The 72,089-nt window shown below is 36.8% G+C and overlaps 3 protein-coding genes and 1 long non-coding RNA gene across 8 annotated transcripts; 1 reads left to right on the plus strand and 3 right to left on the minus strand.

Moving 5' to 3' along the window:
- The first annotated feature begins 16,432 nt into the window (after window positions 1-16,432).
- On the plus strand, window positions 16,433-28,276 carry LOC104088666 (uncharacterized). The gene is made up of 3 exons (XR_684625.4): window positions 16,433-16,653; window positions 27,477-27,743; window positions 27,817-28,276. It is a non-coding gene; the product is annotated as an uncharacterized lncRNA (long non-coding RNA).
- On the minus strand, window positions 18,066-27,527 carry LOC104088665 (wall-associated receptor kinase 4). Of its 4 annotated transcripts, none has more exons than XM_009593383.4 (4): window positions 27,002-27,527; window positions 26,389-26,831; window positions 20,042-20,173; window positions 18,066-19,020 (listed from the first exon to the last, which is right to left on the minus strand). In XM_009593383.4, exons 1-2 carry the CDS (start codon window positions 27,525-27,527, stop codon window positions 26,557-26,559), a joined length of 801 nt encoding a protein of 266 aa, XP_009591678.1. In that variant the 3' UTR covers window positions 18,066-19,020; window positions 20,042-20,173; window positions 26,389-26,556. The 4 variants fall into 4 exon arrangements, with proteins under 4 accessions (XP_009591678.1, XP_018623812.1, XP_009591677.1 ...); XM_018768296.3 differs by lacking the exon at window positions 18,066-19,020 and adding an exon at window positions 19,458-19,633; XM_009593382.4 differs by lacking the exon at window positions 18,066-19,020 and adding an exon at window positions 19,458-19,694.
- Window positions 28,277-37,189: 8,913 nt separating the features above from the next.
- Window positions 37,190-39,634, minus strand: LOC104091730 (transmembrane 9 superfamily member 11-like). The gene is made up of 2 exons (XM_018769315.3): window positions 39,495-39,634; window positions 37,190-39,343 (listed from the first exon to the last, which is right to left on the minus strand). Exon 2 carries the CDS (start codon window positions 39,318-39,320, stop codon window positions 37,347-37,349), a length of 1,974 nt encoding a protein of 657 aa, XP_018624831.1. The 5' UTR covers window positions 39,321-39,343; window positions 39,495-39,634; the 3' UTR covers window positions 37,190-37,346.
- Window positions 39,635-41,647: 2,013 nt separating this feature from the next.
- LOC104091732 (uncharacterized) lies at window positions 41,648-50,082 on the minus strand. Of its 2 annotated transcripts, none has more exons than XM_018769316.3 (8): window positions 49,816-50,082; window positions 49,566-49,721; window positions 46,840-47,841; window positions 46,503-46,594; window positions 44,678-44,752; window positions 43,322-43,383; window positions 42,728-42,797; window positions 41,648-42,586 (listed from the first exon to the last, which is right to left on the minus strand). In XM_018769316.3, exons 1-8 carry the CDS (start codon window positions 49,952-49,954, stop codon window positions 41,828-41,830), a joined length of 2,355 nt encoding a protein of 784 aa, XP_018624832.1. In that variant the 5' UTR covers window positions 49,955-50,082; the 3' UTR covers window positions 41,648-41,827. The 2 variants fall into 2 exon arrangements, with proteins under 2 accessions (XP_018624832.1, XP_009595430.1); XM_009597135.4 differs by having other exon boundaries at window positions 46,840-47,851; window positions 49,570-49,721; window positions 49,816-50,081.
- Between the last annotated feature and the right edge of the window lie 22,007 nt (window positions 50,083-72,089).

The raw sequence follows: 72,089 nt of genomic DNA on the forward strand, positions 1-72,089 counted from the left end.
CTATTATCCCCATCAAGATGCTCCTTATGTCGTGGCACCGCATCCCTATGCAGTGATGAACGCGTAATCTTACACGCAGCCACAACATTATACACAAAATTGAGCTCCACCTCCCAAAAATACCCGTCCCTACCAAGCTCCATATAATCCCCAACCAAATGTTCCCCAATACAATCTTCGCCCAAGAGAGCCCCTAGAAGGAATTAGTTCACCCCTATTGGTGAATCATACTCTAGCTTGTTCAAAAAGCTAGTCAGGGTAGGTCTGCTGCAGCCAGTGGCACTGAACCGGCCAAACCCCGAGTCCCCCTTGCACCGAGCTGATGATAGATGTGAATACCACTCCGGAGTAATGGGACATGATACTGAAGATTGTTGGACTCTCAAAAGAGCATTGGAAAACCTCATCGAGGTCAAGGCAATAGTTCTTCAGGACGAGGAGGCTCATGATGTGACAAACAATCCCTTGCCTGCTCACAACACTGGGCCAGTAGTCAGAATGATTTGTGAAAATAAGAAATTTGATCCAGCACTGAAGGCCATTGCAGCCATTGCCGAGATAGAAGAAAAGTCAAAAAATGATCGCCAAACCTGAAAGTTCCCTATCAGACGAGAGTCTCAATAGCCGGTCTTGCTATCCTTTCCGTGTTCGAATTATTTGAGGGTGTGATCCAGATGTTTAACTTTATTGTCTTAATTTCCGATGTAAACCTTTCTATCTTTAAAATTTAAAAAAATTAAATAAAATTAATATTTCATTGTCTAGGAATGTCTCTTTTCTTAATCTTGTCACTTTTCTTATTCTCTTTTCAGTTCTGTTAAATGCAGATTTAATGACATGACATGCTTGTGAACTTCATGCCCAGATCCTAAAATACTATCAGACTTTGAAATAATGATTCAAGAGTCAGAATGTAATGAAGATAAGTTTAAGAAAATAAAACAAAGAATCAGAACAACTAAGGAAAAATTGGCTCCAGATTAGAAAGATCCATACATTGTAACGAGAGTACTACCAAAAGAGGGTGTTGTACCTGGGAAACATCGAAGGAAATGTCCATGGAACAACTGTCAACGCAAGTGTAGTTAAAATGTACTATGTTTGATCATTTATATAACATTAATGTTCTCCGGTTGGGATGAAGAAGGCTTTATTTCTCGTTATCCAAGTACTATCAACCCTTTGCAAACCCTTTGAGCCGGTTCCCTTTTGTTTGATTACCCTCTTTGGAACTTGAAAGTTATTATTGAAATAAAAAAATGAATGAAAATGTAAAAGTTGGCATTGACACAGTCCTAGGCAAGGTTTCTCGATTCAAGGCAAAAGTTGTGATGAATTTCTGAGAGTCGTACAGTGGACACAGATCGGGCATCCAGTCCAAAAGGCATGTCATGTTCATTGAAGTCCGAATATACTCCAAATAAGTCCTTCTTCCCTTCCCCCGAAAGGGGTATCTCTTGTCTAAATTCATTGTCCATTCTATTGTTTGTTGTTCTTTGAATCCCTTTCGGTCTAACTCTGTTCCAAAACTAAGGCAAATAAGGGATAGCAAGACTGATTTACAGGGTTTTCGTTTGATACAAGCTAATATTCAAGAGGCACCCAGCCTTGGCAGAGGCATCAAGTCAACTCCGATTGGCCATGGTGGCTGATGCTTTAAAATCAAAAACTCTCGAAAGGAGGAAATTAAATTAAAAGTGCCTACAAGGCAAAATGAAGTTGAATAGGTTAAGTCCCAAGTGTCTAACCATTTTGGCAAAGTTTGAAAATCCAAAGGTTCCCCAATGCTCTGGAATTGAAAGTTTTGGAGGAAAGAAGTCGAAAATGAAATGCCACAAAGGCAAAATAAAGTTGAATTAAGTTCCATGCGACCAACCGTCATGTAAAAGTTTGAAAAGTCAAAGGCTCCCTGGGGCCAAAAATGCAAGTGGTATTTACGAAACATCTAGTGGCAAGTTGAAATCATCATCAAAAGAATATGGGCACAAAGCCAAGCTGCCAAAGATATCAAGGCCACAAACCGACCACCACTTTTAAAATTCATAATTTTTCTCTGTTTGCAGCAGGAACAAAACAGTGCAGAATGGGGACTCCTAAAAGACAAATGTCACCAAAGGTAAGTTTCCTTAAAATCTCCACTTTTCTTTATTTTTAGCATGCATCACTACTGTTCATACCTCTTATTTTCTTAGCTTAACCCAGGTAGAACCTTTTCACCTAGGGGATCCAGCTTATAGTTCCGGGTAGAAGTACTCTTCGCTAAGGATGTTTTACATAGCTTAACCTAGGTAGAACCTTTTCGCCTAGGGGGATCCAGCTCATAGTTCCGGGTAGAAGTACTATTCGTTCAGGTTATTTTATGTAGCTTAACCCAGGTAGAACTTTTTCGCCTAGGGGGATCCAGCTCATAGTTCCGAGTAGAAGTACTCTTCACTCAGGTTGCTTTTCGTAGCTTAACCCAAGTAGAACCTTTTCGCCTAGGAGGATCCAGCTCATAGTTCCGGGTAGAAGTACTCTTCGCTCAGGTTATTTTTTGTAGCTTAACCCAGGTAGAACCTTTTCACTTAGGGGGTCCAGCTCATAGTTCCAGATAGAAGTACTCTTCGCCCAGGATTATTTTTCGTAGCTTAACCCAGGTAGAACTTTTTCGCCTAGGGGGATCCAGCTCATAGTTTCAGGTAGAAGTACTCTTCACTCAGGTTGTTTTACGTAGCTTAACCCAGGTAGAAACTTTTCGCCTATGGGGATCCAGCTCATATTCCGGGTAGAAGTACTCTTTGCCAGACTCGCTTTTCGCAGTTTAACCCATGTAGAACCTTTTTGCACAGGGGATTCATTTTTATTTCAGTAATACAGGATACCAACCCCTGGTTACATTTCTTTTCCGTAATACAGGGTGTCATCCCCTAGTTACATTTCCTTAACAGTATCAGGGTACACCAATCCATAGTCGTTTTTCTAATATAGGGTCTTCACTCCCTAGTTTCTTTTATTTTAAACATAGGTTCTCCATTCCCTAGTCTCTGATTTTTTTGGGGGTACAACATTCCCGACCTTTTATTGCTTTCAATAAAGAACTAGTTTTGAATTTTGTTACAATAACTCACGAAATTTTCCTAGTGCAAACTGGGGCAGAAAAATTTCACTCGTTTGTTTGTTTTGGTGCCTGAGTAGGTTTTACCTCGAGGCACAAGGTTCGAGATGGCCAAAAGAAGAAGTCTCAATTCAGAATAAAAGAAAAAAAAATAAGTGAATTCAAAATGCAAAAGTAGTTGAAAAGATGTGGAATGCTCAAGACATGATTGAAGCCACGAGCATTGGAGTCCCGTTTTGATTAGAAGAAGCTATAGAACAATGAACTACCACCTACAACTAGCGAGCATCAAGGTTTAGATGAGAGTCTGCATGAAGAACCAGTCAAGACTCAAGATCAAGTTTCAGAAGACTCATAGATAGGAATCTTGTAACTCATAGCTGATAGGCTTGTTGAGTTTCTTTTTTATTTTGATATAATAGCAGGACCGTAGACTGGAGCCTCGACGGAACCTTACCTGACTCCTCAACTCATCATTCCACCATTCTCCTTGAACTACACGTGACCTTATTCCCCTATAACCCAAGATATGTAGGATGTCCAAAATCAGGACTTGGTTGCACCCTATCTTTTATTTCTTTTCCTTTTGAATAGCGGTTTGGTCAAAAATTAGTCACATGGCTCACCTAATCTTTGGCTGAAAACTCTTCATGTTTTCGAGCAAAGAGGGGCAGTTGTGAGCCCATAATTTTTAACTATATTTGAATTTTTACCATCTTCTACTATATAATTACTTTTAGAAATTTAATATATATTTTTTTAGCCTTGTTACATTATTTTTATATAGGGTAAGAATTAAAAATAATTTAAAAGGTCAAATTATTACTATTAGTATTATTTTTATTTTTTATCTTTATTTTTAAATAAAATAAAATTTTTTAAAAAAACCGAAAACATTATATATTTTTTTTAATTTTCAGATGGGAATACAGTAATAGAAAAATTAAAAGTATGAAATAAAAAAAGTAAAAGTAAAAGTAGGTGAAAATTATTTTTTTTAAAAAGTAAAAAAAAAGTGAGAAATTAAAAAAAATAAAAGTAAAAGAATGTCAAAATTTAAAAAATAAAAAGTAAAAGAAGTTAGAATTAAAAAATAAAAGTAAATGTAGCTGAATTTCTTTTTAAAAAAAAAGTAAAAGAAAGTAGAAATTAAAAAATAAGTAAGATAAGTGGAAATTAAAACAAAGAAAAGTAAAATAAGTGGAAAATAAAGAAAAGTAAAGTAAAAAGTAGGAAATTAAAAAAAAAAAACTAAAAAAGTGGAGAATTATTTTGTTTTTTTTAAAAAAGAAGAAAAATGGGAAGTGGGAATTCTTTTTAATTAAAAAATAATAAAATAAAAAAAAATCTGAAACAATTCTGAATTTTTTTTCTATAAATAGAAGAAAAATGTAAGGAGAGGGGGGTTAGGAAGAAGGAGAAAACAATAAGGGAGGAGGGAATTAAGAGAAATTATTTTTTTTCTTCTTCTACGCTAAGAGAATTTCTACTCGTGTCATTCTTTATTCGTCTTTCTTTCAAACAATCCAGCAAGTCATCACCTAAAACCCAAAAAAATACTTCATAACATCCTTTTTTTACACGCCAAAAAGTGGAGTCAATAGTCGATGTCGAGGATTCCGTTGGAGCTCTGTTCACTAGGTTTGATGTTATCCGTCGCTTATGCTTGTTCGACGTTCGTCTGAGTTATTGTACCTATTCTTGGAGACTCATTTAATTGGAAATTTTGCATTAAAGGTTTATTCTTCCCTCTGTTCTTTTTATCTTATTTCATGTTATTTTATTTATTTGCCTTTAAACTTTATAAATAATAATGTAAGTTAATCCTTAAATGCTATATACTTAATCATGTTTTTGGAAATATGGTATTCAAACTTGCTTTAAAGTTAGGAAGAGTTGGACCCTATGCGTTCGCGCAACTTTGGGCGAAACAACCTTAAATATAAAAAAAATGCTATTAATTGCGTGCACGTACACGTGACATGATTTTGGTACAATAAATAACGGATTCACACACGTGATTCGTTTCAAAGAAAATTTTATATTTTAATATAAAAGCGGACAGATAAAACATGGAAACCAATAAATCACAGTTTATTTAAAATTAATTCAAGCCAAGTTGTAGTCAATAAAGCGATCGTGCTAGAACCACGGGACTCGGAGAATGCCTTACACCTTCTCCCCGGTCAACAGAATTTCTTACCCGGACTTTATTTTCGCAGACCAATAATAATAGAATTAAACTTTTCTTTGACTAGAGATTCAAATAAAAGGTGACTTGGAATACCCAAAAAATCAATTTCAAGTGGCGACTATGTAAATAAAATAATCCGTATTCAAATTTATCACTTTAATTGAAAAAACTCTTGAACCCACAACAATTCATAACACATATATCTTTTGGGGCAAAAAGAGGCGTGACGCCATCGAGATTAAGAGAAGGAAACATTGATGAAATAAGCATATTTACGGATAAATAACTTGAGCGATAACTCTGAAAGAGTTACTTTTTACCCCATCATACTTATAGGTGCACCTTGCTTTTCATAGCTCCCACCAAATCACATATGGCAAGCATTGCAGTAAAAAAGAGTGTACTTTATTTGCAGGTTTGATCAACCACCAGTGCACAATTGAAATTGGTGTAATTAGTAGGGTAGTAATTATCCAATATAATAATTACGATGATCTATTTATTTGTTATAATGTAATTACAGTGTAACTATAAGCATACTATTTGGTTGGACAAGTACAATTATACAGTTAGATTAAATTTTAAATGAAGTAATTATCAAAACATAAAAGTTAATATAATAAATATATGCCTATAAATAATTTCTTATAATATAAATGATATTAAATTTAGTGTTTAAGATGCATATTTTTTTCTTGAATATACATTAATTAGTAATCATATATTTATAACTGATATTGAAAATAATTTATATATATTTTTCAAATTAATAATACTTAGTTTAATTAATTATAAAAACTAAAAACAAATATTTTGTAAGAACATTATGGAATGCATGTTTGATAAAATAAATTAATATTTATAAATATAATGTCATAACATTATTCAAATATTTGATAAAACTGATCTATCAATTCTAACTAAAAAATGAACAACATGCAATGTGAAATAACAAGCCAATACTACTAAAACAAGTAAATTGGTACCATAAATGTAAAATAATTTTAAAATCCAAAAAGAAAAAATAATTTAATATATGTCAAGTTCCAACATAATAAAAATAAGTTACAATATAACTTAAGATTAGGAAACATAATAAGTTTATAACATCATTCAACAACAAAATTTTACTTTAATGACATTACTCGTAATATGCCAAGTTTATTAATGACTCATTATTTCTAATATTAGGAGGTGTAGTTTTATAAACTAGAATAATAACGCAGTTACGCTAAATGAAGAAAATAAAACAAATAAGAAATAAAATATACGAGCAATTACATGGAATCACAAGAAATAAAGGCAGAGAAATAAAAGATAAATAATGTACAAAGAAAAATATATTTTAAAATTAAAAGAAATTAAAAACTAAAAATAATATAATATAAAGTAAAATAAAAACGAAATTACAATAATTAAAATAAATTAAAATAAAAAAGGAAAGAAATTAAAAAGTAACCTTGTAATTACACATTGTAATTACCACAAATTCTCACCTTCGCCTTGAGAATTAGAGAGTGTAATTACACATCTACAATTATACTTAATTTCATACTAACCAAGTAATTATTTGGCTAGACAAACATACTAAATTGTGTAGTTGCACCTGAATTCAATTTCTTAGTGGCTTTCCAAAGAGGCTCAAAAAGAGGCAAACTCAGTGTATTCTTTACTGCTCCCTCCCTTCCAGTTTATGTGAACCTATTTTCTTTTTGGTCTGTTCCAAAAAGAATGACCCCTTTCTAAATTTGGAAATATTTTTTCTTAAACTTACAACTCTACTCTTAATGAGAAACTTTTATAACCACACAAATACTGTGGGCCCCTTTTTGAATTGTTTAGGATCATAAATTTCAAAAGTCTTTATTTTTTCTTAAACTTCGTGCTCAGTCAAACAGGTTCACATAAATTGAAACGGAGAAAGTATATTGTTTTCAGATTTCCGATTGACTTTTCCTAGTCGGCTAGTCCTCAAGTTGGACCTTCAGCGAATTCTTCAGACCGTGTCAAAGAAAGTTCCTAGCCCCTCTCTAACCAAATCCTTTTATTCTTTATTCACAATATAAACAAATTGCCTTTCTACTTTATGAGAAAAATGACCGGTGGCTATTCCAATAATGGACTTTCCCTATTCAGGCCACACTATAAATAGACAAGCTTAATTGTTGTTTCTTCATATTCAAACTTTTCTCTTACGCCCAAAGAAAGACAATAACAAAGTCAAAGAACTCTCAAAGAGAGTCTTGATATAGTGTCAAGATTTCTAGCTTTTCATAGTATTTTTTAAGCTGTCAATATATATCCTTAAATCGGATCAGATAGTATAACAAACCTTATCTGAGCAGAAAACCTATGAAGAACATTATGAAGATTGTGCTTGTGCTTTCTATCATCATGTGCCTCCTTCTAACACCTACCGTTGCTCGTCGAGCTAGCTTTGGCGGGGTCAGTCGGGGAACCAAAGCTAGTAGTGGTTCTGGTGCAACTACCACATTGGTCCCAGCAGCTCGTGCTGCGCGAAGAAGCAACAGCTCATCATCATCAACTACTACCTCCTTTGGATGGTCCTCCATGGCTATGGCTTTATTTGCTTATCTTACATTTGTTTACTTTTGAGCACTTGTATATATTTACTTAAAATAATATAATGTACGTTCTTTATTATTTGGTAAGCAAGCGAGGGAGGAAGAAGACATGTTTTTAATGAAGTGATTTGCATAGAATTAGTGTCCAGTATATTTTCTTGCATGTTCAATATATTTATAAGGAGATCTTGGGTTATGTTTGGATACACCTGAAACACTTCAAAGTCTCTTGTACATATATAATTCCAATCAACCTGGTGGCAAATTGTCGGGTCGGGTCGGGTCGAATATGGGCTAGTCGAAAATGGGTAATGTAAAAACGGATAAATTATCCGACTCGATCATATTTAATACGTACAGAAAATGGGTTAACCGGCGGATAATATGGTTAACCATATTATCCATGGCTTTTTAAAAATGATTGTCCCAAGCTTGAGGAACCCCAATTTGAGTTTTTACAAATGTAAAAGTTAAACTCATTGGTTATTCATTTTCTAGGTAGATTATATGGTTCTTATCCATATTTGATCCATTTTTAAAAAAGTTCATTATCCAACCTATTTTATAATGAATAATATAAATGAATAACTATTTTTTTAATCCATTTTGCCACCATTACCACCTATGCACACCCTTACTTTTGTGTCATTGTAGTAAGAAGTTGGCTACATTTTTAATATTAGACCAGTTATTTTGAAATTCGAAAGGGATCTTTTCATAGACACTTGAAATATCTGAAATTTTCTATTTACCAAAGCTTGCCATGTTTTTTCTACAAATTATGAATATTCCATCTAAAATCCGGTCTCTATCCTCTCTCCCTTTTACTCATCTCTCCTCTCCTCTCTCTCTCTTCTCTGTCGTCTCTTTCATATTCTCCTAATCTCCCTTGCCGCCAAAAGGCGCTACAGCTCTAAAATAAAACCCTACTTATCTTCTTTGTAGAAATTGACATCGAAATTTGACCCGGCCCCAAGCCTTAGCAAATTAGATTCAATCGCCTCCAAACTTTCAATTCAACTTCGTATTAATGTTTCCAACAAAAAACTATGTTACCCATTTGATCTTTCACACAAATTTCAAATCTCGGATGAAATTTGATTTCTAAAAGAGAACCAATGACGCTTTCAATGGTGAAACTTGAAATTTCTTCACTCCAAGTTTTTCAGTTCAATTAATATCCAAGTTTCAGTTCAGACAAACACAAATCAATGCAAAATAAGTCGATTTGGAAGCCATCTCTACTTTTCTCTTCTTTAGCAAATCTAGCAAGAAAAGAAGAATGTATGGTAAAATAGCATACAAATTAGAATACAAATATCGCACAAATTTGATACAAATTTAGTACATCTACAACAACATACAAATTTGGTACAACAACACACAAATTAAATACATATTACGTACGATTAAATATACAATATACAACTTATCTACAATTTTCATACAATATTATTACAAGTTTAATACAACTGCAATAACATACAACTTAAATACTACTACTATTCTCATGTAATTTCAACGGAAAGTCAATGTACCACACTCTTCGAACTGTACAATTGATCAGTACTTCAAGATGTAGCATGATTCATTGACTTGACTGAATGCTCTCAAAGTTATTCCTCCGAACAATCTCCCGCATCTCAAAGAAAACACAACACCCACTTTGTAAAGGTAATATTGAGCTCCAAAAAAACCTAAATAATCAATCATTGAGCTTTTCATTCAAGATTTACATGGGCGTCCAACAACTTTCTGCAAGGAAAATGGCCACTGTTACAAATCTGAGATAACAGGAAACACAGTATATCTACTCAACAAAAGTTTTGGTCGATTTTGCCTCCTTCAAACATCACGGTGGATAGAGGCGGAGCCACGATTTGAAATTTATGGGATATAAATTAAGAAATTATACATATTCAATGAATTTCTTAAAATAAATTACATAATTTGAACAAAAATTAATGGGTTCGGCCGAACCCGAAGTTGTGTTCTAGCTACGTCCCTGATATTGGTGGATAGAGTATTGTGGTCCATCACTCCATATTCTCTTTTGTCCGAGTCACTGCACGAACCTGAAGCTTTGAAGTCTGTGTGAAATTACATATTTGGAAGAATTGACAATGTTTGGTTGTGGGATACCTGTGTATTGGTTGAGTAAGTAATATTTCTTTCTTTTTCTTTTTTAGTTTTACACTCATCAGTTTCATCCATAAAAAAGTTTTTTTATTTTTGCCACGACCCAAAATTCACTATAGGTCGTGATGACGTCTAACGCCGCCGTCAGACAAGCCAAGGGTGATTGATTAATTTAATTACTCATTTTATTACTTTCGAAATCATAAATTTTAATAAGGAAGAAAATTTATACTTTTAAATCCACGGGAACGTACAAAATTTATAGTTTATAAGAGAAATGAAAGGCGATGATAATATACAAAACCGTAAGCATCAACTAGTATATCCCAAAATTCGGTGTCACAAGTGCATGAACATTTACTAAGGACTACAATAATAATACAACATCTGTCTAGAATGTAAATAAGACATGATAAAATAAATAGTACGATGGAGACTATATGAACTGCGATGCGTAGCCTGAAATACAGCTCACATAAAGTTTTCTCAACATCTGCGCCCACGCGTCAAGATGATCACCAAATGAACATGTCATGTCCTGCACATTTAGTGCAGAAGTGCAGCATGAGTACGTAAACCAACGCGTACCCAGTAAGTATCTAGCCTAACCCCAGAGAAGTAGTGATGAGAGGTCGATATCGACACTTACTAAAGGTCCAATAAAGCAGTATGCTAAATCCTAAATAGATATGAAACACACCAGTAATAGTGTGATAAAACGGTAACCAGCATAATCTTTCAAATTTTCTTTTAACGATATAAATTTCTCAATCTCGTATCCTATCTCAACAGCTCAGAAAATTCCAAGTGCCAATGTCAAATGAATAAAAAATACCATATAAAGTACAAGGCATCAGTGGAAGAATAATCTGGGGAGTATTCGGACTGTTAGCGATACAACACACGATTATGCCGAGGTCATACGGCCCGATCACATAAGAAATATGATATTACCGAGGCGAATAGTCTGATCCCATCATAATGTGTGCACTGCCGAGGGTCGAACAACATGAATCATAGATGCATCTATTATACTGCCGAGGCGAACAGCCCACTCCATTAAGAGTGTGATACATAATTCTGCTGAGGCGTTCGGCCCGCTCCTCAAGAAAAGAAAGGAATTATCGAATTACGAGACACGTGCTTACGATATAGTATATGAACACAAAGTGAGTATAACCTTTACCGTTTCTCAAATAACTTGCCAACAACTCAAAGTGATAAGGCTCGGTCTAATATATATGTATATATTTCTAAATCAAGTTTAATTATAATTTCAATTAATGAAGCCAGCAGAATGAGTTCAAATAATTCAAATATTACATGATAAAGTCCTAAGTCTACCCGGATATAAACATGTTTTAGCTACGTACGGACTTTCGTTACCTCGTGTGTATGTAGCTCCCACATCTAGTAGCACATAACAATTACATCGCCTAGGGGGTAGTTTTTCCCTCATAAGGTTAGACACAAGACTTACCACGCTCTGAAGTTCCATAACCGGCTCTAATGCCTCTCTAACACCTCAACTCCAAGTCAAACAATTCGAAACTAGTCAAACAATGTGCAATTCAATCAAAATATACTCCAATGCTTATAATTAATCAATTTATAACAATTTCCAACTCCGCTCGAAAAGTCAATAAAGTCAACCCTCGGGCCCATGTGCCCGAATTCCAAAAGTTTTCGATGATAAACTTTACTCATAACATTACAAACTCAAATATATGATTTATTCCAAATTCTATGTCTAATTTCGTGGTAATATCCAAAAATACCAAATTCTAGGTTTTTTTTCAAAATCCCACAATTTTTGAAAATTTGTCCCGACTTAAAACAATCTACCCAGGCCCCATTCTTCATCGTGTTCGCGTTCAATCTCACGCGTTCGCGATGGCCAATTGCCCCCAGATGGAATTCCTCCTTCGCGTTCGCGGTTGTTCTTCCGCATTCGTGTAGCGTAAGGTCCCCCTAACCCCCAGCCCTCCTTCGCGTTTGCGAAGCACAAAAATGAAGCCACTAGTTTTTCTTCTTCGCGAACGCGTGACTCCCTTCGCGATCACGAAGAATGAAACCAGAACCAGGAACAGCAGCAGCAAAATAGGGAGAAATGACCTAAAACACACTTGAGGCCCCCAGGACCCCATCCAATCACACCAACAAGTCCCAAAATATCACACGAACCTACTCGAGGCCTCAAATCACACCAAATAATATTAATACTATGAATTGACAATCAAAACCTTTCTTTAAACTTTTAAACTTCGACGAACGCATCTGATTCATACTTGAACATTTCGGAATGACGCCAAACTTTATGCTTAGGTCATAAATCACGATACGAACCTATTCCAAAGCTCGGAACCCCAAACGGACATCGATAACACTAAAATCCACCCCAAACCAAACTTAGGAAATTCTAAAACCTTCAAAATGCCAATTTAAATAAGTGCTAAAATGCCCCCGCGACCCGATACTCAAGCCGAACATATGCCCGATCACGAAATCATCATTCAAACTTATTGGAACCTTCAAATCCTAATTCCAATGTCGTTTACTCAAAAGTCAAACTTTAGTCCATTCCTCCAACTTAAAGCTTTCGAAATTAGAATTTTCCTTCCGAATCAACTCCAAACTTCCTAAAATCCAATTCCCACTACACATACAAGTCGTAATACATGAAGTGAATCTACTCAAGGCCTCAAACCGCCGAACGACGCGCTAGAGCTCAAAATAACTGATCGGGTCATTACATTCTCCCCCACTTAAACATACGTTCATCCTCGAACGTGCTAAGAACTGCTTCGGAGTTGTCCCAAAATCACTGTTCAACACCTTGTGCACCAACCCTTGCAACCACAACCTAGTTGAGCACATTAGCTCGAACAAGACTAAAGATCCTCCTTTTTATTTAGTCAATAAGTCTTAGAACCAAATTCCAACCTCCGAATTTCTCTACAAGACCTGATTCTAACATACGAACACCGTTACAATCTCCGCACGTTTAACCCACACATGATCATACACCCATGCTGACATCACACAACGTACCGCATAACTCATTTGCCTAAGGAAACCTCCTTCGAGCACAACAACTGTAATTCAATGACTTGACGCTCGTAGTAACCTGATAACACATATAAGCATGGTTCTAATCCTCACAATACAACAACGATGAAAGAGATGCGCATGGACTCATAACCACCCGTCAGATCAATAGTTCACGGAGTTTGTCCACTTGGAAAGAATCGTTACCTTATTTTGAACTGAATAGTGACATTCTCTCTTTAATACACCTTGCATAAATCTGATCATACCGATTTCAGGTCCAATAACCTTGTCTCACCAGTACAAGCTGCTCCGGCAATGAGCCACCTCAAATACTGACCAAAAATTTCATATGACGCCATCAATAAGCCAACAAGCTACAACTTGAATATAACACATAAGGTAGAATGAACTCTGGAAAAGAACTACCCAGCCCGCATCCTGAATAAAATGGTCGAACAAACGCGAGGAACCCTTCTCACAGAATAAGAAACAAAATACACAAGAATAGATATAGGGAACCGTACTCAACATCTCATTGTTCCGGCTTGCAACCCGATCCACACATGATACTATTATGGCATGCAACCAATACCTGTGGCGACATTCCACCTGATCCACACATAACAATAAATAAGGAAGTATCCATCAAGACAAAATGCTTATACCTATGAAATACTCGAATATCGACCACAAGTACACCAAGTGAAAAAATACAGCCTTAGGGAGACGGATAGCGCCATACACTAAAAAACCTAGGCACAACTAAGGTGCGATAAATGACCTGCATCTCGAGAGCCATCCTGTTCATATAACATAACAAGCTACACAGGACCACAACACATGTGTGAATAATCAAGCTGCCTCACAACCCACATGTCACAATATAGTATTACATGGAATAAGTGACGACGGGAATAACATCCGACGCTCGAAGACTCCTCTATAAGCAATGCTATGCTGAATGAACACATCCGACCTGATGTATATTACACATTCACATTAGACCCATCAACGGACCCCAAGACGATTCCGATCATCCCATACTGGGCCAACAACCTTTCAAGGATCCACGATGGCCCTATTTATGACACACACGAGCAGTCGTCCCAATCCGGAACAAACTCCCACAGTTCACAACCAAAGGAATAGAGCGCCTTCCAGGCATAAACTCTCACATTAACAATAGTACCATAATCTCTATACTTGGTTTCAATCTTTAACAATCAAATGACTACCATGTCATACTTATACAGATTTCCCCGTGGGATACACTCCCACCACCTTCCACGCCATGTAGCAAGGTTTGCACCTCCATACCACCAACAGTACTAATGTTTTAAAGAAAATCGAGAATCTGCAAATCAGTATGCAAGGCCTCTTACACAGGACACCATTCTAAGGTGACACTAAAAAAAATACCAGCTTACTCTGAACATCTGAATTCTTTCCTGCTCATCCGAGCTCGTGACATTCTTGTCAACACCGAGCCTCAACTTTGATCCTCAACTTTCAATTTCCATGCCGCTCATTGCACCTATCATGTTGCTATGCGAGAGTACCATAATTTCATCATAACTCGTGAACCACTAATAGGATAAACACTTCATCATCTAGAAACTCTTTCACTCAACACACTTCAGAGGAACAATGGAAATACGCAATCGAATTCCCATAGCCGTAGAAAATACAGACCTCAAGTTGTGGTCTAAACCACCATAACTCTTTCGGGATCCATCTACACATAACATGCCATTATAATCAAATACCTCCAAATTAATCAAATTACGGTGGATGTCAAGCCTGCACGTACAACCACGAATCACCTGTAACTTAACATACCGAAGGAACTGATCATTGTCACAATCACGCTGATTCAAACCATTACTAATCGACCCAACTTCTTCCAATTTACTCTTGACTTGCCTTAGAAATAATAATAGCTTCATTCAAAAACATAACTAACTCTATTAGCACTCATCCCGAGTGACCCGAATCATGAGAACACATCGTCTCAATACCCATGAACCATCTCATACCCTCCTTATGCGCACAATAGCATCTCCAACTGGTACACCCGTTCTGAAAGATCTTCTACGAATCCGAAGTAGTTTCTCCCATTTCTCCAATATTGCCTCGCAGATACGATGATAACATAGAAATTTTCCCAAGTATTCCTTGCACTCTACTACAAAATCCCGGTCTTCAGTTACATAATGGACCCCAAAATCCTTAGACGCTGCACCTTAAATTTTTGATCCCACTAGGATCGTTGTTGAGAGTCATTCACTCTGACCTGGTCCCGAATATAACCAAACTCCAACAGTCTGCTAGCACATGAACACCCTCTCAAAGAAGCAACTGGATCAATTCTTTTTCCTTGTACATCACATCCACAAAAAGCATAAACTCTGAGTCTTCCCAAAACATGCACCTGAATCGATAAGGCAAAATATAAATAGTACTTTTACACTACCATTACATATCCTTAAATCCGATCAGATAGTATAACAAGCCTTATCTGAGCAGAAAAACTATGAAGAACATTATGAAGGTTGTGCTAGTGCTTTCTATCATCATGTGCCTCCTCCTAACACCTATTCGGCAGAAACTATAAACCTTTAAATATACAAAATTTGGTCTCACTCACTATTATAATAATATTACAAAACTATTATGCATATTAAATTCTGTGTGCTCAGAACAAATGACCCAACGGTCAAATTTTGAGCATCAAGTTTGTTGGGATCGAAATAACAAGATGTCAGACATAAATTAATAAAATAAATATTAGTGATAATAAATCAGACGATAAAAATAAAAATGTACTAAAAGAGAATATTAAAATGGGGTTCAATCAAATGACATACATTCACGGAAAAAATTTATTAATATAAAAAAGAATACTAAAATATGGGGTGAAAATTCTCCTCTTAACCAACACTTAAAAAATTGAAGCACTACATTGTGGATGCTCTTGTATTATTGTATGATCCTCAATTTATAGAGGTCCACAAACTCCAAGAAAAGGATAAGAGATCTATAGTAAAATCAATTACTATATATTATCATTCTAAGGGTTCGTTTGGTACGAGGGATAATAGATAATTAATTTCGGGATTAAATTTGAGATGAGTTTATCCCATGTTTAGTTGGGATAAATTCGTGCTATAACTAATCCTGAGATTAGTTATTCCGGGATTGTAGTATTCTTTTTAACCCTATGGGAATGTGGAATAACAATTCCGAAATAATCTAGGATAATTAATGAATCAAAATAATTAATCCTGAAATAACTTATTTCCCAACCAAACGAGCCCTAACAATAAAATCAAAATATGGTAGAATAAACAAATCACTCCGACCAAAGCTCGCTACATAAATTTACGAAAAACAGTTAATGAATATTCATTATTGAGTTTCACAAGGAATTAGGAGTTAACCGCTATTTGAATTTTTGGCGGGATAACCACAGAATTTTGGCAATAGCTAGTTTGAATGGTTGGATTTTCAGTCCAGAAGTAGGAGCACAATTTTCACGGGAGCCTGTAACTTTCTTCTCCTTCCTTTGATTTTAATTCTCCAAATTCCAGGTATGAAATTTCTTCACACGTCTCTGTAATTTCATCCCAACATTCACTTTTTTGATAGTCTTCCTGAGTTTAAAATTGAATATTCTTCGTGGCTTGAAGTCTCAAATTGTGATTTTTATATTGGTTATTTCTGAATCTTTGTTTTGGGGGGTGATTTCATTGCCACTTGCTGACGAGAAAGCCCAATTGGTTTGGGGTGGGGAGAGGGGGAGGGGAGGGGGATCCAGCTCCCTAAGGTTGTCCGACAAATCAGGAAAAATGGTTGCCCATAAGATGTTTGCTTAAGTGCCTGAATGAATTATTTAGTTCTGTGAAGTATTTTTCATCTGTCATATTGATTCAAGATGGTTAAGTAAGCTCACTTTGACTACAGGATTGCACTTTCTTTGGACCGTATTTGAGTTGTTCATTGTCCAATTGAGAATATCTATCCTTCAGCTGTTACAGGTTAACTGAAACTTCGAATATACACTGCCATTGTCTGAAATCTGAAATGGAACCTTGTTCTACGGCTAAACCTCAACATGATCTCCATGCAGAACATAAACATAATAAATTCATAATCACTTAACACTATAATATATGTTTAAGAGTTGGGGTAGTACAGATATATAATAGTTCGCTGACTTCATAACAATTTGTAATGAATCAGAAATCAATTACACGTCAGTCTCAAAGTAGTTGAGGTCGGATACATGAACTATCTGTATCCTTTCGCGTACAATTTATTATCTCTTAAGGTAAGCTGAATTGACACTGGTTATACTCTACATATAGGCAGAGTTAAAAGGGCAGAAGATAATAAACCAAAAAACCATATTAACAAATTATGTGGGACATTATATACTAGCTAGTCTTAAACTTCCACACCCTTAGCGTTCAAGCGGTGGAAAAACACCTACATAAGCTTCTACTTCTGAAACCCCACATGTAGTCAAAATCCTAATTCTTCTTGTCGTCCGTTGACAAGTTAGTTTCTAGAATCCTTCACCTACATATTAGTATGGAGCTTCCTCAGTATTATCATCTAATAATCATTTCATAAAACGATTACACGTGTTAATACATACATAAATGTACTAACATGACAAATATATTCCTAATTAGCTGATATCACCTATATAAATCTTTTTCTTCCATTGTGCCCTATCTTTAGTTTGCATGGATTCCAAGAAATTGTAGGTATTTCCAAACCATTTTCTTCTATGCGATTTTAGGTCTACCTCATCCCCCTTCGTCCCCCTTTTAGCACCATCACTCACCATGCTTTTGTACCTATGTACCGGAGCATCTGGAGGTCGACACAGGCAAACCATTTCAAGCAACCTTCTTTCGTTTCTATTAAAGTAGCTAGGTGCCAAAAATATAATAAATGATAATAAAAGAAAATCATAACAATTATCTTCATCGTATTACAACAAGTCAACAACTTAATATTATGGCAAGTCATTGCTAAATATTCATTTAATTATGTCTCAATGCAATTACTTCAATATTACATGAAATAAAACTTGTAGTTATAGAAATTACAAACTTTCGTTTCAAAAATAATTCGGTTAATCATGAGACACTGAGTTTATGAATATCTTCTTCTGTACAATCAGATTTACAACTATATGAACTTCCACTTCTTGGAGAAAAGTTATCTTGAAAACACTCATCATGAGGTATATCTTGCCCCCTTTTTCTTAGTTGATCAAGCTCAGCTGCCACCTCCTTCATGCATGGCCTTCTCCGTGCATTAAAATTTAAGCATCTCTTGGCAAGCTTAGCCACAGCAAGAATCACTTTTTGATCCTCAAGGTCTTTTATAATTTCAGTGTCTAAAATCTCAAAAATGAGATTTTGTTTCAATAATAATGTAAAGCGTTTGACCAAACCTGGTTCTTCTATTATGTATGAAGAGACAACTCTTTGGCTTGTCAGAAGCTCTGCAAGAACTACACCAAATGCATAGACATCACACTTGTCATTAAGTTGACCAGATCGAAAATATTGTGGATCCATGTAACCAAATGTACCCCCTACTAGTGTTGTTAAATGAGTCTTGTCAACGGACAATAATCTTGAAAGTCCAAATTCAGAAACCACTGCTCTAAAAGTATCGTCTAATAATATGTTGCTTGATTTGATATCTCTGTGAAGAATGGGAGTAGAAGCACATGAGTGCATGTAAGAAAGGGCCCCTGCTACTTCTGCAGCAATTCGCAAGCGATGGTCCCACGATAGTATTATTGTTGATGATTTTGAGACAGTAGGATCAGAATTGTGACTAAGGTTTCCATGAATATGGGATGACAAGGTTCCATTAGAGATGTATTCATAAACTAATAACGGAACTTCAATTTCTAAACAACAACCAAGTACCTGTCAGAAATAGTAAATTTAAATATTACTCTCTCCTTTTTTATTTATGTGGCGTATCTTTTTGGGACGCATTTTAATAACAAAAGAAAGACTTTTGGAATCTACTGTCTTAAACATGCCATGAGATTTATGTGGTTCTAAAGGCATGCTATTAGGAGTCGTTTGGTACAACAACAAACAAAAATATCCCGGGATAATCCCAGGATTATAATCCCATGACTAATTTATACCATATGGGAGGTGGGATAAAATAATCCTAAGTTTGATGGGATAAGGTGGGATAAGATGTGGGATTAAATTTATACCGTGTTTGGTTGGAGGTATAAATTTATCAGAACCTCCAACCAAACACGGTATAAATTTAATCCCACATCTTATCCCACCTTATCCCTTGTACCAAACGACCCCTTAAGGTAAAATGAGAAACTTTAACTTAGATTTTCAAATAAAGAAAGATGTCATTCCTTTTTAAACAAACTAATAAGGAAATAGTGCCACATAAAATGGAACAGAGAAAGTGTGATTAAATGCTGGGTTCATTTGTCTTTTGAGTTATCCACCGTTCCTCTTGAAAAACTTTTGTTTAGCTTTCTCTTCTTCCCTCTTTTGAAGCCTTTTGCGTAGCCAAAGACAAACTGCTATCAAGATTACAAAAGTAACTGCTGCTACAACACCTGCTTGTGAGAAAACCAATTTCATACAAAAGAAACATAAATCCATTTCTAGAACACCCTGAACTGGTGCTCCTCCTATTTTCCATAATTTTCCTTTTCCAGGCCCTTTGTAATTTTAAAACTTAGATTAAGATAACTGAGCTTCTAATATTCTTAAAGAGCAGTTAGCTAGGATAAATGTTAGTATAAAGTTCTTAGTCAGGTCATAACATGAAAAGGATAATGAATCTATTTGACAGTTCAAGGAGTGATATGTCTCAAACAAAAAGTTGCGGAAAGCATAATTTACTTAACAAAAAGAAAAATGAGAACAAAAATATAGGACAAAGAAGAGAGTTATATAATACCTAAGGAGAGTTGTATAGTCAGCATATGTTTCACATCATTTGGCTCACAAAGGAAACTGCCAGGAGTATTTATGCAACGAGCATCATTGGGACATGAATGCTTCCCTTTTTGACTTGCACACTCGTTGATGTCTGTGGAAATTAACATCAAATCAAATAAAGGTAAGAAAGAGATACAACACAATGAATGGCTCAAAGTTCTTTGATCTTGTTATCAACAAGCTTGATCAACGGTCTAATATTATGCTTGTGTTTACACAAGGGGATTAGGGAAGGGGAAGGAGGTAAGACGATAGTGGGAATTGAACCCTCAGCTATTATATGATAAATTCTCACTGGTACCACTGGACTACAAGGCATGGTAGTAGTTTTATGTTTCTTTCAATTAACAACAACAATAACAACAAACCCAGTAGTTTCCCACAAGTGGGTTCTGGGGAGGGTAAGATGTAAGCAATCTTACCCCTACCCCTGGAAGGGCAGAGAGGCTGTTTCCGATACGGGTGGGCATAAAATCCGAAAAATCGAATTCCGAAATAATTTGGTATTTCGGTTTCGGTTTTTTCGATAATCGGTACAGAAATTGCGGTAGTTCTATACGGTATACGGTATTGAGTTTTTGATATTTCGGTATTTCGGTATACCGAAATACCGAAATATTTTAGTCCAAGCCTAACTTTTTTTTTATTTTCCAGCCCAATAAGCCTAAGCCCACACCCAGACTTACGGGCAGTATCCGCTCTTAAGTTTTACCCCCTTTCCCTTTCTATTTTCTAACCTAGATTTCTCTCAAGTTTTGGACCATCTCTATCCGAGGCAAGCCGTGTTCCCTAGTTAGACCATCTCTATCTGAGGATTCTTTGGCATTACTATTTTCCTAGGAAGAGTGGCTTTTGTTCTTTGTTTCTCTAAGGTGCAACGTCTTCTTTATCACATTTTCGTGACTGATTTGCCCAGTCTTGCTTGGTGTAAGACTAGTCCTACCGTTAAGTTGAGATGCTTTTCTTGGGGAGTTGTTACTGGATGCAGTGTTGTGAAGAGCGTGAAGCGAGGAAAAGAAACAACCCCCATTTCGCTTAAAGCGAGAAGCGAAGCACTCGCTTTTTTGAAGTGAAGCGGAATTTTAAAAAAAATTTAAAATAAATACTGCATAGACAACACATGTAATTGTAAGCAAATGTTCAATACTTCAATTAAAAAACTAAAGAGTAACATCAATTAAAGCACAAAATGAGCATCCTATTCTTCTACAAGATTGTCAAATTCTTGTATTCCACTATCATTATTATATTGCTAGTCATCTTCTTCAACTTCTTCTTCTTCATCAACTAGGGACAAAGTAGCTGCCTCTTTTCCCTTCCTTTGTGAACTTGAAGTTGAGGTACTCCCCTTCAAACCATAAATCCTCTCCCCAATTCCACGCGCCTCCGCAACATCACCCCAAGTGAAATCAGAAGTATCCTCAAATACTTCTTAATCTGCATGATCTTCCAGGACTCCAGTTAGCCATTCATTAGTATCATCGATGTTGTCCAAACTAATTGGATCAATTACATTGCGAGCGTTGTAACGACGCCTCAATGTTCTATTGTACTTAATGAAGACTAGATCATTGAGACGCTTCAAGGTTAGTTTGTTCCTCTTTTTGGTATGAATCTGCAAATAATAAGTAATTAGTAAGATTAGGACAATTGAGATATAATTTAATTATTTCAATATACTAAATCTTTCTTCTTAGTTCTTACATGTTCAAACACGCTCCAATTCCTTTCACACCCGGATGAGCTACATGTAGACTTAGAACGTTGATGGCAAACTTTTGTAAATCTGGAGTGGAATGGCCATATTGCTTCCACTATTCAACTATAGAAGTAGAACAAATTTTCAAAACATAATATTGATAAAGAAATAACTTATTAACTATAAAGCAACATATAAACACTCGCTTACCTGGTGACTTCATCTTTCTTTGTCTAATCGCCATGTTTTTTCCAAAAAGTTGCTCAGCATTACTATAATTACTAAATTTCTCTTTTATTTTATCTTGCACGGATAAATCAGGTATCAACTTCTCAATACATTCAATGTATCCATTCCACAAAGGTTCATCTCCTAGAATCCTCTCTTCATTGTCATAAAACAGTTCCGGGTTCAAAACATGTCCAGTTGCATGCAAAGGGCGATGAAGCTGACCATCCCACCTTTTATCTATGATCTCAAAGACTCTTTTGTATTTTCTGTGATCACTAAAAGAGGCTTGAATAGCTTCCTTTGCCCTATCCATTGCTTCGTACAGGTAGCCCATTGGTGGCCTTTGCTCCCCATCCACCAAAACGAAGCACTTTAACTAAAGGACCACCAATCTTCAATGCATGAACCACATTGTTCCAGAATGAAGGAGAAAGTATAATATCTGTAGATTCTCTCCCTCGAGCTTCTCTTCCATAGGCACTGTTAGTGTACTTATCTGAAACAAACAATTTCTTCAAATTGTTTATTTGCCCATACATCCTATGCAAAGTCAAGAAAGCGGTAGCAAATCTTGTCTTTGCAGGTTTCACCAAGCTTCTTTGTTTAGTGAATCTCTTCATCATATTCAATAATAAAGGCCTTTGAACAATTTAGGAATGCACTCTAATTGCTTGATTAAAGACTGAACTGAAGGGTCTTTCCTTGAAAATGTCATCGAAGATCAAATTAATGCAATGTGCTACACACGGAGTCCAATAAATATGCGGGTACCCAACAGACATCAAATCACCAGCTTTAACATTTTCACTGGCGTTGTCCGTGACAACTTGAACAACATTTTCTGCTCCAATAGAGTCTATTGTACTCTTGAACAAGGAGTACATTTTGGTTGAATCAGTCGAAGAGTCGCTTGCATCAACGGACTCAAAAAACAGGCTTCCCTTAGGAGAATTCACCAATATATTGATGATCATTTCTCCATTTCTTGCTGTCCACTTATCCATCATAATGGAACAACCAAACTTGTTCCATTCTACTTTGTGCTCCTCCACGATTTTGTTCACCTCTTCCACCTCTTTGTTTAGATATGGACCTCTAACTTCATGATAAGTTGGAGGCTTCATTCCTGGACCATATTGGCCTACGGCCTCAATAAAAGCAGAAAAAGTGTCAGTATAATTAACACAATTAAAAGGAAGACCTGCATCATACATCTACCGCGCAAACATTGTAACTGCACGATCCCTCAAAATCGCTTTGGCATCAATTTGAGGATTACCACTTTTTCCTCCCTTATCTTTGGATTTTTGTGAGAAGTAACAATCCATAGGACCTTTGGTCTTGCCAGTAGATCCACAACTAGAAGATATTGTTTGCATCCTTCCTTGCTTTTGTGATTTTGATGGAAGCGAGGAAGCATCGAAACCTTCTTCTATGTCATCATCGTCATCATCAAGATTATACAGTTCTTGTTCATGAATCATTTGAGTCTTTAACTCTTTTTTTTTTTTGAAGGAATGCTTTCAATTCTTCTTTCACATGCGACGGAACTTTAGGACAAGATGCGACATTTGGATCACCACCGATTAGATGCGTTTTTTGACGATAGATTCCCCCATTTGAAATCTTATCACAAAAAAGACATCTAATTGCCATCTTGTTGGTCTCGCTAACTCTTGCAGAGTAAGCCCAAGCCGAGTCTTTCCTATCTTCTTTTGGCGCCATTAAAAGAACAACTACATAACACATAAGAAATGCAATAAGAACTAAGAATAAAGAATATAAAAATTAGAGGAATTCTCTGTTAAAAACTGGAAAAATTGGGCAGTAATTTTCTGGAAAAAATTCGCCAGCATTTCGCCGCTTTTTGGACGTTTAGAAAGAAAGAGAAGAAAAAGAAGAATGAAAAGCAGAAGCTCAGAACATACCTGTTGAAGTCTTGAACTTGAAGTTGAAGAAGAAGAACAACAACCCTAGTTGATACTTTGAGATTGTTTCAGAAATCAGAAGTAGATGAAGAAGAAGAAGTCGCTGCTGTTGGAAGTTGAAGAACCCTAGTCGCTGCTGTTGAAGAAGTCCAGGCCAGTGTTTAATCCAAAAAACTCGTTTTTAATAGGGTTGGGTATTTTAAAACAGAGAAGCGGGCGCTTCTTCGCTTTCCCCCGCTTCTTGCTTTTTACAGAGAAGCGGTCGCTTTTACTGACCTGAGTCGCTTCACCTTGCTGAAGCGCTGCCCTTCACGCTTCGCCTCGCTTCTCGCTTAAAGCGAGGAAGCGGGCGCTTTTTTAAACATTGACTGGATATTGTGCTTGATACCTTCTTCACCGAAAATTTTGGAGACAATAAAACAGTTGAGGTAACAACACTCTTTTTCTTGCTTAGCTCGGAGGATCCACCATCTTTCTCCATTTTACAGCAGTGGTTTTGTCCACTGCTTAGATCTATTCAATAGAGACTCTTGAAGTTTTCCTCTTACTCTATTTCGTTAGTTGACTGATTTTTGCCGATGCTTGTTACATCATAGATGGCAGATGCTTGGAATGTTGGTTTTGCACTTTTGCTGTTACTCTATTTCTTCCAAATATCATATCAAACATAAATTCTAGTATTGTCTAGCAGGCAACAGCTAGCTTAGCACATCGTGTCCAAATGTCCAGTCCACTGTCCACTCTATCTACATCATCTATTCCGTTAATATGTTAAATCGAAACCGTACCGAACCAAAGTAAGAAATACCGAACCGTACCGAACTACTTTGGTACGGTATTTGGTATACACGATTGATAAACCAAATACCGAAATACTGAATCGAAGTTTTTAAATACCGAACCAAAAACCGAATGTCCACCCCTAGTTTCTGATAGACCCTCGGCTAGAGAACGACTTAAAAAGAAAAGGTAATTGCAACAAGTAGGAATAACAACAAGATGAAATAAGATTGAATCCAAGAATGCAGGCAAACTCTAGGTAGTAATAGCCGTCTATGGATAAAAGATATCATACTAACACTAATACTAACCAACTTAGTAAGACAAATAGAAACGCTCGACTACCTACGAACCTTCTACCCTAATCTTTGACCTCCACACCCTCCTGTTTAGGGCCATGTCCTCAGTCAGCTCCAGTTGCGCCATGTCCCGCCTAATAATCCTCAAGACTTCTTAGGCCTACCTCTACCCCTCCTGCTACCCACCGAGGCTAACCGCTCGCACCTTCTCATTGGGGCTTCTATACTTCTCCTCTTAACATGCCCGAACCATCTCAACCTCGCCTCCCACATCTTATCCTCCACAGGGGCCACTTCCACCTTTTCCCGAATAACTTCATTTCTAATCTTATCCAACCAGGTATGCCCACACATCCACCTCAACATCCTCATCTCAGCTACTTTTAGCTTCTGGGTATGAGAGTTCTTGACCGGCCAACACTCTGCTTCAAACAACATAGTCGGTCTAACTACAACCTTATAGAACTTACCTTTAAGTCTGAGCGGCACATTCTTATCACACAAGACACCAGAAGTGAGCCTCCACTTCATCTATCTTGCTCCGATACGATGACATCTTCATCAATCTCCCCGTTACCTTGTATTATAGATACTTGAAACTACCTCTCTTGGGGATGACTTGCGTATCAAGCCTCACCTCCATATCCTCTTTACCCTTCCAATTAGTGAAAGAAAAAAGAGTTTAACTTCTGTACACTGACAGTATAGAACTTTTTACACTTTTAGGTCACCTAAAAGATAACTACAAGTAATTATCCATAAAGAGTGAGATTAGTTACCTCAAAAATAAGACATGTTACATGCTAAAATAAGCTAAAATACGCCAGTGGTGAAAACTATTCTGACATTGTAATTCCCTCTATATCATTTTATGTATCTCAGTTTGATTGACCAAGAAGTTTAAATGTATAAGGAATACTTTTGAATGTTGTTTTAAACAAAAGGTGTATATATCATGCCAAAAGTATCCCTTGAATCTTGTGGTTTTACACATTCTATTTCATTCCTATAAATGAGTGTTATTAAGGGTTATAAATATGAATACTGGAATTAAAAACTTTACTAAACATAGAAACCAGGATCTAGTTACTAAGCTACGAGTTTGTCTAAACCTGGTAGCTTTGGCTTAAAACCCGTATGTATGAAAAGCGCACTAAATGAATACAAATAATAAATCTCAGACCCATTAAACTAGATCACATGCTGTAGAATCTTAAATTCAAACCCATAAAGTTCATATCATGGATCTGTCTAAGATAGAAATGCGACGTTCTCTTTGAAATAGATTAAAAAGAAAGACACATAAATTAAAATGGAGGGGGTAATATATAAGTTAGATCCAGATAAAGTTGGATACGGGAATTAGTACCTTGGCATCCATTAGGGAGGTAAGGGTTGCCTTGATAACCAGGAGAGCAATTCCATCAATATCCCTCAGTAGGTCTAGTAGTGTCATCAACGCACCTACTGTTCTTTCCGCATGCATATTTTGGCGTTCTGGTGGCTTTGTTGCAACTAACACTGCCAATTACCCAGTTCACCGCCTGCCTTGCCTTCCTTTATAATAATCATCTTTTTTGCACTTACCAAGTAATTGAGAGAATTCAGATTCAGCAATGCCTTTTTCCACAACTAAGAAATAGGTGCAATTGCTAGATGTCCATGATGTTTTCTCCGTGTTCATTGTTTGTATGGAGGCAAAGAGAATTATTGGCATTCTTGAAAAAGCAGACTGACAACAACCGTTATTCCCAGTGCAATAAGTTGATGAAGCTGAAGATGAAGCATTATTGGAGTCATAGAGCAGTGAACCTATAACGTAAAAACACTTTTTGAACCGCTTTTGCTACCACCTTAGATAATTCCCTTATGTTAAGGGAATTCAACAATTTATAATATATATACCCAAAAAAGTATAATTTTACCCTACATACACAATATAATTTTCTGATGAAAGAAATTCATATAAACCGTTTACTTACCTTTAGCTCCACCACTGTCGCAGAAAGAAGCACATCCACTTACAATATTGTCTTGGCGTCTGCTAGTGTTGTCTAAATCTTTGATATAAGCATAAATATCACACCCAATGGCTACTAAATTATTCTTGATGGAAACACTGAAATACTCGTAGATGGATTTTCCCGTGCTGTATTCATCACCGTAAAGGTTCTTTCCAGATGATTTGTTGTAGGGGTAAGGACTGAAAGGAATAACAATCGTGATGGTGTCCATGGATATATGTTTCACAGATCTATCATTAAGACCACGACTAAAAGCAGTGTTGTTATTGCACCTCACTTCAAATGGCTCATCGAAGTAACACCCTTTTCCTATCCCAAATGGATAAGGAATGGTTAAGTTGCCACATCTTTCTGGGCAGCCAGGCTTTGATGAAGATAATATTGCTGATAGTGATCTTATTCTTATAGCTGAAACTTGTGTTGTTTCCTTAAGAAGCAGGCCAATAAGAAGAATAAAAAATGACCACATGGTGGTAATCTGCATCTTCGTATATGCTGATGCTACTGCACGCCTTCTCTGGTCGAATCTTATATTATAATGGCAAAAGTTCTGGAAACCCCAGTTCTCCACAAACGAAAAAGAAGAAAAAGACTTTACAAGTGGAACATATAAGAGAAAAAGGCAAAAATAACGCCTAAGGGTGTGGCGTTAATGAAGTTGGCGAGAACCATGAGCTCTCAAATTCAAATCCCAGCGGAGGTAAAAAACACTAGATGATTTCTTCCTATCTATGCAAGCCTTGGTGGGTAGAGTTACTTTGTACTTGTTGCAGGTATCCCATGAAATTAATCAGGTGCACGCAAGCTGGTCGGGACACTACGGCTATCAAAAGATAAGGCAAAAATAGTACACTATCTTTGGACTTAGACTCGAGATGATTCTGACTTTCACATGGAGCATTAACAAAGGGGTGCACTTTCAGTATGTGGATGCTCTCTCTTCTACTTTTCTTTCTTCTTTTCTTTTTTTTGTTTTGTTTTGTTTGGTTTGGTGTTATATATGGAATAGTTGTTTCTGTTGTTTGCAATCTCTAATAGAAAGTGAAACTCATGTCTGATATTTTATTTTTTTCATCCCATGTGGAAGAGGAGCACAACGGTAAAGTTGTCTCCATGTAACTTACAGGTCACGGGTTCGAGCCGTGAAAACAGTCAATAATGTTTGTATTAAGGTTGGTTGTCTACATCACACCCTAGGGGTGCGGCTCTGCGTGAATGCAGATACTTTTTGCACTAGGTTGCCCTTATCCCTTGTGGATGAAAAAATTAAGATCTTTGGATCAAACCTATCTTTTTATGGCTCACTTATGTTTTAAATATGTGTGTTCAATATGATTGTTTTACAAGAATAGAGATGGGCGGCCGTTTTGAAAAGAGAGAAGACCAGATGAGAAAAATTCATTTTTGCTGCAGAATTTTTGTGCGATCAGTTAACTTCAATTTGCGTTTTGATTCATCATTGTTGGATCGAGCTGACTTGTTACAGGGAGTTTCTAACATCCTATTCTTAGTTGAACAGTAGAGATCGTGTTGGATGGACTGTTACTGTAAATTTTGAGTCAAAATGAACAGTAAGCTAGTTTTCTGGGATAATCGTTCTTATTCTTCACTTGTTTTGTTATAGCTATTGTTACTATTGTTTTTCCATGTATAGTGAGAAGCAACAACAACAACCCAGTATAATCTCACTAGTGGGGTCTGGGGAGGGTAAGTGGGGTCTGGGGAGGGTAGTGTGTACGCAGACCTTACCCCTACCCTGGGGTAGAGAGGCTGTTTCCAATAGACCCTCGGCTACTTCCCTCCAAGAACTCCCCACCTTGTTCTTGGGTAACGCGAACTCACAACCTCTTGATTGGAATTGAAGGGTGCTTACCACTAAAGCAACCCACTCTTGTGAACTTATATTATTTTTCCCAAGCCTAACATTTTTTATTCGGGTTTGAGGGTTTTTTGTTTTTGGGTTGGTTCTTTTAATCACACAATGCCAGTTGTCATGTCCGTTAAAACATGAGTAAATATAAAACTTTGCTGGACGACAGGGGCATATATGAAAGAAAAGTATAAACAGAGATATGAGATAAACAAAAATAGAGAAGTATATTCCTTTTCTACTCATATATTCTACTTTTCCACTTCACCACAAGAAAAATGATTAGTAGCAACTGAAAAACTAGTCCCTAAAAGTGTGATTCATGGTCCATAAAAGTCAATAGCGACCAAAAAACTTAGTCGATACACACGTTATAGGCTCTGCCACTAAAAGCCAATAACAATGAGGTTCAAATAACAGGTCCTTAAGGGATCATAGTGACTAGAATTATTATAATCCACAAGTGTAAATTTAGGGATCATATTTTTCTCTTTAAATAGTGTTTGGGGTCACTATTTTTGGTGTCTGCAGATTTTTAAGAACACGTTTTTTTAATCCTAAAAAGTCTTTAAGGACAAAAACTAAGGTGGGGTTAAGCATCTGTAAGGGCATGAGCATGACTGATCCCTAAGAGGTCGTTTGGTTGGGGATTGTTATAATATCCTTCCATAGGGATAAAAATAATACTACAGTCCCGGGATAACTAATCTCAAAATTAGTTATACTGTGATTTTATTCCAATCATACGTGGAATAAACGCATTTCAAATTTATTATCGGGACTAATTATCCCTTATCCCTTATCGCTCATACCAAACGAGCCATAAATGTCTATGTTAACGTATAAGAAAATTGCTTTCTAGCATCCCACATTTAGTAATGAATTAATATTCCTTGTCCCTACCATGTAAGGGCATGAACATGATTGTCACCTTGTAGATATCTTATGGTATTAGTGAACAAACTGGCCCAAATATTATAATTCTAAACAAATAAATAAATAAATAAATACAATTAAATGTTTTAAAGGTTAACAAATTAAGATACTATAAAATTATTTGTCAAATGTTTTTTCGTGCCATAGTGCTTTTCTTCTCTTTAAATTGTGGATCTCTCCGAGTTATTTTCATCTGTCCGTTTTACTTGTCATGTTTGACTTTTGCACACTCCTTATAAAAAACGTTGAAAACTCCTTATTTATTCTTTGATCTTATTATAAAATAAAGACTGTAAAGTAAAGACAAGTATAGAGAGAAACTGATATATTATTCAAACTTCAAACTTCTGTACATAATGAACTGAATTCTCCTCTATTTATAGAAGAAAGGAAGTTGCTGTGTAAGCTGCTACTGCAAGCTGCTGTGTAAACTGCTACTGCAAGATGCTGTGTAAGCTGCTTCTGCAAGCTGCTGCTCTAAACTGTTGTGCCAGATATAGATAATCTTCTATTATGGGTAATATTTATCTATAACAGAGTACCGAAAGGATAAGCTTCTTCAAGAGGCTTATTTCCAATAGAGTACTAAATAGATAAATGTATTTATGGCGGAGTCTCATATGGATAAACTTCTCCAGGAAACTTATTTACAACGAAGTACTAAATGAACATCCATATTATAATATATTCATAACACTCCCCATTGGATGTTCATTAAAAGATAATGTGCCTCGTTAAAACCTTACTAGGAAAAACCCCGTGGGAAAAAATTCTAGTGAAGAAAAAAGAGTACACATATTTAGTAATGCGCATTGCTAACTGCCTCATTAAAAACCTTATAAGGAAAACCCTGTGGGAAAAAAAAACTTAATAAGGAAAAAAGAGTACATCGCGTATTTTACTCCCCCTGATGAAAACCTTGTTTCAAATATTTAAGTCTCCGCATTCCAATCTTGTATACCATCTTCTCAATAGTTGAAGTTGGTAAAGATTTGGTGAATAAATCTGCCGGATTGTCACTTGAACAGATTTGTTGCACATCAATGTCACCATTTTTCTAAAGATCGTGTGTGTAGAATAATTTTGGTGAAATGTGCTTCGTTCTATCTCCTTTTATAAATCCTCCCTTCAATTGGGCTATGCATGCAGCATTGTCTTCGTATAAAATTGTGGGTCTTTTCTCACATTTTTCTCGAATAAAATAAATTATTGATCTCAACCATACGCATTCCCTACTTGCTTCATGAATGGCTATTATTTCAGCATGATTTGAAGAAGTAGCAACAATAGATTATTTTGTGGAGCGCCATGATATGATAGTACCTCCACATATAAACACGTACCCGGTCTGAGATCTAGCTTTATGGGGATCAGATAAATAACCTGCATCTGCATAACCAACAAGATCTGCACTATCTTTGTTAGCATAAAACAAACTTATATCAAGAGTTCCCTTTAAATATCGCAATATATGCTTAATCCCGTTACAATGTCTCCGTGTAGGAGAAGAGCTATATCTTGCTAGTAAATTAACAGAAAATGCTATGTCAGGCCTTATAGCATTAGCAAGATACATAAGTGCACCAATTGCACTGAGATGGTGTGTTTCAGGACCCCGGAGTTCCTCATCCTCTTCTGGAGGTCGGAACGGGTCCTTATTCACTTCAAGTGATCGAACAACCATTGGTGTACTCAATGGGTGCGCTTTGTCCATGTAAAAGCGTTTTAAGACCCTTTCTGTATAGGCAGATTGATGCATAAAGATCCCATTTGCTAAATATTCAATTTGCAGTCCAAGACAAAGTTTTGTCTTTCCAAGATCTTTCATCTCAAATTCTTTCTTAAGATATTCAATTGCCTTTTGGAGCTCTTCTGGAGTTCCAACAAGATTTATGTCATCAACATAAACAGCAAGTATAACAAATTCTAATGCCATTTTCTTTATAAAAATATATGGACAAATAACATCATTTATGTAACCCTCTTTCAACAAATATTCACTGAGGCGATTATACCACATGCGCCCAGATTGTTTTAAACCGTACAAAGATCTTTGTAATCTGATTGAGTACATTTTCCGAGATTTTGAATATGCTTCAGGCATTTTAAATCCTTCAGGGATTTTCATGTAAATCTCATTATCAAGTGACCCGTACAGATAAGCTGTAACCACATCCATCATATGTATTTCAAGCCTTTCACGTAAGGCTAAACTGATGAGATATCGAAATGTTATGGCATCCATAACGGGTGAATATGTTTCTTCATAATCGACTCCAGGTCGTTGTGAGAATCCTTGTGCGACAAGGCGAGCCTTGTATCTTTCAACTTCATTTTGCTCATTCTTTTTTCGCACAAAAACCTATTTATGACCAACTGATTTTATACCAGCAGGTGTTTGGACTACTGGTCTAAAGACTTCTCTTTTAGCAAGTGCGTTCAATTCTGATTGAATTGCCCCTTACCATTTTGGCCAATCAGATCTTTGTTGACATTCTTCGACAGATCGGGGTTCAAAATTCTCACTATCTTGCATAATGTTAAGTGCAATATTATATGCAAAAATATTATCCACCACTATTTCAGATCGATTTAAATTAATCCCATCACCAGTAGAACTTATTAAAAGTTCTTCGCTCACTTGAGTCTCGGGTTTATTGATTTCTTCAGGAATCTCATAACTAATCAGATCTTGGGTCTCTTCAGGAGATCCCTTCATAATATCATTTTGATCATTTTTTGATTTTCTTTTTCTAGGATTTCGATCCTTAGAACCCATAGGCCTACCACGCTTCAGGCATGCTTTAGGTTCACTAGCTCTCATGCTAATAGATGGTCCTGCTGGGACATCAATTCGGATAGGCACATTCTCTGCAGGGATATGTGACTTAGTTATCATTTTCAAATCAGTAAATGCGTCTAGCATTTGATTTGCTATATTCTGTAAATGGATGATCTTCTGGACCTCCTGATTACATATAGGGGTACGTGGATCAAAGTGAGATAATGATGAAACTTTCCACATAATTTCTCTTTTGATTTCCTTTTTCTCTCTCCCTAATTGTGGAAAATTTATTTCATCAAATCGACAATCTGCAAATCGAGCAGTAAATAAATCTTCCGTCAATGGTTCAAGATAGCGAATAATAGAGGGTGATTCAAACCCAATATATATTCCTAACCTTCTTTGGGGGCCCATCTTACTGCGTTGTGGTGGTGCTACTGGCACATATACAGCACATCCAAAAATTCGTAGATGGGCAATATTTGGTTCATGACCAAAAACTAATTGTGACAGAGAATATTTATTATAATGTGTTAGTCTGAGACGGATAAGTGATGCTGCGTGCAAGATAGCATGGCCCCAAATAGTAGTGGGCAATTTTGTTTTCATAAGTAGTGGTCTTGCTATCAATTGCAGTCGTTTAATAAATGACTCTGCAAGGCCATTTTGAGTATGAACATAAGCTACCGGATGTTCAACTTTTATCCCAACTGATAGACAGTAATCATCAAAAGCTTGAGATGAGAATTCACCAGCATTATCAAGACGAATAGCCTTTATAGGATAATCTGGGAATTGTGCCCTTAATCGAATTATTTGGGCTAATAACTTTGCAAACGCCAGGTTGCGAGATGATAATAGGCACACATGAGACCATCTTGAAGATGCATCTATCAGGACCATAAAATATCTAAACAACCCACTTGGTGGGTGAATAGGTCCACATATATCCCCATGTATACGTTCTAAGAAGGTAGGGGACTCAATACCAACCTTCATTGGTGATGGTCTAGTGATCATTTTGCCTTGATAACAAGCATCACAAGAAAATTCATTATTTGTAAGAATCTTCAGGTTCTTTAATGGATGCCCACTCGAATTTTCAGTAATTCGTCTCATCATTATTGATCCAGGATGGCCCAACGGCCATGCCAAAGCACAAAAGTATTTGAATCAGTAAACTTATGGTTTACGATAGAGTATGCTTCAACTGTACTAATCTTTGAATAATATAAGCCAGAAGATAAAGTTGGTAACTTTTCTACAATGCATTTCTGGCCAGAAATATTCTTTGTAATACAAAGATATTCCACATTCATTTCATCTATTGTCTCAACATGATATCCATTTCGGCGGATATCTATAAAACTCAACAAGTTTCTTCGGGACTTGGAGGAGAATAATGCATTCTCTATAATAAGTTTTGTTCCTTAGACAGAAATACAATAGCTCTTCCGGAGCCTTCAATCAAACTTATATTACCAGAAATTGTAGAAACATTTGCTTTTTCCTTATGCAAATAAGAAAAGTATTTCTGATCTTTGAATATGGCATGGGTTGTTCCACTATCAACTACACAAATATCTTCATGATTGGTCTTTAATCCAAACATAATTTGAGGATTATCCATATTCTCTGATACTTTCAAAGTAGTTTCTCGAGATGGCAGAGTCTCGTGCTGATAACGTGTTATAAAATAAAGACTGTAAAGTAAAGACAAGTATAGAGAGAAACTGATATATTATTCAAACTTCAAACTTCTGTACATAATGAACTGAATTCTCCTCTATTTATAGAAGAAAGGAAGCTGCTGTGTAAGCTGCTTGTAAGCTGCTGTGTAAGCTGTTGCTCTAAACTGTTGTGCCAGATATAGATAATCTTCTATCATGGGTAATACTTATCCATAACGGAGTACCGAAAGGATAAGCTTCTTCAGGAGGCTTATTTCCAATAGAGTACTAAATAGATAAATGTATTTATGGCGGAGTCTCATATGGATAAACTTCTTTAGGAAGCTTATTTACAACAGAGTACTAAATGAACATCCATAATATAATATATTCATAACAGATCTCAATTTATTACTACTATTTTTGCTTTCACTATATTTATCTCTCTCCACTTTTATCCGAGTAAGTTAAAGGTGAACAAAAAAATTAATTCTTTTTTAATTTACGAAAATAACAAATATCTTGGACCAATTATTTTTAATAACTATGACCATAAAGAAAGGTCGGAGCGAGTAATTTGTTGTTAATATATAGTGGAGGTCTTGCGCACAAGTATGCTTTCTGTTTTAGATGGCACCATTTTTAGAAGTGTGTATTTCAACCAGCTATGCAGAGTTGTTTATACTTTATATATTGTACCAAAGTGCACTACCACCAATACATTTGGCAATAGTGTGCTTTTCAATAATTTTACCGTTAATAAATCCAGCTCAATGCATAAAGTATTTCGTATTCACACAGGTCTTGGAAAAGAGTCGTACCCTAAGGGTGTGATGTATACAGTCTACCCTAATGCAAGTGTTAGTGGCTGCTTCCACTGCTCGAACCGCTGACCTATAGACAACTTTACTGTTGCTCCGAGACTCCCATAATATCTTGAGCAATTGCTGCATTGTGATAACCAAGCTCAATACTAGTGGTTTATACACTTGCAAGATCTGTGATGTTGTGCCCATTATTGGTCTGAGCATGTTAACACTACCAAACAGTCACTTTTGAGTCATTTTATTTAGAAGTTGGCACATTTTTAACATTAGACCAGTTATCTGAAATTCGAAAGTGGCCATACATGGTTTGAAAATTCAACATTTAAGGCCAATAATCAGACCACAATTTTAATTTTAAAAATGTGACCAATTTCTAGATGAGGCCCCAGAAGTAATCAACCAGGTGTAATAAAGCACTATCTGACTCTGTTGTGGTCTCCACCCTATTAGCAGTAGCGAACACCAAGTAACTTTGTGCTATAAAATGACAGATCGGTAATAAAAGGCCATGTACTAAGAAAGAGCAACTCTATAGACCTTTATCCGGAAAAACTGAAGTACCCAGTTGGATCACTAATTCGTAGATGGACAACCTCTAGAAAGGATCTCCATAGACAGGAGAATAAAATACCATTGTAACTATGCTCGGACTAGAGCCCCTATTCTAGTTCGATATGCCACCAATACATTCTACATTTGAAATTTGGCTTGAACACTGGAATGAACCTGCTGTGAGAGATTTATTAGCCTAGAACAAAGGGCTCTTGGTGAGCCTAGTGAAAAGTATATTTAATTTCTTAAATTGTCACTCAAGTATGCAAGGTTTGGGAATCGGAGAAGGGCCACACTCTAAGGATGTCATGTAGATAACTTACCCTTATACAAGTACTAGTGACTGTTTTCACGGCTCGAACCCCTGTCATGTAGACAATTTTACCGTTACTCCAAGGTTCCCCTAATATTTTGAGCAATTGTTGCTTTGTGATAACTAAGTTCAATACTAGTGGTTTGTACCCTTGGAAGCTCTGTGGTGTTGTGCCCATTGGTCTGAGCATGTTAACACTACCAAACAGTCACTTCTGTGTCATTTTATTTTGAGGTTGGCCACATTTTTCAACACTAGACCAGTTATCTGAAATTCGAAAGTGGCCATACATGGTTTGAAAATTCAACATTCACAGCCAATAATCAGATCACATTTTAAATTTTTAAGAAGTGACCAATTTCTAGATATAAGGCCACAGAAGTAATCACCAGGTGTAATAAAGCACTATCTGACTGTGTTGCGGCCTCCGCCCTTATTAGTAGTAGTGAACACCAAGTAACTTTGTGTTGTAAAATGTAAGACCGCTAATGAAAGGCCATGTACTAAGAAAGCGCAATTCTATGGGACCTTTATCGGGGAAAAACTAGAAGTGCCCAGTTGGATCACTAATTCGTAGACGGACAACCTCTAGAAAGGATCTCCCTTGAAAGGAGAATAAATACCATTGTAACCAGGCTCAGACTAGAGCCTTACTCTAGGTAGATGTACCAGCAATATATTCTATATTTGAAATTTGGCTTGAACACAGGAATGAACTGCTGTGAGAGATTTATTAGCCTAGATAGAACAAGGGCTCTTGGTGAGCCTAGTGAAAAAGTAGAGTTAATTTCTTAAATGGTCACTCAAGTTCCCGTAATTAAACAGTTAACTCATTTATGGAGATTGTGGATCTTCTTGGAGATTATGAATAATCAGGTTCAGTAACTTTTAAGTAAAGATTACATTTTTAAGCGTGAATGGGAACATTGGAGCAACGGTCAGGTTGTTTCCGTGTGACCTATAGGTCACGAGTTCGAGTCGTGGAATCAACCACTGATACTTGCATCAGGGTAGGCTGCCTACATCAAACCCCCTTAGGGTGCGGCCCTTCCTGCGTGAACGCAATATACTTTATACACCGGGTTATCTGTTTTTTTTAGTTACATTTTTAAGCATAGAGCACAACCAATATGCATTCTACCAACCAATGAAGTTACAGTGACTATCATGCAAGCATTTTCAACATTAAAGAATTTAACAAAACTTGAGGAGTTTATGGCCTTTATCTTCCAAATATCCTACAAAATGACAATAATATGGCAATAACAAGAATGACTTGGACATCTGCATCTGTTTCTTGAATGGTTGTTTTTTAAATGCTATCTCTTTCTTTCTGCCCGAAAGACTTCTTCAATCCAGCTTCACTGAAGAGAACAAGTAATGTACAAACCAGAAAGAGGAAAGGAACCCGACTGTGCCTGTCGCGAGCATGATTGCCAAGACCATAAAGAGAGAATATCCGAGGTAAAGTGTGGCGGAAACAGGACCACTCAAGCTCTTGAGATCGAAGATTAGATAGTTAACGGAGTATAAGAAAATGTATATAGCAACTGATCCAGAAGCGAAGAAAGATTTCCACCACCATTTCCAGTCCTCCACACAAAGATGCATGTAGGTAAGAACAAGAGACACCTCAGCACAAACCACGACAAGGAGGATCATGACAATGAGGAGGAAACCAAAGACATAGTACACACGACCCATCCAAAGACTCGACATGATGAAGAAGAGCTCAATGAAAAGAGTACCGAAAGGAAGGGTGCCTGCACCCAAAACTAATAACCAAGATGGATACTTTTGTGGCGGGATTTCACGTGGGATTTGGTTGATTCGAACGGGGTATTCAATGTGAGGAGCCTTCGCCCCAAAATAACCACCGAGCAGGGTCAGAGGAACTGAAATGCAGAACCAAAGTAAAATGAGGACGACAAACAAAGAAAACGGAATGGCTCCTGTGCTGTGACTACCCCATAGCAGGAAGTTCAATGTGGTTAGAATGAAGAAAGCGATTCCGGGGAAGAAACAAGCAGCTTTCCATGAGACTGAAACCCAGCCCTTATGATTGCCACAGAAGATTGTCCTCCAAAGACGAACAGCAACATAACCAGCTACAACCCCGAGTATCATATAGAAGAATAGCATGCCTGTAATCAATGTTCCACGGGAAGCTGGGGACATAAATCCGAGGGCAGCAAACATGATAGTCACAACACCCATCCCTAGGATTTGAACCCCATCTCCAACCATCACACACAAAAGCGCCGGATTACTTGGAGCCCTGAAAACATCACTCACTACAAGTTTCCACCCAGATAGCTCCTCGTTCATTTGGGCTTGGGCCTCTTTGTCGAGTTCCTCATACCTTGTAAGATCCCGCCTAACAGTTCTCAAGAAGATTACAAGCACGATTCCAGCCAAGAAAGTGATCACCATAAGTGAGTTAAGGATAGAGAACCAGTGCACCTTTGCACCTTCCATCTTCAAATAAGCATCCCATCTTGACGGCCATTTGATGTCACTTTCGACAAAGTTCACCTCATAAGTAAAAGACACAGGCTCGTTTTCTTTAATAGCCATGGCGACTGTTGTAGGATCGCACTTAATTGGAGTTGGGTACTTACTGTACAGTTTCAAGTTTTTGGCTGAATCAGGGGTATGCTGGACACTACAAGGAACAACCTCAAACCCAACAACCTCGTAACCAGGTGCCTCCGATCCACCATTTCCAATCGTCGAGATCACCTCAGCTGCATCACCAGTACCCATAACCCTAGCCACATTGGTCTCCTCATACTTATGAACAAGAACAGTAAACTTCAAGTGATTAAACACATAATATGCATCTTGAACCCTAATCCCAATCGGATAACCCGTCCAACGCAAGAAATAACCGTCCTTCCTCGTATAACGAATAGCAGGCAAATTATCAAGAATCAAATTCACTTGATACATCTCATCAATCCTCTTCTTTAAAAGCTTAAACTCCTCACCAGACAAAGATTTAGTTTGACACAAGAAAATCTCGGTCTCATTCGTATACATCTTAAACCTATAAGGAGAATTCTCAATCCTATCACCCATAAGAAGCTCACCAAGATTCTCAGCACTATCTTTAACACCCTCTTGGGGTTGACAAAAAGGCAAGCTATAGTAACTATAAGGCAACTCAGTGTCAATTGAGGTCAATGAATTGACTTTAACATTCAAAAAATCACCAACCCCATATTTGCGAGGGTAACTACCAGGCAGATAAAACCCATGACCCAATTCAGATGCTAAGCAGATAAACAAAACCCAAATCTTGAATTTGTCTAAAGATCTCATTTTTAGTTGTTTCTTGATCAGATCTGTAGGTAAAATGCCAGGATCAGTGGAGTTTCCAAGTGGGGTTTTACACAAGATTCAAGATTCAGTCTTTAAAACAAGAAAATTTACAGAAAAAGAAAATGACAGGGAATATTAAAGGGTTTAGGTGAAAAATGTAGAGATCTAACTCACCTCCAAAAGGTATTCCGAGCAGAGATTGTGGAGCGACAGAAGAAGAAGAGATCTGGAAGTCAAGAATTTATATGAGCAGAGATTGAGGGCCCACTTGCGAAATGACTGACTTATGTCCTAATCAATAGAATGGAGATTCTAGTCATCTAGTGGGCATTTGGACATTATATTGTTTGTAAATATAAATAAATACATAAAATTATTCACAAAACAATATTTGCATTTACAAATTACATTTAATATTATTTTAAACTTCAACTGAGTTAAATTTATATTCAAATACAATTTCAATTTCTAAATAATTGTTTGTAACTGCAACTTTGGAAAATTGTTTTTTTTTTCAATTTCAGCTAAATATTAACTGCTGAAAAAGAAAAATAAAGCTAAATATTGTATTGACCATATAGATATGTCTTATTTGATGTGATAAAATTATCTAGACAGAAACAGGCCCCTAGAGGAGAGGAAACCATGTAAAATGTGTGGGGAACTTAGATGGTATTGAAATGTTGTATATAAGTGAGGTGGCAAAGAATTGCAATCACTAAACTGTAAGTTTTATTTTAAAAGTTTTCATTTGCTTTTATTTCAAAGACAATTAGATAAGATTAAAAATTACCGCATTCGCCAAAAGATGCAAGTAGCACGTATCGAGGATGAAATGAGAAAATATCACTTGAAATGGTTTGGTCATATCCTGTGTCGACCTACGCATCGGTTTGTAGGTGCGAAAATATGATGAATGAGGTGTTAAAAAGGGACGAGGTAGATCTAAAAGCACATGGAAGAAAATTATTTCGAAAGACCTACAAATCCTTGAAATCAATGCAGACTTAACCATATTAATAGAACACAACGAAAGAGAAAAATCCATATAGGTGATATCAACTAGTTGGATATATTTGGTAGAGAACTTTAAATATTATTATTATTATTAGTAGTAGTATCTTATTTTTTACGCTCACTTTTATTTTATTTTGATTATGATAATAATACGAGTTGAGCTTAATGAAAGAAATGCGAATTCATACTCCCAACTGCAACTTGTTTGGAATTGAGGCGTTATTATTGTTTATCTTACACACTCTCACTCTCTCTAATCATTCATAATTACTTACTATGTGTTATGAATACATTGAATGTATCCCTAAATATTCGTATGCTTTGTACCCTCTAAATCTTAAATACTTCACTTATAGCTCTTGTAACTTTAGCGTCCATATAAATAGAATCTTTGGTTCCCGTAAAAGAAACAAATAAGCGAGATTACGTAATAACAGTCTATACTCTTCTATTTTTGCATCTCTCGTCAGTTCTAGTATTATATGCTTAAAATTATGCAGTTAGTACAAGTAAAGTTTTAAAGATAATCGACTTTTGGCGTAAATATTTGGGAGACGTAAAAAGAAATAAAGGAAAAAGAACAACTTTTCCTGCAACTTGACTTCTGCTGGGAAGATCTGAATTGCCAAGTCAAAGCTAACAATATTATATCTCCAGACAAAAGAGAACGGTAAAAACAAAAAACAAGATCAGGGGTAATAGAGGTTAAAGCATTTTAATCACTTGCCTTGAGAAGAAACGATATCCTCTAATCAGCTACCTATAATTTGAATAGAAGAAAATACGACAGACACAGGAATTGAAATAGATTAAACGGATTGCTGCTTAGATATTGCAATAGCCCGGTTTGATTGTTTATCCTTTCCAAAACTCGCGCCGAACCATATCAAATCAACTCGGAATAAACTCAAATTTTGCACACAAACCCCAAATGACATAACGAAGCTATTCCAATTCCCGAAACCACAATCTGAATGTGGGAGATTTTCCATTGTGTTTACCTTTTTCTGAGCCAAGGACTCCCTTAACTGTTAAATTTTCGAAAATTTCTTAACCGTGTTACCGTAAATTAAAGTATACCGAATAAATGAGTAAAATTAGATAACAAAAAGGGCTATGTAGATATCTGACTAGCTACAATTTGAATAGAAGAAAATATAAACTTACAATGATCTCATACGTTTTGTTTATCGATCTGTTGTGAAAAGGATCATATAACTTGTTGTAGACAGTAACACACAAGTCAAATAAGGGACATATAACTCCAATAGTATTTGTAATGAGCTATAAAACCAATAAGAGGAAAGAGGTAGTAGCAGAAAGATTAATTCCCCTTGTGCAATGTACAGCTTCATTCCATCAAGAACATGAAATCTTGAAACCTAATCATGAAAGTTTAACTAATATGTCCAATAAAGTAGAACACAGCGATAACATAATCTACATCATGATGGGAATAAACATTTTAGTAGTTGAAAAATGACTAATGTTTATCTAACTTTGGCACCTAATCCTTGTGATTTAGGGCGTCTAACGGCAACTAATGGATTGACTATACCTTGTGAATTTTTCCCAAGTCCCGTGCCTTCAACAAACCCCATCTTTGCCATCATCTTTGATCCAAATCCCTTAGTATGCATCTCAAATCCTGCAAATCCAATAGATGATTCCTTCCTTGAGGATTTCCCACTTCTACTGACAACTTCAGCACTCCGAACAGCTGATTTGGGTAGAAAATCCTTCTTTGCTGATCCACTACTTGTTTCTGGGATTTCAGCTCCCAATCCAAGAGCTTTTGGTCGCTGGCGCGCTTCAATAGGCTCTGATATGCCCTGTCCATCTTTTCCTAAACCTCTACCTTCTTGATAACCCATTTTTGCCATCATTTTCGAGCCAAAACCTGTGGTGTGCATCTCAAATGCACCGTATTCGATTGAGTTGGTCACAACCTTTGTTTCATGGAAGCTGTTGGTTGCCTCGGTTGTTTCAATTGATTTCTCCTCAACTGTCTCGGAACACATCATACCACTTGAAATAAAGGAGACAGGAAGAGAGGCATAGGAGCCTGTTTTCTGATCCCTTCTTTTCTCTGTACGTGCACGTGGATTTACCGAGGTTTTAAACAATTTGCTTGAGCCAGATTGTCCATCACTACCCATTGAAGACTTTTTTGTTGCATATCCATCCTTTCTCTGACTTTGTATACCGGTGACTGTGAAATCAGAATCTTCGTCACCAGCTCCTATCAACTGAATGTTCAAAAGTGGAGATCTCATCGTCAGACAAAAACAGGCATCTTTTACAAATGTTCAGACCAAATGAAAGGAATGTATTATCTAAACCAAACAATTAAACTCTTCGACAGACTGGAGGGCGTTAAGCAACATAACCTTCTCCAAACGAATTTTATCACTGGCAGAAGGCATAGACGTATGTTGTGTCTTGGTAACTGTCACGAACCTGAAAAAGAGGAACAAGGATAACTTCAACGAGTACAATTTTCTTCCTGTAGCAGATCACTTGTAAGATACATGTTTCTTTGAGGACACATCTAAGATACATATTCAAAGCCATCAAATTAAGTAGAGATGGACAAGCCACAGAGAACAGACGTAGAACTCTTGTTTATGATTTCACATCTTCTCATAAAAGAGCTTCTCCATTACTAATATTCACATCTTAAGATAAAAATCCTTCTATCCATCGAATAAGTGACCAAAATCACCATAACTTTCACAACTAACTAAAAGCCAATAGAAACACATCTATTTAAGGCCACGAAAATAAAGAAATGTTGGAATATTGCTATCCTTTTTCTTAATTAAGAAAGTTTTGGAATATTAGTAAATACATCTGCACTTGCACACCTTGGCTTTATACATTATTTACACGTTAAATGAAAGTTCCCCTCCTGATCATCATTGAAAATCACACTCTGGAAAGCCTACAAAGGGAAAAACCATCATATGCACAACTTATCCTACCTCTTCTTGCCAGAACCTTGGGAAACGCTTCGCACGCGGTATATTGCTGCTAATCTCTGAACCTGTGCATTTTCAGCACTGAGTGTCATAACAAGTGATATATAGTACATGGAGCTCATAAACGTTACTTGGCTGTATGCATGCAAGTTACTTTCATAGAAGTTGGTTAGCCTTAATTATTAAAACCAGTGTTTTGAATAGCGTGAGGCGACAAATAGCGATGAGGACCCGCTTCACTGAGGCGAGAGGCGAGAAGCGAGGCGCTCGCCTTTATGATGTGAAGCGACAATTTATATAGAAAAATAAAATATTAAATTTGCATATATATATATATATATATATATATAAATAGCAATAATATATTAATAAATATATCAATTCAAATAAAAATCAATTAAAAACTCAGGTTTGAAGAAGCTCTCTGCCTCTGCCCGTGAAGGAATTGAAAAACAGAGCCAAAAAAAAAAGAGAAGAAGAAAAAGGAAGGAAGGAAGAAAGAAAGATAGAAAAAGCTCTCTGCTGCTTGATCAGAAACAACAGAGCAAAAAAGAAAAAGAAGAGAAGAAGAAGAAAAAGGAAGAAAGAAAGAGAGGAGAAAAAAGAAAGAAGAAAGAAGAAGAAAGAAAAAAAAGGGCAGAAACTCGAAGAAGAAGAAGAAGAAAGGAGAAGAAGAAAGAAGAAAAGAGATGAAGAGAAGCATACCTGATGAAGAAGCTTGAAGAAGAAAGAAGTATCGCTGATGTGATTGGGTTGACTTGAAGGAGAAAGAAGAAGAAATCGCTGAAGCCCTAAATTTTTTCTTTTAATCGCTGGTCTGCTGCCTTTTTCTTTTCTTTTTTTCAAAAAGCGACGCTACAGGGCGCCTCTCGCTACATAGCACCTCTCGCTACACAGGCAGAGGCGCTCGCCTTTTTGAAATCGCCACGCAACAGAGGCAAAAAGCGCTGGAGGCTCGCATCGCCTCACGCTATTAGCGCTGAGGCGAGCGCTATTTACAACACTGATTAAAACTGTGTTACCATTTTCACATAAGAAAAAGCAAGATAAGATCAAATGAGTAATATCACTATCTAGCAGATTTTTACAGCTTTCCAATACAAAGAAGCAGCACCAGAAGAATTTAGACATCGTATAAGAAGTTTTTCTATGTTATATGACTTTCTTCCAAATTATTTTCGACTACACATGAGATAATACCAACTTGAGCAAAACAGCAGCATTATCAATTTGGCACGCAATGGATATTGTTTTCGAGATATGGTGAAAATAAAGATAAAAAGTTACTGGATAACACGTAGATAAGTAAAAGACTTTTATTTCCTGAACGTAGGTAGGAGTTAGGACAAAATACTATACCTGAGAACAATCACGTGAATGCATAGGTTGGAAAGCAAACATATCAGCTCCATCCAAAACCATCTGTTGCAGTTTCTACAATTTAAGAGTGAAAGGAAATTTCAATAAAAAGGAAAAGAAGATTATTGCTTTTGCATAGATCTACTCAACATCAGATTGGTTTCTTTGATTTTGATGCACTGCGTTTTTACTATGGTCTATGTTACTTGGGAGACGATGCTTACAATAACAGGGAAACAAATGGGTCCCCGACCCTGTTCAATGTCAAAATATACAGAGGCCTCCCAAGCTGGGGGGAAAGGCAGTTTCTAGGAGGTGCACGCAAGCTGGCCCGAACACCACGGTTATCAAAAAAAAATGTTTGAGCTTTTGGAAAGTCAACAAGTCCATCAAGAGTATCTGGAAAATGATCCCAGCGTGTATATTTTGGTGCCTTTGGACAGAGAGGAAGTATAGATGTTTTGATGGCATTTCAGCTCCTAATCACTTCTCGAGAGCTAGATGCGTGGTGTATCTTTTTAATTGGAGTAATCTCTCCCCTGTGAATATTGTTATTCCCTTTCTAGAATTTTGGCTCACTGAGCCTGGCCTGATGGCCATTTTTTTTGGTTAGCTCCCCTATGATTAGAACATGATGTGTTGGAGCTAACAACTCAGCTTTTGTACTATTTGCATCTTATTGATGCCAGAAATACAACATCTTTTTTTTTAAAAATAACCAACTTAAGGGCAAAGATGGATGCTTGTCTTTGTTCCGAAGAAACTAGCACAACGACCCAGCTATAAAAGAAAATAATATGAAAAGGGATATAAAATGACTCAATGATTACCCAACTGCAACTTAATTCACATCATTATCATCTGCTCACCAAACTGTTAAATCGACTACCAAAATTGAGAAAACCAGAAATAGAAAGAGGAAATCACAAAAACACCAATCAACCAATCAACCAAAAAAACTTATGCCTTCTTGTCAGCAGATGATGCTTAGAGACCAGTTGACGAACGATGGTTCAAGAACTTCATATTACTGATGTTAGAGAGGTTCAGACAGTCACATATTTTATCCTCGTTAACATACCATTTAGGCAAGAGAACAGTGTTTTCTATTCCTTATTCCTTTAGCTATTCAGTGAGGTACTTTCATTTCAAACTTTTTTCTTATCCTGAGTCTAGAAGAGAAGAGAAACTGTCTTAATAATATTCGGAACATCCAACAATTCCCAGCCTACAAGTATTTGCAGTAAAATTTGGTTACAAATGCTCTGTAGTATATCTGGATTCACTTATGACCTACTTTCAACTCACAGGTTAACTATACGAAAAAGATCAACATAGAGACAGGATAAATGTACAGACATTATAACATCATTGCAAATATGTCAGCCTACACATACAAGAAGGTCAAACTTAAATGCCCAATTTCTGTTTTAAGGAACAGCGGAAACAGATGAGTGAATTTTTAGAAGCACAATGTTTCTCATTAACAAAGGTTTTAAAACAATTTAGAATAAAAAAACTTAAACAAAGAAAAGATTGTATCTAATGCAACAAAAACCTTCAATGCTTTCTGCTTAGGCCTTTTTATTTTCTTTATTTCTGGAAACAAATTCCACGATCATAAACTCACATGCTCGTCATTAATTCCACAAAAAGTTTTCACAGTCTAAACCATATCCAAATATATTCTTCCATTATGTTCGAATCAATTAAAGAATCACAAGAAATGTCAAAAAGAGGGATCTACATAGGAGCATAGGCAGTGATGCAATCAAGTAGGTGGAAAGATTGAAGCCACCAAAGGCAAACATTTTCAAGCTCTTACTGAATTTATCTTCTGAAGATCAACACCTCGGCGGAGCATTCTCTCTCGACGCTTCAAAGCCATCATCTCTTTGCGATGCTTCTTCTTAGCACCTGAAAACATAAGCTAGGAGTATATACAGTTGAATTGAAGGCACATGGTCAATACACAACGAGAAGTGAATAGAGAAAACAATGACAACAAAAGCATGGAGAGAAATTCCAGTGGAACTTTATCCTCTTCCGACCCCAAAATGTAATAAGTTATATGCACTTGAAATTTAATGGGTAAGCATAAGCAAGAATACATATAGACAAAGCATATAGCTGCAAGATGGTGATAGGGCAGATATCTTTACCTGGAATCCTCCCGAAGTTTTTACTTTTTTGGGACTCAAACGGCCACGACTGAGGAAATTTAGCAGCATGTTTCTTTTTCCCTGAAACTGTTCTCGGATCCTTTACAAACATCAGGCCATCCAAATTAGATCCCCGGACATACTTGGCAGGAGTAGATTTCTGACCTCCTCGGTACTTCCTTTCTGTTTGAGGCTTCTTCTTCAATCCATACTCCCTAGAAGCTTCCTGAAGATCAATCCCACCCAACTTCTCCACGGTTTCATCAAAGCTATCATCAGAACAGCTACTAGGAACTAGCCCAACCAACTGTTTAACATCAACAACATTGACCATTCCACCAGTGCTTTCGTAATAATCTGCAGCAACCTCTTCATCAACTTCTGAATCACTATCAGATGAGCCATCACTTTCAGATGATTGGTCAGATTCTTCTGATTCTGAAGAACAAGTACTTCCATCATCAGATGAAATGTCTTCATCATCACCATCGCTTTCCTCATCAGATAAGTCATGAGTATATAGCCTAAGCCCCCCAATAGACAAAAATCCCTCATTTTCCACAGGAGATGATCTCTCAGCTGGCAGGTCGTTGTCCATCTCGACATCAGCACCACCGGGGAAGCCACCATCAGCATCCATATCCTCCTCAGAGGATGTAGACTTGAAAGAAGGATTTTCCTTCTCATCTTTGGACGACAATCCAACTCCTTCCTGTGTTGTTTCTGCATCATCAAAGAATCCCAATCCTCTGTGTGAGCTCTCATCCATTGAGAAACCAGCACTATAGTCTCCAGCATAGTCGACTTCACGAGAGTCTTTATTTTGTTCAACATCCAGAGATAAAGGGGTTGTGCAATCATACGTACATCCTTCATTTTGAGGTTCCTTATTTGGGTCTTCATCTATGAAAGCAACAATCTGAGTTTCCTTTGTATCAACCAAAAGAATAGGTTGTTCTAGATCCAACTTGTTATCTTCTACTCCTGCACTACGGACCGCATCTGAACAACTCTGAAAAAAGAGAAATAGATAATTTCATCAGTGGAAATGCATTCTGAAATTTTTTGCAATATTGTCAGGAAAATACCCTCTAAAATTAAATAGCCCAAAACCGAATTCCATACTCGATCAACTTGAGGAAAGCCTAATCCTTAATACATACTGGGCAGAAAGTTAGGCAAAAAAAAATTATAACGGTAAAAAATATAAGCAGAAAATCCAAATTCCTAGTCCTTTTTCCTTATCATGACCAAATTTGCCCTCTTTAGCCAATAACAACAGGGATTATTAAAATCCAAACTACTAAGCTAGAATTGGCGTTCAGAAATAAAATATTAACTCAGTAATCCTTCGAACTACAGCACTTTACCTCTAGATACAATACCTCACTAGATGTGTATAGTTCTTTTTCAACAAAATATGACAAATCGGTGTTATTAAAGGCGAAAAGCGCAGAAAAGCTCTAAGGTTTATTGGGGACTTGAGCGCAAATAAAGCGTGGGCTTTAATGAAGAAAGGCGCAAATGGAGAAAAACGACAAATATGTATGTGTAGTCCAAGACTAAAATCTATAAGCATGAATACCAAATATATGGACAAAGAAATTGAAGAAAATTTATGACGAAATAAAATATCAATTGTTTAGTGTCGCCTCTTCAGGATTACGCTCATTGGCACGGAAAAGTATGCCTTACAGCCTTGACGACAACACTGAAGCGCCCGCTAAGCGAGGCGAAGCGCTCAACATGTTTTGAGCCTCGCTTCAGAGCTTAAGCGCGCCTTTGACAACACTAACATACATCTTTCTCATCCTCGCTATAACCAGTCTACAAAAGCATTTCTAATCAATATTCCATTTCCATATAAGGATACTCACAATTACGGTAAACCCAGATATATCTCTGTTATCATCATTACCCATGACCTTAAATTACCCATTCTTCAATAAAAACTCAATCTTTGACAATTAAATACACTAAAAAGATTTATGTTATATGCACTGATGGTGTAGAATCTATATAAGAGAGACATTTTAGTTGAGAATATGTTTTAGTCATGTTAGCACTTTTACTTACTTCCTATATTTTATTTTATTTTTAAAAACATCCAATGTTTTTATAGGAGTTGTTTAGCCTATCAGAGAATTATACATCGGTAGAAAGTATAATGAACTTCTAGAACTATTTACTTTTGTTATTATTATTTTATTTTGTATATTATTGGCCTGAGATGAAACCCTCAGGGGTTGGTCCGGTGGCAATTGACTTGAGCCTTGGGGTTTGCTCCCTTTCAAGGTCTCAAGTTCGAAACCCACTGGGTGCAAACAGTTTCTGAGGGCCATCGGACTGGGTAAAACCTGAATTAACCGTGGTGCACTTGCGGGAAACTCCTTACCGAGGGCCTGTGCACCCCCGGGATTAGTCGGGGCTCAAAGAGACTTGGACACCCGGTGCAAATCAAAAAAAAAAAAAAAATTATTGGCCTGAGATGAGTTTACCTGAAGTAAAATGATCAGCAAGTATTCAGCATCCTATGTTGTTGTTGTGTAAATATTTTTTGCACTGTCGTTACAGAATACTTAAACTTTAACCTACTCATTACTAACTATAACCCTAGCAACAGCTACACAATCATCACCTTTATTTTAAAAAATAATAATAATAAAACAAAACATACTGATCCTTGAATAAAAATTCAATCTTTTAGAATTATCCAAAAAATAAACATACCACTGAATCTGCAGAAGGGTATACATAACGAATCTCATTTCCTCTACTTTTCTTCGATTCGCTCTTTGAACTCGAAGCATTCTTCGAGCTGCTAACAGCTGTATTATTACGATCCCTTGAATTACCTCCATTTCCACTCTTCAAATTCCTCCCTAAATTCCCAAATAAATAAATCAATAAATAAATAATTTCAGTTTAAATATAAAAGTATATACAACTGATTCAGAAAGAAAAAAAAACAAGAACCTCTTGAAGGAGGAGAATTGTAAACCGCCCAATCAGATAAGACTCCACCTTCAACGAACAAGCCCCGACCCGAATAAGATGCGTTTCTCGGTTTTCGGGTTTTGGCTTTATTGGAACTTTTTCTGTTTTTTCCTCCCATTTTTGTACGTCGACGAATGCCGTGAACGGCGGAGAGAGATAGCGGAGCTCGGAGATGAGTTTTTTGATCGTAGATTGAAGAAAAAAGAGGGTAAAAGACGGTGAAGAGGTTGGATTCAGTGTGATGAGGTGTTTGTCTTCTTGTGTGAGGTTGATCTGAAAAGGCCAAATACATAAACAGCCCCTTAACTTGGTATCGTCTTTCACCTAGCCCCCTCAACTATGCCTCGCACCTATTGGCCACCTGAATCAATTACATAATGTGCCTATTGAGCACAATTCACTCATATTTTTAAAAAACTAGAGCGCGTATTTTTAATGTTGTTTAAGATGACTTGTTCAATGATATATTGATATCATTTCGGGTAACTTAAGATGACTTGTTTAATGATATATTAGCATCATTTCGAGTAACTTCTCAACTTGGAGTTTCAGCTTAAGAAGCAGGGGCCGCAGTAACTGCCGAATCCCATGCCATCAATAATATCATAACCAAGTCATATTGACACGCATATTAAAAATATACACGCTAACTTCTCAAAATATGTGTGAGTTGTGCTGAATAGGCTCACTATGTACTTCATTTAGGTGGCCAATATACACTAGGCATAGTTGAGGGGGTTAGAAGAAAAATAATGTCGGGCTTAAGGGGATTGTTTATATATTTCGTCATCTAAAAATGTTGTATATTTTATTTAGAATAAGTACACTTTGATCACTTATGTAGAAAATGTTATCCAGATTTCAATACCATAACATAATTTATTTAAAATTGCAGATTAGAATGTAAATCTAGTTCCGAAATCTGAAAAGTTATGAATACAATTAGTGAAGCTAGACCGAGATGTGAGATATCCTTGGACTATTTTTAGAACTATGTTAATCTCAAATGTGGAGTAATACTATATATGATATAACACATCGTTGCTTGAATAGTTTATCAATTACTAATTCTTTAAATTTGTGAAATTTCAAATCGGAGGGATAAAAAGAGCATGTATCGATTGATGAAAATTTGAATATGTTTAACCAAAAATTACAGAAAGCAAAATTAGAATTTGACGATATTTGAGGATTAAAAGCGGTAATTTTCCATTAGACTTCTTTGTGGAAAGTAAATGAGGTACAAGTAGTTTATTGAGTAGGGTTGGAGTTGTATAAATGTTAGTTGTGGGTGTTTTGTGTAAATAGAGAAAGAACCATATTGGAAGGAATCTACTCAAGATATGCTTAACATTCTTCGAATGTGAAGTTAGCACGTCTTGAAGTAAGCATAAAATACCGAATATTTGAAACCATAGAAGAATATTTGAGGCGCAAAAAAAAGAAAAGGAGGATATCATCATCATCAGAAGAAGAAATTATGAACAACTATGATAAATTGTAATTCCTTCAATGTCACTATTTCTCTATAAGTCAATTTTTTTACATATATTATCTTTTAATATTTAAAAATAATTACACTTTAAACTTTTCTTCATTCTAATGATATGTTTAAAATCACGAGTACTAAAAAAAAAATTTTCTTAAACTCTATACTCAGTCAAATAACTTCATGCATGAATATATATACCATTTCTTTTACAAGAACATCGCAGCTATGATTTTCTTTTCTTCTTTGGTTTTCACCTGATGTTCGGTATCTGCATTGGGACCCAATAAAATTCGAATTCGCACCGGAAAATCCCACATTGGGGGTAAAGTTCTCCCTAACCCAGAGCTCGAATCTGAAACCTCTAGTTAAGAATTAACGAATGCTTAATACTTCATCACAACCCTTGTTGGTTAGCTACGATTTTCTTTTGACATGGTTTTAGATATTGCTTTTTGCATAGTTAACGAATAGTACGGAAAGTCCAATTGAGACTCAAAGTGGTATACCCAGTTTATGACATTTTTATCGTTAAACTACGTTTCTATATGCACATTATCTTACATAAACTAATTACTCTCTTAGAAGAGCATGAAGTGCATAAAATGTTCGATCCGTACACTATCATATATATATCTCAAGCTATCGCACCGTAATAAAACTAATTAACTAAATAATATGTTCACAAATGTTTAATAATACATGAATTATTTCTTGTTAAGTGTTTAATTCATTACATTAAAGTTGAATATACAATAGTATATCTTTTAAACTAAAAGGCAATAAGTTTACAATTATACCCTTCAATGCATGACCTTCAGAGGCTTCTAGGAAATAAGACAAGAACAGTTTTATCCTTTTAGTGCTTTATCCATGTATAATTCATCCATGAATAGTTATTCCACGTGGCTGGTGATATAAAATAATACACCAATTGGTATAAACTATTTTACGCTGGAAATTAAAATTATATCACGTAAAAACAGAGAAGGGGACTATGTTACAAGTTATGTACATTTTGATCACAAAATTGAGGTCTTCATTGGTTACTCTTAATAGAATTAGATCATATTTTGCCTCAAAGATTGGAATTTAAAGAGCTATGAACAGAGGCGGATCCAAAATTTCAAGTTCATGGGTTCCTAAAGAAATCTCAAGTAAATATATAATAATAACTGGATTAACGGATTAAATTTCAAACTAAATATTATTTATATATTTAATAAATTTTTCAATATAAATATAGGATATTAAAAAAATCTATTGGGTTCACGGACATCCGTAGTTAATATGTTGTATCCGCCCCGACTATGAATCGTGAACTTTAGAGACACGACTAAAATCTAAACTGGTCAAGAAACACAAAGAAAATAGGAGTTTCTTGCTTCTTTTCCTTTCATTGAAAACCAATCACTACTAGAAATTCGGTAAAAAACGACCAAAAAAAATCAACATTGGTCGGTAATAGCCAAAAACCGATCAAAACGCGACCATTTATGTGTGGACGGTATTTTTATGGTCGGAAAGGAATACCGACCAAAGTTGGTCGGAAATTACCGACCAACTTTGGTCGGTCAATTAAATTCAAAAAAAAAAATATTGCAAAAAAAACCAACCAAAGTTGGTCGGTATTTTAATTATGTAATAAAAAGATTCACCATCTGGGAATCGAACCGGGGTCTGTACTGTGGCAGGATACTATTCTATCACTATACCATTGGTATATTTTGTTTTAAAACTGTCTTTTATTTGATTTATACTCTTTAATTGTATTTTCGCACGAAAATAACCGACCAAAATTGGTCGGTTTTATTAAAAAGTAAAATTACCGACCAAAGTTGGTCGGTTTTTTAAATGACCCGCCGAATTAACCGACCAATTTTGGTCGATTTTTTTAATATTAATTTTTATTTATTTTAATTAAAAAATCGACCAAAGTTGGTCGGTTTCTTGAAACATAAATTTCGCGGGACTCAAAAATAGTTTTCTGCATTTTTGCGCCAAAGAAAACCGACCAAAGTTGGTCGGTTTCGTAAAAAAAAATATTAAAAAAAATATTTTGAAAAACCGACCAACTTTGATCGGTTTTTTGAAAGTTGATCGGTCGATCTTGATGATTTTTATCGAATTTCTAGTAGTGAATGATGGTTAGGTCTATTAGGTATGACGTAAATATAGGGGGAAATTAAATTTCCAACTTTTCTGGAGAAGTTGTTAGTAAGTAGTACAAATTTTGTTTGGATCTTTTCTCTTTATAGCAAGTTACCTTGAATTTATGTTTTAGTGGGCAAGTTCTATACGTTTTTTCCTTTTACAAACTTGAATTTAGGTGGACATGCATATGTATAGGTCCATCATCTTTGTTTTGTACACCCTTCCGTTCATGTGTCATACTTAGCTTCTTTTTTAGCAGCTCAGTGCATCAAATATCTTGTATTTATGAAGGGTCGGGATAAGGATAGCACCTCAAAAAATATGGTATAGGCAGTTTATCCTAATGAAGTATTAACGGCTGATTACATGGCTCGAACCTGTAACCTATAACTTTCTCTTTAATATGTTTAAAAAAATGCGTGCTTTCATATTTTAGCAAGTTTTTTTATTTCAACCTTCTCATTTTAGTTTTAATGATACTTTCTTCTAGAAATGACATGACATCTTTAAAACATAAGATGGTATTTTTGGTATGTCACGCTTTTAATTTAAAATCACAAAATTTAATAGTTTTCTTTATGTTGTATATAGATAATTTACCGACAGAAAAAACTTGTTGCGGCCAAGCGCACACGCAAGTATACGCGGTAGTCAAGTAATAGAGTGATAAGATAGAGTGTCAAACCCACGAGGAATTGTGATTAATTATTAACTAAATTAGACTTTTCTAATTATCTAAACAAGGATTAGCCTAGAAGTATTTGATTCTAACTGATTAAAATAAAGAAAAACTAATAATGAACTTTGAATAGAGGAAGAGCAGATTTTTATGTTTTCAATGTTATAAAAACGATCTAGGGTTATGGGCTACCTAACATTCTTAATGTATTCTTCAATTGAATTGACTAACTAATTTATCTAGTTTATTGGTTAACATGGTTAATATTACTCATAAGAATGTGTCGAGTTCTTACTCGCCTATTCAAGCTAACTTAACGCCTATATGTCTATGAAATTAAAATTAGCAAGAACACATTTGTTATACCCCATAGTTTCGTACGTGAGAGTACGTCGTAAGTCAATTGATGTAAGCACTAAAATGAGATCATCTTTGAAAGTACATAAAGTGTGTTAATAATGCTAACTTGGAGGTTACAAATATTTAAGATCATGGACTGCAAGTACCAAGAGGGTTGGAAGGCTTAGAAGCTAAACCAATCGAAGAAAATAAGTTTCGTCGAAAGTCGACAAGTTGGGAATGTTATAACATGTACTTTTGGGGTGAGACTAAGGTGCTCAAAATGATAAGGAGGTTATGTTATGAGTTATTTTTGTATTATGATAGTCGTGTGTTATGTTTTGATGTCAAGCGAGTTGTGGAACAAAAGTTGGAAAAGATCATCACAAGTTACATTCATAAATATGATAAAAATTAGGTCAAATGTAGCTGAGCATTTCTCCCAATGTACTTGAAATTACGGGATGATCCATATATCAAATTGACGATCTACGAGTCTAGTTTCTAATGCATTAAACCGTTCATCGATACGACATCAAAGTAGAGATATATGTGCAGTTTCGTGAGACCGCACAGACTGCATATATGACAAGTAGGTGTGTCACTGAAGCTTTTTGAGTAGTACATTTTGTGTATTATATGAGGTCTTTTGGGACAAATTATATACCAAATTGAAGGTCTTGGATGTAGTTTCTAACGCTCTTAACCGTTTGTTCATACGTAATTCGGATAAAAAGATATAAGCAACGGAGAAAGGGCCAATGCTAGGGTGCCAAGTTAGCACTTTATTGACTTTTCAAAAGTTGATATATACAGGATTTTAAATCGTCTTTCTCTTCATTTTTCATAGAACACGACCAGAGAACCCCCAAAAACTTACCCTTAAGCTCTCTACAAGGGTTCCAAAGAAGATTAACATCCCGGGTACGAAATCAAGAAGCGATAACATTAGAACGATCTCTACGACGTAAGTATCGCTATATCGCCTCTCTTTTTCTTTGTAGTTTGAGTTTTGGAAGATACTTCATAGTTAAGAAAATGCCTACTTTCTATATTTAAGCTTTTAAATGTCAAGAAAGGTTGATAAAATTGTTTCCTAATATTTAGAACTCATGTGACGGTGATTGGAAGCCGTGAGTTCGATTTATTTCACTTTTAGTGGACTGTTTTGTAGTCCACTAGTGTTGGCCTCTTGTGCTGATGTTTTATGGAGTTTTGGAGGAGAAAAGGTGTGGAGAAATATCACATAATGATGGAATGGTGGGCTGGTCGTTCATCATTATATTTTTAGGTTGATTGACACTACTTTGGTTGTCGTTATATGTATGAAGTTATTAGGGTGTGTGGGCTATTTTTTGGTATATTATGATGGACATAAGGTTGGAAAATGATGCATACATATTGTTATTATTGTGTTCTTGTTGTTATTGGTATATCGTATTGGAGGAGGGCCTTGTTACAGGGGAGATACTTCCCAAATTTACGTAAACGAGCTACTAGTTTAAGTTGCGGACATAGCCTTTACTCAACACTAATTTTGAATCTCCTTATGTTGTGGTAGATTGAGTTGAGTTGTTTGAAGGATTGCTAGGAAGCTATTAAGGACTCAACGGAGTTAAGGTACGTTAAGGCTAAACATTTTCTTCATTTTGGCATGATCCAATAACTACATGTGTTTGATAACGAGACATAAAGAGAAGATGTACATTTTTCTAGTCTCATAAGTTATAACATTCTCCCTTATCGGGACTTCATATTCAGTTTAGTTTTGTCTTCTTTCAGCCAAGAGAGCAGAGAGTCTATATATATAGTATTACAGTATTTTCACCACCATCAAGCTATAATCGATGGGCAGGCCCCTATTGGGAAACCTCTGATCAGATGGTAAGTTATATACCAAGCCTACTGTGGCTGAGCGCCTAGGTGCGAGCCCAGAATGGCCGAGATACAGAGCCTAGTATGGACGAGCGCTATGAGCAAGCCTACTATGGCAGAGCAATTACACATACCGAGCCTTATAGGGCCTGACAACTATTTTACTTACTATATTGAAAGAGTGAGTCAGTATCAGTAGGTAAGCATATCTTCAATTATATTTGACTCCTAGGTACTTTCAATTATTATATTATCACTTCAGTTTTAGCTTTCAGTTATTCTGTTGCCTTACATACTCGGTACATTATTTCGTATTCACGTCCCTTTTGCTGAGGACGTTGTATTTCATGCCTGCAGGTCATGATAGACATCTGGATAGACCTTCCCAGTAGATAAAGTTAAACACCAGCTTGGTTGGTAAGCTCTACTCCCTCGGAGTTACCCGGTCCATACCTTGGAGTCCATTTTATATATACATGTTTGATGGGTAGGTTGAGGCCCTGTCCCGACCAGGATACCGTTCAATTATACCTAGAGGCTTGTAGACGAGTCCTGTATATTTTTTTATATCAGTATTGTGGCTTTACCAGCCCTATGTAGATGTTTAGTTTGGTTTTACTGGTTGTAGATATTATTTTCAGATAATTCAGAATATGGCCTCATCGGTCTAAGATGAGGGTTACCCCTCCAGAGTTCACAGTTACAGAGTGGTACGCTCGGGTCGAGTATGGCAACGGGTGCCGGCCACGCCTCTTCAGGTTTGGGGTGTGACAAACTTAGTATCAGAGCAGTTCTATCCTAGGGAGTCTACAAGTCGTGTCTAGTAGAGTATTATTTATGGGTGTGTTGTGCACCACACTTATAAGCAGGAGGCTACAGGGCATTTAGGATTGTCACTCTTTCTTCTTACTCTAGATCGTGTGGTAGAGCTCGGTTGTAAGATTCAAACTCCTAACTTTTATTTCATTCGTAATACAACAATACCTACATCCAGAAAAGTAGTTGGTAAGAGATTGAATGTGGCTGTAGAAGATTTGAGTCAGAAGAAGTCAATTTTGCATCATGCTTACGATGAGTAAATGTGAGGTCTTTAGCAGATCATGTGTATACTAAGACGTGTAAGCTTTTTGATAAGGAACCCTAAGGCATGAATATCTATCAACCTATATGGTAACAAGCAATAAGAGAATCAAAAGGTAGACACAACTTTCAACAAGTAAAAGAAGCAAGGTGAAGAAGGGTACGTGGTACCCAGTTAGTGAAGATTATTAATATTTACAATTCAGGCAGAGAAATATAAGTATTCTAAGTTACTTTCCACAGTAACAGAGATATATACAATTGACCACGCCCATATCAGTTATGCCCTATGGGAGCTAACATTTATTGTTTAAGAGAAAGATGGGACATCAGGATCCAACTGGGGTTAGAGTAACCCAAAATGGTGGATGGATTGTTATCATTATCTAAAAATTTTGAAGAATAGTGCAAACGTGGTAATGGATCTCCTTGTGAGACACCCATATGGTGCACTCTAGAATAGATCAGTCAGATATGAATACTAGAATGTTAAAAATTTTAGAAGATTGGCACTGGAATCCCAGAAGGGATAAATATTTACCATTGTATGGCTCCCGTCCCTAGTAAAGAGAGAATGCTAGGCTACCCGAAGAGCCAGTGGATAAAGGGGAAATAAAAGCGAAAGAATATTTTGTTGAAGTTTTCATAATAAGGTAATAGACGAAAATATTAGCAGGAGAATAAGAAGAGAGTAAATAAAGTATTATGAGTAAGATGTGATAAATGGGTGATAGCGGTAAATCAAATTATGATAAGATGATAGAGTCTATAGTCAAGTGTAGGAAAATACTAGAGGTGACAGGCCTTGGGACAATAAAAGAGTATAGGCAAAAAGTCATATCCTCATTTTGAGAAATGAGTTGGTGAGTCCAACGTGATTATCAGAACAAAAATTTAGACCCCCTGAGTAATAGAAATCAGCATGAGCTAGTGAACATGATAAACTGAACATCAATTAGGGATCGAATGACGTGATAATAGTCGACATCAAGAGAATTTCAAATATCGCATTCCAGCAATAATAGAATGGACAATAGAAGAATAACCTTTAAAGGTCATTCAGGAAGACGCTCCGTCAAAGCAAAAACTTTGAACAAAGTTAAGCTTAAGGGACTAAGTGTGCCAATTACACTAGGTGTTACCCTCGTGTGTAAGATATTCAATTATCCTTAGTACATAAGGGTTACTGCAAGGCGAGTAAGGGTCATCAAAAATATATATGGAAAGACGCCGAAGATGACGAGGTAAAATAAAAATCTTCATGTAAAACTTCAGAGCACTAAATGCTAGCACTCCCCTAAAGGGGGAAAGATGGTGTGATAAGGTATTAAGTCGGAGTTAAGTGGTTCAAGTAACTATGGAATAGTAAAGGAAGAATGTGGCAAAAGGCAAAAGGAATGAGATTGCATTTATCCAAATCGTACAGATATGTTACGACTCCAGAACATTATGCAAGCACAACGCCGGGGAGAGGCAGTCAGGGTTCCCACACCAGATGTTATTGATAAATAAGTGCGAATGAATACTTGATACATTAGGAGCTAGTGCAAAAGGTAAGTTAAGACAAAAGACATAACCCAAGAGAGGTTACACATAATATAAATATGAGCATGGACTGACGAGTAGTTAGTAGTTGATTCAGGAAGAGCTTAGTTATGGCTAGGCAAGAGGTCTCAAATAAAATAATAGATCATAGAAGATAAACATAGTGAAAACCAACATAGGAAATTTAGTCTCGCAGATACGACATCGTAATCCTTGAGAAATATTCAGATAGGAGTTGGGGTAGTTAAAGGTACCGTATAAGTGTTACAGAAATAAAAGAGAGTGCTAATGGGGAGACAATCAAAATTTCAGTTCAGAAGTTACCCTACGAGCATAAGGGCGTAAAGATAAGTAACTAAGGATAATTATAGGCGAGTTAGTACATCAAAAATTTCGTCGGGTATATGATGTAAAAAGCTCCCAGCTTTACAAGAGTCAGAGGGTCTTCCCTAATTGCTACCACGAAAGACTAGCTGAGGAAATAAGGAAGAAGGTTTCAGCATAAGTATAGTGACCTAAAGAAGAAATGATCTTGTAACAACAGTCTCACTACGACATTGTATGCACTCCATAACAAAGTGGCACCTGTCGTGACTAAGGAACGAAAAGTAAAATCAAAAGTAATATTCGATATCATATGAGTTGCATGAAATTCCAATAGGTGTGGGCATTAAGATAAGCCAAGTATTCATACAACAAGTGGCAGAACGACCAGGAGAAGTAATTGCTTACTTTTAAAGAAAGCTGAGAAGGCACGAAAGGAATTATTCGATCTACGACCCAGAGTTAGTTATGTTATGACCGCACTCATGATTTCGGAGTACTATCCATACAACATATATGTTGACATTCATACAGTTATGGGAGACTTCGGTATAGGTTAAAAGAAAGAATTGAGTCCACGTTACAGACAAGGGCTTGAATTGTTAGAAGGTTATATCATGGATGTTCCATAGCGTCTACGAAAGGCCAAAGTAATAACTAATACCCCGAGCCGCAGATCGGAAGATAGCTTAAGCCGATATAAAGGCTGAGAGAGAAGAGGAATCTAAAGAGTTAATCAGCTAAGTAAATCAGGAGTCTGATTACTAGACCAAGATAATTATAGAAATCATGATTGAGAACATTGCAGAATCACCCTTAATATCAGAGGTACAAGAGAAATAGTACAACATCCATATTCTATAATGACTGTATGATAAAGCCAGTTAGAAGAGCAGCAGCCTCATAAGAAGTCAGTATGAAGCTCCCACCGGATTGTGTATGCATCAGGGGTGCAAGTATTATAGTAGAGCTTCAAGTTGTGAATGTGAATCCTTCCTATATGGAAGGGAGGTTATGAAAGAGACAGAGATACGATGCGAGATTTAATAGTAAGTAAGGTAAAAGTGAAGAAGGTACGAGATACTCAAGTGCAAAAGGTTATGTATAGTCCATACTTCAGGTAGAGTTCTAGAAGTACTATGATTTAGTATCCAAGAATGATACTGGTGTTGTCAGTAGCATATCTTCCACCCTATGGTTTCCAGGTACCGAGAGGTCTAGTTAAGAGAGTAAAGAAGAGTTAGAGATAGCGTGATGTCTCACTTGAGGCTTCAGAATAATATAAGGAAATCTTCGGTGCTAGCAAGTTAAAGGAAGGTTATGAGTAGTATAAATAGATATGTGTAGGTTATAAGCTAAAGTATGGTAGAGTAAAAAGGTTTTTAGGTATACATGAGTAAGTTTAAGAAAAGGTGAATTAGAAGGTGACGAGAATAGGTAAGGCCTGAGGATTAAGCCCATCAAAATAAGAGAGATGATGGTTCCTGTAAGTTATAGAAAGCCATGTATAACCTGAATAAACTCCAAGGAGTTTAAGACTAGGAGCATTTGGAAAAGAGGGAATGCTGCCCTGGTAGTAAAATAAAGGTGTAATTGTGATAAATGATAAATGGATGACATTTAGGCCTTCGATTGAGTAATGATTTAGAGAAAAAAGGATTTCATGAATTGCACAGGATTAGAATACCCACATAAGATGAACTACATTGGGATGCTATGAAATACGGTTAATGAAGTATTGTATCATCCCTAGGTGGATCAGGCAAATAACTCCAGATGTTCCCTTATGAGACGTGAGCCCTAAGGATAATGTATTACGTAAGAGGTTTCAAGTTATCAGTGGTAGATTATAGATCAACATTAAAGTGAATCAACAATAGGCAGATAAAAGTTTCAAAGTATGAGATGAGATTAGGCCGTCATTCTTAAGATGAATAGTAATGAGGAAGAACTAAAGGACTTAGATTTATACATATAGGATAAGCAGCGAAAGGGTAACCTAGAGTTGGGTAACAAACCTCAGTAATAATAAACTGAAGTAAGTGTTATGGTATAGTATAACCTACCTAGATGTAGTAAATTCACGAGGATAGATAACTGAGTCTATGAAATAAGATATAACAATAGTCGTAAGTTCACAAAGTACCAAGTGAAGGACTTCAGTACACTTGTAGATGCCTAGAGGGACAACTTTTTATAGTTTTGTATATGTTCACAAAGTGAGGCCTAGAGATTTGGATAATAGCTGGAGGAAAAAGGAGAGAAGAGTAGCATAGACACACATACATGGATAGAGTCGTACAGGGTGCATGACAGAGGTAGAAACAGTAACGATATTAGAAGAATTCTGACCACAGGTCGTGGTGCGAGAAAAAGGCCTAAAGGGAGGAATGCCCTGGGCTTTGGATTTTTTCATAGAATAGTTGCCTAGATGTCAAGGACAGTACTAAATTATTCATAAGATCTATAGGTTATGAGACTGATAAGCGCATCAATAAACATTCGAGAATTAATATTCCAAAGGAGGGAATGATATTACACCCCATAGTTTTGTACGTGAGATTACGTCGTACGTCAATTGATGTAAGATCTGAAATGAGATCATCTTTGAAAGTAAATAAAGTAATTTAATCATGTTAACTTGGAGGTTACAAATATTTGAGATCATGGACTGCAAGTACCAAGAGGGTTGGAAGGCTTAGAATCTAAACTAATTGAAGAAAGTTTCGTCGAAAGTCGACAAGTTGGGAATGTTATAACATGTGCTTTTGGGGTGAGACTAGGGTGCTCAAAATGATAAGGAGGTTATGTTATAAGTTATTTTTGTCTTATGATAGTCGTGTGTTATGTTTTGATGCCAAGCGAGTTGTAGAACAAAAATTAGCAAAGATCATCGCAAGTTACATTCATAAATATGCTAAATATTAGGTCAAATGTAGATGAGCATTTCTCCCAATGTACTTGGAATTACGGGATGCTCCACATATCAAATTGACAATCTACGAGTCTAGTTTCTAATTCATTAAACCGTTCATCCATACAACATCGGAGTAGAGATATATGTACAGTTTTGCGAGACTGCACAGACTGTATAGGTGACATGTAGGTGTGTCACCGAAGCTTCTTGAGCAATACATTTTATGTGTTATATGAGGTATTTTTGGGACATATTATATACCAAATTGAAGTACTTGGAATTTAGTTTCTAACGCTCTTAACTGTTTGTTCATACGACATCCGGATAAAAAGATATAAGCATCGGAAGAAGGGCTAATGCTAGGGTGCCAAGCTAGCACCTCTTTGACTTTTCAAAAGTTGATATATACATGGTTTTGAATCGTATTTCTCTTCATTTTTCATAGAACACGACTAGAGAACCCCCAAAAACTTACCCTTAAGCTCTCTACAAGGCTTCCAAAGAATATTAACATCATGGGTATGAAATCAAGAAGCGATAATATTAGAACGATCCCTACGACGTAAGTATTGCTATATCGCCTCTCTTTTTCTTTGTAGTTTGAGTTTTGGAAGGTAATTCATAGTTAATAAAATGCCTACTTTCTGTATTTAAGCTTTTAAATGTCAAGGAAGGTTGATAAATTTGTTTCCTAATATTTGAACTCACGGGACGGTGATTGAAAGTCGTGAGTTTGATTTATTTCACTTTTAGTGGACTGTTTTGTAGTCCACTCATGTTAGCCTCTTGTGCTGATGTTTTATGGAGTTTTGGAGGATAAAAGGTGTGGAGAAATACCACATAATGACGGAATGGTGGGCTGGTTGTTCGTCGTTATATTTTTAGGTTGATTGACACTACTTTGGTTGTCGTTTTATGTATGAAGTGATTAGGGTATGTGGGCTATTTTGTGGTATATTTTGATGGAGATAAGGTTGGAAAATGATGCATACATGTTGTTATTGTTGTGTTTATTGTTGTTATTGGTATATCTTATTGGAGGAGGACCTTGTTACAGGGGAGATGCTGCCCAAATTTATGTAAACGAGCTACTATTTAAGTTGCAGACTTAACCTTTACTTAACACTGAGTTTGAATCTCCTTATGCTGTGGTAGATTGAGTTGAGTTATTTGAAGAATTGCTTGGAAGGTTTTAAGGACTCAACGGAGTTAAGGTATATTAAGGCTAAACCTTTCCTTTATTTTGGCATGATTAAGTAACTACATGTGTTTGATAACGAGACATAAAAAGAAGATGTACATTTTCCTAGTATCATAAGTTACAACATTATCCCTTATCGAGACTTCATATTCAGTTTAGTTTTGTCTTCTTTCAGCCAAGAGAGTAGAGAGTCTATATATATACAGTATTACAGTATTTTCACCACCATCGAGCTATAATCGATGGGCAGGCCCCTATTGGGCAACCTGTGATCAGATGGTAAGTTATATACCAAGCCTACTGTGTCCGAGCGTGTATGAGCGAGTCTAGAATGGCCGAGATACAGAGCCTAGTATGGCCGAGCGCCTATGAGCGAGCCTACTACGGCAGAGCAATTACACATACCGAGCCTTATAGGACCGGACAACTATTTTACTTACTATATTAAGAGAGATGAGTCAGTATCAGTAGGTAAGCATATCTTCAATTATATTTGACTCCTAGGTACTTTCATTTATTATATTATCAGTTAAGTTTCAGCTTTTAGTTATTATGTTGCCTTACATATTCGGTACATTATTTCATACTGACGTCCCTTTTGATGGGGACGCTGCATTTCATGCCTGCAGGTCCTGATAGATAGCTGGATAGACCTTCCTAGTAGACAAAGTCAAACATCAGCTTGGTTAGTAAGCTCCACTCCCTCAGAGTTACCAGGTCTATACCTTGGAGTCCATTTTATATATACAAGTTTGATGGGTAGGTCGAGGCCCTGTCCCGATCATGATACCGTTTAGTTATCCCTAGAGGCTTGTAGACGAGTTCTGGAAATTTTTTATATTAGTATTGTGGCTTTACCAACCCTATGTAGATGTTTAGTTTGGTATTGCTGGTTGTATATGTTAGTTTCAGATGATTTAGAATATGGCCTCATCGGCCTAAGTTGAGGGTTACCCCTCCATATTTTACAGTTACAGAGTGGTACGCTTGGACTGAGTATGGCACCGGGTTCTGGCCACGCCTCTTTAGGTTTGGGGCATGACATCATTAATAATTCCTATAAATCACTCGAGCAAGGTAATTAGGTATATGTCTATCCTAACCGCGAATTTGTTCCCCGATGCCCAGGTTCAAGAACTTGCTTTACTCAATCCTATGTGCAATCTAGAATTCCCACTTTCGAGTTCAACTCTAGATTCGTAGATAGTATTCAATTGATGATCAAACAATCAAATAATTAAGCGCAGGATTGAATAAATAAACTTAAATAATAAATCAAGAAAGCAAAATCAATATCCGAATAACAATAGTCATGAATGAACCACAACTCTAGAACGTGAATTGTAGCTCCTTATAGACATGGTAGCAAAACAACAAATCATACAAAGAAACATAAAAAATACTAAGTTTGGTGGAAGAAAAGATGAAACCCGACCTCCACGGCGGCTTTGTGCTCTCCCTAGGTCAAAAGTTTCTCAAAAACGTTCTTCCCCCTTCCAAAATAGGTTTAGGACCCCTTTTATACAAGTTGGGGGTGTGTAGGGCCGAAATAATCAAGTCCGGGCGAAATAAGACAAGTTCATATTTTGAGCGTCCAGGGTAGCGTGTGGCGCTTAACTTTTCAGCATTCTGTTTTGTGCGCCACAGACAGCGCCCCACGCTGCCTATGGCGCTCAACCGGGCCATTTTTCTATAACAACCCGACCGGTCATTTTGAGCTCTAGCATTTTATTCAGTAGTTTGAGGTCTTGAGCAGCTTCACTTCAGGTATTATGTATTGCACGTGTGGTCGGAATTGAATTTCGAGAAGTTCGGAGTTGATTCGGATGGAAAATTCTCATTTCAGAAGCTTTAAGTTGGAAGAATTGACTAAGGTTTGACTTTTGAGTAAACGACCTCGGAATCGGGATTTTAAAGTTTCAACAGGTTCGTATAATGATTTTGGACTTGGGTGTATGTCCGTATCATGTTTTGGATAACCCGGGAGCGTTTCGATGCTTATTACGGAAAGTGTGCATTTTAGAAGAATTTCATAAATTGGGTTGAAGTGTATTTTAATGTTATCGATGTCCGTTTGGAATTCCGAGCCTGGAAATAGCTCTGTATGGTAATTCTGGTCTTAGGAGCACGTCTGGATGTGGATTTGGAGGTCCGTAGGTCATTTCAGGGTCATTTGGCAAAAGTTAGAAATTTAAAAGTTTGACCGGGAGTGGACTTTTGGATATCGGGGTCGGATCTCGATTTCGGAAGTTGGAATAGGTCTATGATGTCATTTGGGACTTGTGTACAAAATTTGAAGTCGTTCCGGATTGATTTGATATGTTTCGACACAAGATATAGAATTTGGAATTTTGGAAATTTATAAGTTTGATTCGAGGCGCGATTCATGATTTTAATATTATTTGATGTGGTTTGAGGCTTCGAATAAGTTCGTATTGTGTTTTGGGATTGGTTTGTGTAATTGGACGGGGTCCCCGGGGCCTCGGGTGTAGTTCAGAGGTGTTTGGGTTGTGTCGCGCTCTTATTTGATGTTTCATCGTCGTTTCTTTGGGAATAAAGGGAACTATATTGATCAAACTATATTATGATTGTATTAAACCATTAGATCCGTATCGTAATTATAGAGCTATAGCAATAAGAATCGTCGAATTTCGATGTCGTATGAGAGAGTTATGCCCATTTCCATGTCGCACAAAATTGCTGGTTTCTGGTGCGAAGCTTTATTCTTCGTAAATGCGAGAGAGGTTCCGCCGTGAAGAAGGATTTCTGGGTTGACCGTTCAACGCGAAAAATTTCTCTTCGCGAACGCAAAAGTCTCCCACGAAGGCGATGAAGAAAAATCATATGGACAGTGTTTTAAACCGAAAATTTTAGTATTTTGAGTATATCTTGAGTTCTAGAGCTCCGTTTGAGATGATTTTTGCAGCGTTGTTCTCTTCGTAACAAGGGGGTAAATATATGACCTTTATTTTGATGTTTCTCCATGATTATTTCTGTTGATTATTATTTTTATCCATATTTGGATTGTAGAAATTGGGAATTTTGAGCTCCAAAGTTGAGAAATGGTAAATTCTTGATTTGAGGGTCGATTCATGGATGAAATTGGATGATTTTCTAGATAGACCATATGAGTTATGTGTAATATTTGTTTTCAATATTTTCGAAATCCAACCACGTGGGCCCGAGGATCGACTTTATTGACTTTTCGAGCGGAGTTGGAGATTGTTATAAATTGATTTATTATGAGTATTAGAGTATATTTTTATTGGTTTGCACATTGTTTGACTAGTTTTGGAGTGACAGGCGTCGATTTGAGGTGATAGAGTGGCGTTGGAGCCGATTATGGAATTTGGAGCGAGGTAAGTCTCATGTCTAACTTTGTGAGGGGGAAACTAACCCTAGGTGATGTATTTGATATGTGTTACTTGTTACGGGGGCTACGTACGCATGAGGTAACGAGAGTCCATGCGTAGCTAAATCCATGTTATTGTCCAGGCAGACTTAGGTTCACACTATGTTATAATTGTACTATTTGAGTTGTCCCCTATCTATTAAATTCCTTTATTTTACATTACGACTTGAGACTAGACTTGTGTAGAGCGATAGACTCGCTATTGTAGAGATTCAACGGGCTTCGTGATTAGCCGCGAATAATTGTACTCCTCTTACGAATTTCTCCCGCGTTATGCGTTCTCATCGAAAGGTTTCCCCAAAGCTTCTTATAACTCGCATGCCCCTTCGTGAGTGGGGTCAAGGACCCGTCAAAGCTTATTATTCTAATGGGATCGGGCCGTTCGCCTCGGCAGGATAGATACATCTATGGTTTGTGCCCTTCGACCCTCGGCAGTGCACACATCTTATGGGATCGGGTCGTTCGCCTCGACAGGATTATGTAGCACACTCTTATGGGAGCTTGCCGTTCGCCTCGACAATATAATAGATGTATCTATGGTTATAAACCAGATTATGATGGGATCAGTCCGTATGCCTCGACATTTCTATAAAACACTCCTATGGAATCGTGCGTATTATTTGTCGAAAAAGCCAGTGTATCTGGGAGTTTTCCTGATTTGAATTATGACGACCTATCTGGTGAGGTCCATTATGTATTTACATACTCTGGTGGAGGAGGTAACTGCTAATCGAGAGTTTGAGCTTATTGTTGAGAGGAGGATTGTACCATGTATTCATACTTTCTTATCTCGTTTATTTACTCTGCCCCATATTTGTTTACTTCTTACTGTATCTATCTAATTGGACCACTAGTAAGTGTCGATGTCGACCCCTTGTCACTACTTCTCTGGGGTTAGGCTAGATACTTACTAGGTACACGTTGATTTACGTACTCATGTTGCACTTGCTGTACTTATATATATATATATATATATATATATATATATATATATATATATATATATGTTTCTTGTGGTCCTCTGGGTGCAAAGGCGCGGTTGTTGCGGGGACTTTACGGTGAGCTGCACTTCCTTGATACGATCTGTAGCATACAGAGTGGTCTCACGAGTCATGAGCAAGTCTAGTAGAATCTTGCGAATCGGTATAGAGATGTCTGTACTTATCTTCAAGAGGCTAAAGGGCTGTTAGGAGCACTTCCCTTCTTCATTCCTCATCGTGCGATTTGATTCCTTTGAGGCTTATGCCTTTATTTTCTTCTTACTCAATCTTATGCGACGTGAAACACTTGTTATCAATTGATAATCGAGGAATTGTAATGGTACTGCAGATGTGGTGCAGGATGTTACTCCCGTCGTACTTGATTAGGCTATTGTCGTCGCCTTGTAGAAGGATGTTCTGTCGTTTCAGCTCAGTATCAGTATTGCCTATGGTTTTGAAGTTGAGCACTGATTGTTATGATGATCTGTGTGTTGCTCTCACATAGTGTTGGTGTAATAGTAGGGTGCTTATTTATGGATCGCGGCAATGAATGACCTGAAAGGAGGATTTCTCAGTTCACGGCTTAGAGGTTCAACATTTAGTTCCGGCGGAGGAAAGGCAATCAAACTATGTATATTCAGGCCTTGGTTGATGAAATGATGAGACTTGGTATTTTTGAGTGTGGTGGAATTCTCATTTGTGCTATGGTGTCGTTGTCCTTGTTTGAATGTATTAAGGTTCACCGGTGTTATGGCCTCTTTGATTTGCCTATGGGGCAGGGTGTTGCGAAATGGTGCCTCAGAAGCGGTTGTTGGAGATAGCGGTGTGTAGCGATTTCGGGATCGAATCGATATTTCTAATGTTGATGGCAAAGATGATCTTCTAGGAGGCTTAAAGTTGGTAGGAATTGGCCAGATCAGGTGCCACAGAGATGGATTTTGCTTTGAGGCAGTATTTGGGCAGCGAAGGATGAGGAAGGACATGGCGGAAGGAGTCTCGGGGTGGTTGAATTACTAGTAGGTCAAGTATGAAAATCAGAAGTCGAGAAGTTGCTTAAAGGAGAGGGTTTAACCAAAGTGGGAGAGTGGGAGAGTAGCATATGGGTTCTGTGGTAGGATAGCCACACGCCTTGAGGGAAGTTTAGAGCAATTTAGGAATCGTGATGAACTGTGACTAGGACCACGGATTTTATTTTGATGCAACATAACTTCGAGTTTGGAATGTATTGTTGGACTTTCAGTTGATGTCAATGGGGAAGAAGGAATCTTGGTGGGTTCCAGGGTTATGTAATTGTAGCTTTAAGCTAAGTAGGGGATCCCCACAGTCTACGATTGGATCGCGTGGTTGTCTACTTGTGAGGTTTCTGTCTATCGTAGTATTGGTGGACTATTACGACTAAGGAAAGAAAATATCAGTGGTAATTCGAGCAAAGGATTTGAGGAACGTGTGCTATATTTGGCCTTATCGATTCATGTTCAGGCTTTGGGAAGACTCAGAGTTATGCTTCTTGTGGGGGTTATGTACAAGGAAAAGAATTTGGTCGGGTGCTTCTTTGATAGGGTTTTCACGTGCTAGCAGCGCACTAGAGTTTGGCTTATATTCTGGGCCAAGTCAGAGTTGGTGACTCTCAACAGTGGTCCTAATGGGTTCAAGAACTTAAGTGCAGTGCCTAAGAACTTGGAGTGTTCTATATTATCATCGGGCATGCAGTGCAGTATTGGAGAAAAGGAAGAAATAGCTTTGGATTCACGGAATGTCTTGCAGAATGGGTGTACCAGTTGGAGATTCCATTGTGCGCATGAGGAAGGCATGAAATGGTTCGTGGGTTTTGAGACAACGGGGTCTCGTGAATTGGTTCACTCAGAATGAGTGCGAATTGAGTTCGTTATATTTTGAACGGAGCTATTATTATTTCTAAGGCAAGTCCAGAGTAAATTAGAAGAAGTTGGTTCGATTAGCAATGGTTGAATCGGCATAATGGTGGCAATGATCAGTTCCTTCAGCATGTTAAGTTATACATGTAATTTGTGGCGGTACGTGCGAGGCTTGACAACCACCATAATTTGATTGACTTGGGAGGTATTTGATTCTAATGGCCTTGTGGTGTAAATAGATTCTGGAAGAGTTATGGCAGTTTAGATCGCGACTTGAGGCTTGTATTTTTGGTGGCTAGAGTTCAGTTGTGTGTTGTAATGGTTCTTATGAAATGAGTTAAGTGAAAGGTTTCTAGCCAATGAAGTGTATATTCTACTAGTCGTTCAAGGGTTTTGATAAATACTTATACTCTCGCGTTACGGCATGATCGGTGCAGTGAGTGGCATGGGAATTGGAAGTTGAGGATCAAGGTTGCGGCTCGGTGTTGATAAGAGTGTCACGAGCTCGGATGAGCAATGAAGAATTTAGATATTCAGAGTTAACTGGTATCTTCTTTAGTGTCACCTGGGAACGATGTTCTGTGTAAGAGGCTTTGTGTATTGATTTGCGGACTCTTAGTTGGCCTTAGTTGGTATCTTCTTTAGTGCAAGCTTTGTGTATTCTGGAAGATTCATATCTGTTTTACTTGAGCTTGAACTGATTTGACTTAAACTACCGTATTTGAAAGCATGTTCACTCTTTACTGAAAACTTTTGAAATGAACTGTATTTTCATGGCTCGTCACTGCTTCTCAGTTCCTTATTTAATTCTGTTACTTACTGAATTGGTTGTACTCATGCTACACCCTGCACTTCATGTGCAGATCCAGATGTATACGGTTCTGGCGGTTGCTGAGTTCATGCCCGAGCTGATTATCGGAGACTTACGAGGTAGCTGCCAGCGTCCTCAATCCTTATTTTTCTTTTCTTATTATCTGTCCTCTCTTGTATTGGCATTTGGCACAAACTGTAGTAGATTCTATTTCTAGACTGTGTTAGATGCTCATGACTTAGTGACACCCCGATGTCGGATTGTTATTCCGCACTTGTGTTTTAGGCCTTTACCCCATTTTTATGTAAACCTTCTGTTAGTTTAACTACTTTAGCTCACTTCTGCTATATATTGAAATCATATTGAGAATGTCGACTTGCCTAGTTCCACGATAGGCGCCATCACGACAGGTTAGGTATTTGGGTCGTGACACTAACTCAATTCACCATTGCCTTACCCATTTCTGCTCTCTCTCCGGACAAAAGATCAATATCTCCAAGTCCAAAATTCTCTTCTCCAAAAATTGTAATAATTTTATCATTGAAGCCATTACTTCCAAATTTAATATCAATTCTACCGACACTTTTGGTAAATATTTAGGTTTTCCTATATTAAATAAGAGGCCAAAAACTTATGACGTCCAATACATTATTGACAACATGCGAAGAAAACTTTCGGGATGAAAAACCAACTTTCTTACCCCATCGGATAGATTGAACCTTGCTCTAGCAACCTTGAACACTATTCCAAACCACTCCATGCAATACATTCAACTCCCCACAAAAACCCTCAAGCAAATAGACAAAATCTAGCGAGATTTTATATGGGGCTCTACTAATAGCCGTAAAAAACTCCACTACCTTAGCTGGGAAACTATCACTCGTCCTAAAGCTCAAGGAGGTCTTGGACTTAGACCCGCTTCCCAAAACAAAATACTGCTTCTTTAGCCAGCCTTTCCTGGAGACTCTATATGAAGCCAAACTCCCTTTGGGCTACCACTTTTATCACCAAATATGGTAGAAGTAATTATTCCCACAAAAACTCCTTTATTTGGCAGAATATTCTCCGTGGTTAGGACATTTGCTCCCAAGGTTTAGCCTGGGTAGTAGGCAACGGCAAGCACATTGATCTCTGGAATTCAAAATGGATCCCTCACTCAAACAGCCTACGCTCCATTATCCATGGGCCATTACACCACTCAGACCTCAATTCTAAAGTTGAGTCTTTACGTCAAGATAACAATTGGAAATGGTCTAACATCTCCTTTTAAATTCCAAAGGACATTAAAAACAAGATCATGTCCATCCATTTCCTACTCCTAATTGCACGGACACCCATATTTGGTCACTTAACACCAATGGAATATTCACTACTAATTCAGTTTACAAGCTTCTACAACAAGACACTCATACTAGACATCCCTTCTAATGGATCTGGAAGCTTCACACCCTTAATAAGATCAAAGTCTTCCTATGGCAATGTCTTCATGATAGAATTCCTACTCGTGCCTACCTACACAGTCTGGGAATTATTGATAACGCTACTTTTCTAGTGTGTAAAAACGTGAACGAAT

Source organism: Nicotiana tomentosiformis, chromosome 11 (assembly GCF_000390325.3).
Source record: "Nicotiana tomentosiformis chromosome 11, ASM39032v3, whole genome shotgun sequence".
NCBI classification, from domain to species: Eukaryota; Viridiplantae; Streptophyta; class Magnoliopsida; order Solanales; family Solanaceae; genus Nicotiana; species Nicotiana tomentosiformis.

Bases quoted from the DNA above. Each gene is read 5' to 3' on its own strand.
- LOC104091732 (XM_009597135.4), bottom strand. From the start codon at position 49,954: ATGGGAGGAAAAAACAGAAAAAGTTCCAATAAAGCCAAAACCCGAAAA. The intron at 43,384-44,677 runs GTATAGTATTTT...GAAAATGCACAG, and splicing joins ATTCACGTGATTGTTCTCAG to GTTCAGAGATTAGCAGCAAT. The intron at 42,587-42,727 runs GTTATGTTGCTT...TTGAACATTCAG, and splicing joins ATAAAATTCGTTTGGAGAAG to TTGATAGGAGCTGGTGACGA.
- LOC104088665 (XM_009593383.4), bottom strand. From the start codon at position 27,527: ATGCAGATTACCACCATGTGGTCATTTTTTATTCTTCTTATTGGCCTG. The intron at 26,832-27,001 runs GTAAGTAAACGG...TTTACGTTATAG, and splicing joins CGACAGTGGTGGAGCTAAAG to GTTCACTGCTCTATGACTCC.
- LOC104091730 (XM_018769315.3), bottom strand. From the start codon at position 39,320: ATGAGATCTTTAGACAAATTCAAGATTTGGGTTTTGTTTATCTGCTTA.